Source organism: Choristoneura fumiferana, chromosome 13 (assembly GCF_025370935.1).
Source record: "Choristoneura fumiferana chromosome 13, NRCan_CFum_1, whole genome shotgun sequence".
Lineage (NCBI taxonomy): Eukaryota > Metazoa > Arthropoda > Insecta > Lepidoptera > Tortricidae > Choristoneura > Choristoneura fumiferana.
In genome coordinates, this window is record NC_133484.1 from 18,366,350 (window position 1) to 18,438,438 (window position 72,089).

General features: G+C 37.3%; 1 protein-coding gene and 1 pseudogene across 2 annotated transcripts in view; both read left to right on the top strand.

The window, feature by feature from the left end:
• Positions 1-15,945: 15,945 nt before the first annotated feature.
• LOC141434259 (organic cation transporter protein-like) lies at positions 15,946-40,218 on the top strand (annotated as a pseudogene).
• A 9,832-nt stretch (positions 40,219-50,050) lies between these two features.
• The window catches only part of LOC141434246 (putative transporter SVOPL), a 47,925-nt gene continuing 25,886 nt past the window's right edge, over positions 50,051-72,089 (top strand). The window contains exons 1-2 of one of the 2 annotated variants that reach the window (XM_074096631.1): positions 50,051-50,126; positions 60,487-60,587. In XM_074096631.1, coding sequence (XP_073952732.1) covers positions 60,500-60,587 — 88 coding nt within the window. In that variant the 5' untranslated portion in view covers positions 50,051-50,126; positions 60,487-60,499. Of the gene's footprint in view, positions 50,209-60,486; positions 60,588-72,089 lie in introns of both variants that reach the window. The other variant, XM_074096632.1, reaches the window with a different exon arrangement.

Consider the following 72,089-nt stretch of genomic DNA (forward strand, 5'->3'; position numbering starts at 1 on the left):
AAACGCTCTTAAAGATAGAATATAGATAGCTCTTAAAGAAGAGAAAGAAAGGAAGAAAAAAAGATTTATTTTGGCTCCATAATACCACCTAAAACTAAGACTAGAACTAGCACTAAAACTATGTTACTAGGTGACACGGCAGGATACCAAAAAGGGTCTCCACTCAGCATGTGCCGCACATTATGTGCAGCAACGCTGGTTTTCAGCTCCACTGCTGGTTTAAGTAGAGTTGTTCATTACCAAAAGCAGTAAACTTCTTACCTGATCCCGGCCCTCGACGTCTATCCGCAATAGCTCGGTGCATTGCATGCTGGAGACCCTCACCGTGCAGTCGTTAGCTGCACAACGTGCAATGAACAGCGAAATCACTAATCGCTCGCGTATAACTGAAACGTTATGAATCCAGATTGTAACACAACTAACCCTGGACAATTTATTTCAATTGAACCAGTACCTTATGTCATATCATGTCCAATCAACGCTGTTTTGAGTAGAGGCCCTGGCAATTACTTTACTAGTCTTGTCCCTGGCATTTTTAGTCGAATAATGTTTCACATTAGGTAAGCAAGGAGGTTTTTAGGGTTCCGGAGCCAAAATGGCAAAAACGGAACCCTTATAATTTCGCCATTTCTGTCTGTCTGTCCGTCCGCGGCTTTGCTCAGGGACTATCAATGCTAGCTTTAGGGGCTGTTTCATCATCTATTGATTACAGTTAACTGGCGGTTAAATGTGATGCCGTCTCCGTCTATTCGAACAAAACAGACAGAGACGGCAACACATTTAACCGTCAGTTAACACTAATCAATGGTGAAACAGTCCCTTAGTATAGTACCTACGTTAAAGTTATTACAATAATCATTAGGATAATTTTACATTATTTTTTACCAAATAACAATGCACCTATATACGGCAAAAAGCTAGGTAACAGAAAATGAGAGAGAGAGAGAGAGAGAAAGACGTTTATTTACACATATTCGATACACAGAAAAAACACGTTAGGAAGAAATAATAATTTAAAAATAAACATCGAATAGTATAAATTGAGACCCCACTCAGCATAATGTTGCGGCAAGCCACAACGCTGTTTTTCAGTGGGACCCATTAAAACTAAACACATAAAAGACATAATTATACACACTAGGCTGTGACGACACGAACGCCAGCGGAAGGTAGTTCGCAAATAAAGTTATATTCCGTAAGAATGTATGGCAACACTTGTCAAATCACTTACAAAATCACAGTCACATAGCTGAAAACAAATAATTAATTTATTGAATCAGGCGTTACTTTGCGGAGGTCCATATCAATGAACTAAAATAATTTCCTTGCTCACCCGGGACCTTACGACAGCTAAGCTTATGCAAAATATGCGTGTTCATGCAGTTCCTCCACCTCCACACTGTAAGAACACACACAAATCACACAAACCCATCTATCACCACCACCACACTACACTGATGCGTTTCGAACTCAACCAGAGCTCATCTTCAGAGTGACACAACCGTACACCATGCTACCAGTTGTTAGACTAACGAACCACAACCACCGTTTTAACTTGTCACTGTAACTCCCTAAGTACCCACATACGTTTTATGAAACAAAACAAAACTACCCACAAATTATTAATAAATTTTTTAACCGTCCTTCAAAACTACCTTGATTTTTATTTATTTACTGTCAAGGCATGTTTTATTAACTACCATTGCTGAAATTAGATCCAAGCCGTAGCAAGGGAGATGAAACTAAATTTACCTGCTCATTAATAATAGACCCCATACTGTTGTATCTAATTATCTCCATGCATTCTAAAACATCGAGACGAAACCCCTTGCCACAATAATGTAACACTTCATACGAATCTGAGTCCGATAAAGAATGATTTAGTTCCAACAAATGTTTGGCAAAACAAACAAATCTCAACAGGCATGTAACTTCTCGAAGCTGTGTAGAAGCATCGTATTGAAGAATGGCCTACTTAACGAGTCTGACACTGAGTTAATGACAGAGACGGAACAATCGAGACGTCTCACTCCAGCTTGATTCGCGCGGCACGAAGTCTAAGTAATCTAATTGACGTTTGTTGGTTGTTTCATTACAGCTCTGGATTTTCTGGAAGTTTCGATAGTACGTTGTAGAAGGCTGAGATAACATCGAATAGGACTGTGAAACTATTTATTTATTTAGTAACTTTGGCACACAAAACAAATCGTAAACATGCGGTACAGTTATGAGAATAATTAAGGCAAGAGATCATTTACTATGCAGCACCTCTTACCCCCTACTGTTTCATCATCCATTGGTTACTTAAATTTATTTGACGGATAAATGTGTCCGTCTCTGTTTTTTTTGTTCGAATAGACGGAGACGGCATCACATTTATCCGTCAACTAAAACTTATCAACGGGTGGTGAAACAGCCCCTAACTAGCTTGCTAATGTCTCTCGGACCTCGAATCAAAAAATCGGCTTTCTTTTTCTTTCTCATTCGAATCTTCAGGAAAATGAAGAAAACCGACGAGTCCCGAGAGATATTAACATTCTATACTTGGTTTGGATAGGTATTAAACTAAATGTACACAAAACAACGTCAATTGGTGTCCTACATATTGAAATTTCCCCGTTAAACTATCTAAAAATTAACATTTCTGTATTTAAATACACTATCTATATAGTTAAAATGTCTAAAATACTTGAATGTATCAAATCTGGCAGCTGAAGTTTGTTCACATTTAGTTAAATACCTATCCAAACCAAGTATAGTTGGGTACAGTCAACCAATTTCATGAACTACACTAAATTAGCTTGCCTCTGCACTAAAACCGTGCAGCATAGCGGCGTCTGTGCGACATGTAAAAAGTATTAATAATTAATAAATTAGTAACCTTTATTTATACCACTAGGCCACCACGGCTTTTTATAAAAAGCCGTGGTGGCCTAGTGGTTTGACCTATCGCCTCTCAAGCAGAGGGTCGTAGGTTCAAGCCCCGGCTCGCACCTCTGAGTTTTTCGAAATTCATGTGCGGAATTACATTTGAAATTTACCACAAGCTTTGCGTGAAGGAAAACATCGTGAGGAAACCTGCACAAATCTGCGAAGCAATTCAAATGGGTGTGTGTGAAGTTCCCAATCCGCACTGGGCCCCGCGTGAGAACTATGGCCAAGCCCTCTTGTTCTGAGAGGAGGCCTGCGCCCAGCAGTGGGACGTATAAAGGCTGGGATGATGATGATGATGATGATGAACCTTTATTTCGTATCAGGTTATGTGTTTTTTTTTTACTTTTTTACTGTGTTCAGTCTCAAAGTTACGAATGCAGCGTACGCCAGTTAAATGTTTCAGTGACGTGGCATACTATTTACATAATTTAAAACTGGCCGTTTGTCTGTCCGTATGATTCTCTTCTAAGCGCAACCATACAAGTACAAATTATGAGTATAGAATTATTGACTTAATACTAATTGCTATTTGAAATTATTATGGTATTAAAAAATAAATACAATAAACTAACTTGCAATAAAAATATACTGCAGAGGTGCTTAAGGTTCTTAGCATGCGACTCGTAATTAATTAGCACCTTGTATAAGGAGATAGAAGGAAAGGGATAATGAAGAGGGTATTTTTGCATTTCTTTTCAAATATTCAAAAATCAATACCTTTAAATCGTAATTGATTATTAAATTGTATTTCGCAAACAACCTATATGTTCTCGTGTCCCTCCTCGATCGGAAGGTGACCGCCATCAAGGAATCATTGTTCAATATTATTCCGTTCTAGAACATTCATTGATATTGGTCGTTATACGATAAAGGAAGACATTCTCTGTCAGACCACTGATTTATTGATTAAGAACTGGCTAATAATAAATGAGTAGGTACAATAAATAAACGATGGAATGTGTCGCAGATAAAATAACAAAAGCTACGTTCTTTTGGCTACCTACTTAGAAAGACTTTTATTATGTATGATTATGTAATTATAATTCTTTATCCTTCCTTACATTAGAAGGACAAAAGTTTCACCCTGGTACATGCTTCACAGTTTCCTTATCTGTACAGTCGAGCTAATTTATGTAAGTACCATACAATATGGAACCTTTACATGATCAATTTTGCTGTGAATTTTTTGATCGTGACTAGTTCAGATGCCCTAGTTCCTCTCCTTTCCAGCATTGTTTCATAAAACATCTTTTTTGTTTCGGTTATTTTTTATTTCATTTTAGCCCGCGTAAGGATGTATGGATGATGTTTATCATATAACAAGCGTACATGAGTGGGGTGGTTATTTAGAAGATTTATATGCTGAGCCAGTGTCCGATTTACAACCGTAATGACACATACGATATCTTACTACCTATCTATATTGTCGTACTTAATAATATGGTTGTGTCTTGTGTAGTGTTGTCTATTATTGTGTTGTGAATAAATGTATTTCTTTATTTCTTTCAAATGTATTGGATGTCAATGTTCCATGGATGTGAACATGAAATTAGTAGCACAAAGGTTTCACCCTGGTTCCTCATAGGTATGTATACCGGGTGTGGCCTGTAATACGAGCAAATAATAAAAACATAGGCCATATTCACTGAACAGCATTAGTTCAGCGACTTTTAAAAATAATTATTTTTTAAATTTCTATTACATTTTACAGTTTATTCGAAGAACCAATGTAAAGCAAAATGTTTGATGTTTGTAGGGTGACAGGGCGACGTCAGTTGGGTTCTAGGATTGCGTACATTGATAGCAGTATTTAATTTGTATGGAAAAAGGTAAATCTAAAGACCCATTAATTTTAAAAGTCGCTGAACTAATGTTGCTCGGTTCGACGAGTGATCTATGTTTTAATTATGCGCTCGTATTACAGGCCACACCCGGTATAGTCGAACAAACTAGTGGCAATATGGAACCTTCTTATCATCAATTTTGCTTCGATTTCTTTGGAAAATATAGTAAAGGACAAAGGTTCCACCCTTTAGTTCGTCATTCAACTTTCTCGACTCCACATACGAGAACGCGTGTTTAATTCAGCAAATACAAGCCTACATTGCTTTAAAACTTTCCATTAATGTTATTATCAAAAAGAATTAGCGTTCTCGTATTTTGCTCTATTTACCGTTCTTATTTGTTTTAGGTTTAGTCTGCAGGGGGCCTGGAGATAATGTACAAAGCTGTTGGCATATTTGCACAACCGGTACTGTTGGTTTGGGCTTACAAACGAATTATAAACAAGATAACAAGTCAAATGATCGTCGGCGACCACTTAGTTCCAGATTCATCTATCTAGTCTAGACCTTAAAGTGTAGGTACAGCTAGTTGTAATAATAAAGAATAGCATTAGCACGTATGCCGTGGTGGCCTAGTGGTTTGACCTATCGCCTCTCAAGCAGAGGGTCGTGGGTTCAAACCCCGGCTCGCACCTCTGAGTTTTTCGAAATTCATATTCGGAATTACATTTGAAATTTACCACGAGCTATGCGGTGAAGGAAAACATCGTGAGAAACCTGCACAAACCTGCGAAGCAATTCAATGGTGCGTGTGAAGTTCCCAATCCGCACTGGGCCCGCGTGGGAACTATGGCACAAGCTCTCATGTTCTGAGAGGAGGCCTGTGCCCAGCAGTGGGACATATACAGTGGTGGCCATGTAATTAAGAACGATTTGAAGTTCCAGATTATTTTAACTAAATCATGTCATGTGTAGTCGTGGGTCCTTCTTAGAAGTAACTAGTTACGTTATGAAATAGCCACATGAATAGAGCAAACGGGATTTAGAATAAAGAATAAAATACTGTAATTTTTTACAAATTTTGTTTTTATTCTCTTTAGTAACAAATTCAAATAGTAATGAAGCTGGACAAATAATTAAGAACGATTCTTTAACTGTTCGAAAGTTTTTTATTTGAAACTTAGATAACTAAATCACACTAACGTGAAGTTTGTACAGAAAAAAAAGCAATGTAATACATTTTAACTAAAATTAATAGTTAGTAGCATGTCCACGGCTTTTTATTACTGCCTTACACCGGCGAGGCATTGAATCTATCAATTTTTGACATTTCGCAAGAGAGATAGAGTTCCATTCTTCTAAGAATACGTCATACAGTTCTCTTAAATTGCCACACTGTCGATTTGAAACTTTTTTCTTGACTTCGCACCAAAGATGCTCTATTGGGTTAAGATCGGGGCTGTTGGCTGGCCAATCTAAGACAGAAACTGATTGCGATGTGAGAGTATGCTTGGGATCATTGTCGTGCTGGAATGTCCAAATAACCGGAAGCACGCCTTCAGCATATGGTAACATTGTTTCTAACAGTATGTTTTTGTATTGAAATTGATCCATGTTTCGTTCTATCAGCCTAACAGGTCCAACACCATGTCCAGAAAACATCCCCAAATTTTTACATTTCCCCCGTCATGCTTTAAAGTTACTTTTGTGTACTTTGGGTCGAATGCTTTATTTGGAGGCCGTTTTACATATCGTTTGCCATCAGAACATACCCTATTTATTTTTGTCTCGTCAGAAAAAATAACGTTTTTCCACTGTCTGACTGTCCAGTTTACATATCTTCTTGCAAATGCAAGCCGGGCTTGCCTATGACACCGTTTCAACATAGGCACCTTCCTTGCTATCCTTCCGTGCAACTTTTCTTCTACCAAACGCATTCGAATACTGCGTGCCAAGATTGCTGAAGGGTTGTTTTCGCCAAAATATTCTTTTCTCAACTCATTAGACCCTTTAAAAGAATTTTGTTTTGCCAAACGAACGATATTTCGATTATCTCGACGAGATGACTTTCTTTGTCTAGGTACACGCGGAACATTTGAAGTAGTGTGATACGTAGCAAAATGCTTTATGGCGTGGAAAACCATAGTTTTTGAACATTGCAGATGATCGGCTATGTGTTTATACGACCAATTCTTGTCGCGAAGTTTTAGTATTACTTTTCTTGTAGATTTATCACAACTTTTATTTTTCCCCGTTGTTTTTATATGAAGCAATCGCCTTAAAGACTTTTGCGGCACTAAATGGCGCCAAAATTATTCAAATAATAACCTAAAACCACAAAGCGGCGGTCCGTTCTCTATTTAAATTTGAAATAAAAAATAAACTATTCAGCGTTCTTAATTATATGACCAGCCAGTAAGTAGTAATACTAGGTTTAGATGTAATATAAAAGTTTATCTATTTATTTTTTAGCCAATTATATGTATAAATGAATTTACCGCTAGTAAGGAAAGTTTTACGATACCGAGAGAATTACAAAAATATACATGCAGTTAGTAACACTTGTCAGTTTGAAAAAATCTTCTCTATAAAAAATCGTTCTTAATTATATGACCACAACTGTATAAGTTGGGTTGGGTGATGGATGGATTAGCATCTAATTTATTGAATCAAGCGTTACTTTGCAGAGGTAATCAATGAACTAAAAGAATTTGTTTGCTCACCCGTGAACTTTTGATAACTACGTTTATGCAAGATATGTGTGTTCATGCAGTTCCTCCACCTCCACACTGTAAGAACACACACAAATCACACAAACCCATCTATCATCACCACCACTACACTGACGCGTTTCGAACTCAACCAGAGCTCATTTTCAAACAACACAACCGTACACCAGATGTTAGACAGCTGTCTAACATCTGTGTAACATGTCTAATACTTATGTCTAATATGTCTAACATTTCTAACATCTGCTAGCATGGTGTACGGTTGTCTTGCTCTGAAGATGAGCTCTGGTTGAGTTCGAAACGCGTCAGTGTATTGTGGTGGTGGTAATAGATCGGTTTGTGTGATTTGTGTGTGTTCCTACAGTGTGGAGGTGAAGGAACAGCATGAACACGCATATTTGCTTATTAAACTTAGCTATCATATTGCATTGCTCACCCGCGACCTTAGTTCATTATATCATCATCATAATATTAGCCTTACGACGTCCATCCCCCTCATCCATAAACCTCCAGTTTTTAGGGTTCCGTACCTCAAAAGGAAAAAACGGAACCTGTCTGTCAAGACCCTTTTTCTCGGAAACGCGTGGAGGTATCAAGCTGAAATTTATATCAAATACTGAGGTCTACTGTCCCTTGGAGCTGTGAAAAAACTTCTAAGCCAACGCAATCAAAAGATGCAGCCGTTTATGCTGCAAATTTCCGCAAATTTTCGAAACTCGCAAGGGAATCAAAACCTACAGGGTACTTCCCGTAAACTCAAAAAAATCCCGTAAATCCTAAAATCCCCCCGAAAATAAACCCCGTAAATCTTGAAATTTGGTATGAAGGTAGCTTTTATAACACAACCAACTAGAAAAGTCTGAAAATCTTGGTTTTTTATGTCTGTCTGTAAATATCAATGAACAATGCAATCTGACCCCACACTGAGTACATTTTGCTTAAGAGTAGGACACTGCATCATCATCCCAGCCTATATACGTCCCACTGCTGGGCACAGGCCTCCTCTCAGAACAAGAGGGCTTGGGCCATAGTTCCCACGCGGGCCCAGTGCGGATTGGGAACTTCACACGCACCATTGAATTGCTTCGCAGGTTTGTGCAGGTTTCCTCACGATGTTTTCCTTCACCGCAAAGCTCGTGGTAAATTTCAAATGTAATTCCGCACATGAATTTAGAAAAACTCAGAGGTGCGAGCCGGGGTTTGAACCCACGACCCTCTGTTTGAGAGGCGATAGGTCAAACCACTAGGCCACCACTTACTAGGACACTGCATACACTGGGAAAAAGCGAGAAATATCTTCAAGTCACGATTCCCGTTTACTTACGTACCTATAAATGTGTATGGGACCCTCGGTGCGCGAGTCCGACTCGCACTTGCCCGGTTTTTTTATGGAAAAGGGGGAAAACGAGCAAACGGATCGCCTGATGGCAAGCGATTACCGTCGCCTATGGACACCTGCCAGAAGAGTCACAAGTGGGTGGCCGGCCTTTTAGGCAGGACCGTACGCTCTTTCTTGAAGGCTTGAGGTCATATCGGTCCGCGAATACCGCAGGCGATAGTTCATTCCAGAGTTTTGCTGTGCGAGGCAGGAAATAATGCTTCGGTTGGCAGCGGCCTGCATCCACCGTGAACTTAATAAATAAGTTTTTTTATTCGACTGGATGGCAAACGAGCATGTGGGTCTCCTGATGGTAAGAGATCACCACCGTCCATAAACATCTGCAACACCAAGGGTATTGCTGATGCGTTGCCAACCTAGAGGCCTAAGATGGGATACCTCAAGTGCCAGTAATTTCACCGGCTGTCTTACTATCCACGCCGAAACACAACAATGCAAGCACTGCTGCTTCACGGCAGGATTGGCGAGCAAGATGGTGGTAGCAATCCGGGCGGACCTTGCGCAATGTACCTACAATACGAAATGTTTGCTTGATCTTGACACAAAATACCACAGGTAATCAATAGAAACTGAATCACGCATCAGGGTAGAATCTTTCCGATGCAAATGCGTGTTATCACTCCATACTCTACCAAAGAAATCATCGTGAAACTGATTGTGAAAAGGTTCCAACCTAGTGCCTACGCGATTTAGTTTCTTAGACTGTAGCCACAGACGGGCCTTTGCGGCTATTGTGGCGCAGGCGCTGGTTTTGTTGATACCTCCCCGAGTGGGAACACGCGTATCTCTACCCTCTGAAGAAAAATTGAGAAGTTGGTATTTCTAACCTATGTACGAGAAGACCCATCATACCAAACGCCACAGTATAAACGGAGAAGACAGATTTACGATTTAATACTTTTAAACATAACTTACTTAGATAGTTTTTTTTTATTCATCTAATCAAATAATTTGCAACATACCTACGTATATTAGAACACTAGCTTTTGCCCGCGGCTCTGCCCGCGTGGAATTCGGTTATCGCGCGCTGTTCCCTCAGGAACTGTGCATTTTTTCGGGATAAATAAATAAATAAATAAATATCACGGGACAATTCACACCAATTGACCTAGTCCCAAAGTAAGCTTAGCAAAGCTTGTGTTATGGGTACTAAGCAACGGATAAATATAATTATATAGATAGATACATACTTAAATACATAGTAAACACCCAAGACCCGAGAACAAACATTCGTATTTTTCATACTAATATCTGCCCCGACACGGGAATCGAACCTGGGACCTCAAGCTTCGTAGTCAGGTTCTCTAACCACTAGGCCGTCTGGTCGTCTAATAAAAAGTAGCCTATGCCATTCTCTGGCCCATAAACTATCTCTATGCCAAAAATCACGTCAATTCGTCGCTCCGTTTCGACGTGAAAGACGGACAAACACACAACACACTTTCACATTTATAATATAAAAATTTCATCCAAATCCGTCTACCATTTTAGTGTCAAGGAGTAATAACACACACACACACACAGACAGACACGCACGCACGCACGCACGCACGCACGCACGCACTCACGCACGCACACGCACACACACACACACACACACACACACACACACACACACACACACACACACACACACAGTATTAGTAATATTTTAAACCAAAGTTTACTCGTTATCATATTCATAGATATAGCATAATATCTAGTTAATGTTGACACCTCGAAGAGATATCGTTTTATCCATCTGCTCCTTATTTCACAAGATACAAAAAACTAGTGTTATCAAGTCACCATAGTACAGTCAGCTAATAAATAAACACCGTAAATCTACACAATAAGTACGTAAAATGATCATCATCCCAGTCTATAATTATACGTCCCACTATTGGGCAATAGAATGTAGCAGTCGCTCTATTATTATCTGAAAATTAATTAAATTATAATTATAATTATTATTCTAAATATTTGATGATTAGGTGGCGGTAGAGTCGATATATCATTTCGAAAAAAATATTTTTTACTACCGTAAGCTGCTTCAACTTGCCTGATTTGATTTAGATTCGATAACTCAGCCCCCTTTAGGTTTTCAAACTTTTATCCCCCCGTATTACCCGGCCCGTAATAATAATTCCCGTGTAGACAAAAGTTTAAAACCTATAAAGTGCTAAGTTATCGACTCTTAATCAAATCAGGCAATGTTGAGGTCAGAGGGAAAAGTTGAAGCAGTTTACGGTAATCATACACATTGAGGATGCTTGCTGCCAAGCGAAGCAACTGGAGGTCTATTACGGGGGAGGCTTACGTCCAGCATTGCATGTCCTACGGCTAATAAGATGATGGTGATAATGATGAACTGTCGACAAGGTAATCTGTCTACGCCAGGCTCAAAGGACGATCTCTAAGAGCCAGGGAGAATTTCGATTTCGAATCAGAAATGAAGAGCTCTGTGGAGACTGTGGAAGAAGAACCAAAGTAACCGAGTTCAGCAAATTAATCTTAAGTGGCTGTGAATGAGGAAGGCTATTAAGTACGTCCGAAGACGAAGTACGTCGTAAGAATTTCCGAGATAATAATTTTAATGTAATGACCATCCTATTTAACTTATCCTTCTAATCCTTCTAAGTCGAACACTCTAGGCAGGCAGTGTGGTCGTGGTCGTCGGTTATAAGATCAGTACCTATTGAACCTTCAGGAAGACTTTCTTGGGAAAAGAGCTCACTCTTGCTTTCTACGCTGCATGGGAATCTGGATTTCGTTGTTGTTGAAAGCGCTGGCGCCCACTCTCACATGAGGTCCCTTTTCACCTTTTACAACACCATGGGAAGAGTGATCCTATTCTAAAACTGGGCATGACATGATGAACTTCTTATAGGTATATTCTTATACATTGTAGACGTCCGTTGTTTTCACCGGATAACGGACCGTTTTTTTACCGAACTTGCGGTGTTGTGTGGCTTACAATTAATGTGTGTACATGCACCGCACACTTGCCCGACGACTTAGCCACAACACCGCAAGTCCGGCAAAATCACGATCCGTGTCCGGTGAAACAACGGACGTTACAAGCGGCCTAAAAGGTTTTCTACCGAGTTAAAAGTAATCCAGGTTTTGAGTATAACGTATCCGTGTGCTAAGATTGTATCCCAAGCCGTCGAGTCGTTATCACGCGTCCAAACAATTTTAAGGGTTGCGGAGCCAAAATGGCAAAAACGGAGCACTTAAGTATAGTTTCGCCATGTCTGTCTGTCTGTCTGTCCGTCCGTCTGCGGCTTTGCTCAGGGACTATCAATGCTAGAAAGCTGTAATTTTGCACGGATATATATGTAAACTATGCCGACAAAATAGTACAATAAAAAACTAAAAAAAAATTTTTTAGGGTACCTACCTCCCTTAGACGTAAATTTTTTTTCTCATCAAACCCTATAGTGTGGAGTAGACGATTTTTCGATTCATTGATTTTTTTGCGAAATATTCAACCTTAAAGTGCAAATTTTCATTAAAATCGAGCGTCCCCCCCCCTCTAAAATCTAAACCGGTGGGTGGAAAAATTAAAAAAAAATCAGGATGGTAGTAAGTATAAAATATATCTAAACTTGGAAGATTCCGTATAAAATACGAAATCCTTAGAAAAATATTACTTATTTTTTTCGTAATGGCTACGGAACCCTATTTTGGGCGTGTCCAGGGTTAATCTAGTTGTTGGGTTTACTGTTGAGAATGAAACGGGAAGAATGGAAATATTAATTAATAATAAGTAAAATATTTTAAGGTTAATGTCATTTTTACGAGTATGTTACAAATTAGTCACAAAAAATATCTTGCAACGATTTCGACATTGAAGAAATGCCCGATTACTATATTTTTGAAGTGTAATAAATTCGCATTCGCATTTTAAATTCTATGTTTATTCTTACACTGTCCAGGCCACTTGGTTGTGGAACTCCCTACCGATAGACTTGAGGCGCGCAAAGTCCTTGCCTATCTTTAGGTCTATATATGCTTAGGGAGCACTACCTGTCATCTTGCGTATGAATGTTATAGTTAGCTTATTTATGTGTTGTTATGGTATCTATCTACCTATCTATCTGTTTAGATTTGTTGTGTATGTGTATTGTATATGTTAGTTTTATGTATTCTTGATACAGCTCTAATCTACTGTAAATTTCACCACCTGCTAAAATGTATTCCTTATTTCTGTTCATTGTAAAGGTTGCCTGGAAGAGATCGGTCTGAAGCGATAAGGCCGCCTATTGCTTACCTTAGACAATCTCTATGTATATACTTGTGTTCTCTGTACTGTTTACTGTATTGGTGTGCAATAAAGAGTTATTGTATTGTATTGTATTCTCTCATTCTCCACAAAAAAGTTCACAGACGCGTGTCTCAAGCGGATGGCACTCGCGGTCGCACTGGTCCCAACCGGTCCGAGATATCGTGTCCGTGAGCAGTGTCTATGTGTGCGTTGCTCGAGCGCACTTTGTATGTAGATTGAATTCTGTACCTATCTGTATTGTGGTATTAGGGATCCCGGAAACGACTCTACGTTTTCGGCATAATTTGCTACGCAAGGGTTATCGGAGGCGAACATGATTGTTACACGTATTCTCGTATAGGAAGAATGCACGAGTTTTTTGTGTTGTAGCCACACATGCTCGGTTGTCCAACTGTTACTAATTTGAACTAGAACCCTCAATTATATTTATAGGTAGCTTCTTACAAAGAATGTGCCCGTTAAACTACTTTCACTCTCCATTGATAGTACCTGGGCGACCGAGCTTCGCTCGGGCTAAAACTCTTTAACAAGCGTTTTCCCAGAGATAAGACCAAGATAGATCGATTTTTCAACCCCGAAAACCCCTACATACCAAATGTCATCGAAATCGTTGAAGCCGTTTCCGAAATTCCCAGAAATATATATATTATTATATGTATTATATACAAGAATTACTCGTTTAAAGGTATTATATTTGATTATATTAGGTGGGATTTATTCACGCATATTATATATATTAAGTATCACATTAACAAAAACTACCTGCGTAGCTTTATGTGATGTCACCGGTTTGACCGGTCACTCAGATATTTTGTTTAGTTGGTAGCTTACACTCATCACTTTTCATCGAATAATAGCGCCAAATAAAATAATTGTCGGTAAATAAAATTCGATTTTAAAAGTTAAACAGGTTAACCGAACATATCTGTGAGTGTACATTATCAAACTATAGATCGAGATTTGTAGATTAATTCATGGCTACAGAGTTTTAAGTGATTCCATAATATTAGAGATATGTAGGTTAGAAGAGTGTGTTTGAAACAGCGGTTGACGGCACTGGTGTTTTAATAGTTATTTTAATTATAGTGCTTTATATCTTTACTGGATGCAGTGAAAATGGACGAGCCTTCCTTGAGGTAAACCGGGGTGAGTAATAAGCATAAATAAGTAATGTAATAAACTAACTTGTCACGCGATAACTGCTTTCTCGTTTAATTAGAGTTCTGGGCTTAAGAGGCAGACCCTTATGAGATCACTTTGTCCGTCTCTGTCTGTCCGACAGTCAAGATCATTTTTCTCAGGAACACACGGAGGGATCAAGCTCAAATTAATATCAAATACTCAGGTCTGCTGCCCCTTGAAGCTGTGAAAAAATTAAGCCGACAGCTAGGCATTGGAACTCCAAGACAGACAACGTAACCTGGCCATGTTTGGACTAAAAGGTGTTAAAAGACGTCTAGTCTAGGAGGTTAGTTCTGACCTCGGGGGACTCTAGAGCTGGGTTATCTCGCGCAAAGGATTGGGCTAACCACCGGAAGAGGTAAATGCGGCCGCGTCTTGGGGTCGATGCCAGTGACGTCTCGACGACGTGATTTCCGCCTTATATTTAAGTAGGGGTTTTTTTGTTTATTTTAAGCTAGGTTAGTAAAAAAAATAGTTTTTATTGTTATTTGATTATAAATATATTATAACCTGACTTATTAGAATAGTCTTAGGGTGTATTTTGGTAAACGACAGTATCTGTATGATGATAGAGCAAACAGGTTTACCATGCGGTTCATCATTAAAGCGTTTTTAGTTTTTTACTATGATTAATTGTACTCTTTTGTTTTGTTGTTTTCTTTTTGTATTATTTTTGTGTTTTATGTACAATAAAGTATTTACATACATACATACATACATACATTATTTACAATAGAATGGAAGCGTTTTCCTGCGTATAAACTCAATAATAAACTACATGTGGTAAAATAAACCCGTGTGGTGTCGGGTGAGAATTACACCTCTCCATCTCTTCCGTGGATGTCGTAAGAGGCGACTGAGGATATAGGTTAAGGTATACCGTAGGCGACAGGCTAGCAACCTGTCACTATTGTACCTTTTTTGTCAAACTTTAAACCTAAAATTGCTAAAAGTGGCTCCGAAGCGGTAACGTTTCGTATGCTCTGCCTACCCCATTTGGGAATACAGGCGTGAGTTTTGTGTGTGTGTGTAATAAACTACATTAACGCGGTTTTATTCAAAGAATTACTCTCTACGTAAATCAATAGTGGCAACAAAGTAGAAAGCGATAAAAGAGACTCAGTTCAAACATACTAATGATGGTGACTCGATATACGAGTAACTCATGAATAATAAAATAAAGTGCAACAACAATATATTTGTCACCTATTAACTTTCATTTCCTTGAGCTCAGTAGATGCAGTTTATCTCCTGTTAAGCACAACTATCTAATAAAACAATTAAACTAACTTTCTAATGTGACATCGCAGAGCATCAGCTCCAGGTTGCAGCTTCAGGTTTCAACCTTCAAAGCTAAAGACCTGAAATTTGACTCATGTACACCTTGTTGATCATGACTGATGTGTGCTAAGGACAAAATTCCTCAAAATTCGCAACTTCTTCTAGAGGTAGTAAAAAAACTATTTAAAATGTATAGGGGAAGAAAAACGATTTCATATCTTCGGATTCTTTCTTAGGATTCGCAGCTAGGTAAGTCGTACACTAATGATTTAATAAACAAATTAATTATCTTTAATGATTTTCCACTAACAATTAGTATGTAAGTTAATTACCATAAATTATTAGAATCTCTGCGAACGTCCAGTGCCCTTTGTGACAGTGTCGCGATATCGTCTCCGACGGTGCAAAGAACATTTACTATATTTGTGATTCATCATATTAATATATTGTTTAGTTCTTTATAAAATGACTGTAACTCCCCCTCTGTACGCATTTATATTATTTGTTTTTCTACACAAATTAGAATGCGTGTGACCGCGTAAGGAATAACGCTAATTGTGTATACAAATTTCGAAAATTCCGCAACGGAGACGTGAGCAAATGTGCTTACTTGCTTTTATTGTATTTGATTGTAATTCGTTTTAGTACGTGAAGTTGAGTGACTGTGTTTGTTGCAGTGAAGAAACGATGAAAAAAACATTGTACATCAATAAACTAAAGCCGCCCACGGAGAAGATTAAAATGGAAGTTAATCTAGAAGATGCGCTTGATTTAGCCGGTAAGTCTTGAAAAAGTCGACAAATTTTTGCTTAAGTACTGGGAAATCCTGAGACCGTATGTCTAAAGTCAAAAATAGTGCAAGTTGCATTACATTGCGGCGCTCGATTGACCACTACAAACTCGTTGGCTTTACGGCCTCGCAATGTAATGCAACTTGCACGATTTTTCTTGCTCGGCTTAACGCTCGGCCGCTCGTAATAGTTTCACCATCTCTTTTTATCCTCATCTTATACCGTGTGATAGAAAGAATTGGTGAAAACGATTGTAATTCCGAGTGCATTAGAGATAAATACCCCTAGAGACATGCTGGAGACAGTATTGGTCAGGACCAACTCTAACTAACTCAGTGAATTATATTCTAGTATTTCGTAGCAGTAATTATTAAGGTCACCAACCCGACAGATACCATCAAATCTGTCACCACGATTCCCATAGTAGACGCTCGACAAGTGGCAAGTAGAGACCGGTGGAGAAGGATTACGATTACGAAGGTAGCGACCGCAATGAGGGCTATCGCGTATGAATTCGCCGCTAGAGGCGCTAGTGTAGCGTGAGGTCTCCGAAATGTCAAATCTCATAATTTTTGGGTGAGCTACGCGGGTTTATTTATAATTAAAATAATTTTGTGAATATTTTGCATTACCTGCAATTAATAATGGTAATTATGCATTACGGGCAATGAATGTCTGTGTTTTGAGACAGTTTTGTCTTTCGGAAACTTTTGTCCACCCTTTTTTTCCGAACAAAACGGGACTACGCAACACCGTGGTTGCTCGATATTTTTATGGTACGGTTTTAAGGTGTATTAAATATGATTTTAATCTCAACTTTGTTTTCACGCCCGTAATACTTAACAGACTTTGAAAGCCACACTTAAAAACCTCACGCAACAGTGGCGCCATCTAGAAAGACAAAAAACGATAGCCCTCATTACGGGCCACCCTTCATGACCACGACCAGTCTATCAAGAGTGATCGACATTTTAGAAGAGAGAATTAATGAAATTAGGTCTTAAATTATCTAAGGAAATTAGTGTTCTTTTTGTTTAGTTTTCCCTTTATTTTTATTCGACTGTATGGAAAACGAGCAAGTGGGTCTCCTGATGGTAAGAGATCACCACCGGGGGACCAGGGGGATTGCAGATGCGTTGCCAACCTAGAGGCCTAAGATGGGATACCTCAAGTACCAGTAATTTCACCGCCTGTCTTACTCTCCACGCCGAAACACAACATTGCAAGCACTGCTGCTTCACGGCAGGATTAGCGAGCAATATGGTGGTAGCAATTCGGGCGGACCTGGCACAAGGTCCAACCACCTGCAAAACCCTTATACCTTAAAGCTTGTGTTATGGGTACTCGACAACTAATAAACATACCTACTTAAACATAATATTATTATAAACACCCAAGACTCGCGAACGAACATTCGTATTTTTCATACAAATACCTGTCCCGCCCGGGATTCAAACCTACCCCGTAATAATAATTCCCGTGTAGATAAAAGTTTAAAACCTATAAGCACTCTTTAAGTTATCGACTCTAAATCGAATCAGGCAATGTTGGGGCCAGAGGGCAAAGTTAAACCAGTTTACGGTATAGTGCCATTAACTGCTATAGTATTATAGCATTATGTTAATTAAGTGTCAAGGAACTGGAAGACAAATAGTAATTTGGGAAGAATATTGAGATCATAGATCCTCAGTATGGACAATAACGCCCCTGGACATAGTTCCCGTGGGAGCGAGCGTTAAACGATAGGCTTGAGTCGGTCCTGAACTAAGAACTAAAAAGAATGAATTCCCATCGCGGACCGAAAAGAACTAGTTCCTCGTAAACGATCTTAATCGGTCTCGGTCTCGGTCCGCGCTCCTTTGGCTCCGGAGCTAAAATGGAGCGGGAGCTGGGAGTGAGCGAGTGAACGAGGAAACGAATAGGTAAAGAGCGGAGCGGATGGCATGGCGCGGTGCTCGGTCAATGTGAACGAGACAAATAGTATTATTTCAAAGCGTATCCTGCTCATGTGCGAGAGAGACGCATTTATTTTACACTAGCTTTTACCCGCGGCTTCGCTCGCGTTAAATTTGGGGTAACAATCAACATAAATTTACTTTCTGCGATTCTTTTTTTCGTGTTTTCATGGAAATATAAATTCAGAAAGACGTTGTTTTAGACAGATGGTGCACATTTTGGAATTTGAAAATCAACCTACATACGTAATTAATCATTCATAATTCGTACCAACTCTGAAACCCTGTTTCGCTGAAACGTTAAAGACGTTAAAGTACTACGCGTTTCTTTTGCTGGCGACTTCCTACGCGGGACATGAATTACTGTTATGATCTATTTTAATATTCTTAATTGTCGATGAGACATATTGTAGCTTTCTATTATTGAAAGAATTTTGAAAATCTGCCCCGAAATTGAATTCACTTATTTCTATTCTGCGGAAATTATGCATTTAAAAAAAAGAAGTCTGTCCATCAGGGATATTGTAGCTTTCTATATTGGTAATAGAATTATTTAAATCAGCTCAGTAGTTTCAGAGATTACCCCCAACAAACAAACAAAATTGAGATATTTTCCTATTCCATGGGATTTTCTAAAAATCTTTCCCTAGTTCACCTCTGTATTACTTTAGGTCCATCTATGCCAATTTCAAGTCTCTACTGCACCAGTAGTATTTTAGCTCATGCATGTCTGTCAGCATCCCAGCCAGCATGTAACGTATCAGAGTTAGTATAATCTATAAATAATCAACCCTGAAGTTGAATTCACTTATTTGCTACCCGCGGGAATTTATTACGTATCCCCAGAAAAAAGAGCGAAAGCGTATGCCTTAATCGGGATAATGTAGCTCCCAATGGTGTAAATATATTTATAAATCATACCCCATTTTGAATTTACTTATTTCGATTCTTGCGGGCTTTTTGCTATCTCTCTGTAGAAAAGCAGCCTATCGGTCAAATCAGTAGATAGAGAGAAGAGAAAGAAATTTTAAAAAGAATGGCATCCGAAGATTGCATTTAGTTTTTTCTATCCATGGGATTTTGTAATTTCCCGAAAGAAAGAAGACCTTTGTCATTTGAGATAGTCATGTCAATAATATGTAAGAATTTTTTTAATCAGCCCGAAATTGAATCAATTTATTTCTATCCGCGGGATTTTGCATTATCCATGGATAAAAAGTAACATATGTCAATCAAGGATAGTGTAGCTTACGAACGGTGAAAAATTTTTAAAAATCGGCTCAATAGTTTCAGAAATTCGACTACAAACAAAGAAGCGAAAAAAGTTTAGATATTTCCCTATCCCGTGGGAATTTCGAAAAAATCCTTCTTAGTGCGCGTCTACATCTATTAAGGGAATATATTCCAAATTTCAAGTAAATAACCCCAGCGGTTTGGGCTGTGCGTTGATCTATAAGTCAGTCAGTCAGTCAGTCAGTTTCTTCTTTTATATATATATAGAGAAGATAGATTGTACATTGTCCGCTTGTTTGATGATACCACAGAACCATGCTTAGAAACCGGTTAAACGAAACTACGACAACAAATGAATATTTGATTGTTTTCATCTTGATTACAACGTTATATTTTTATTATACTCCTTATTTTTTAACATTCCGATCTTTAGCTCCCAGTTCAGTTCATGAACGAGTCTAAACTCGCTCCCTTCCCTTTCCTTTTCCCTGTTTCGGTCGGAGCCGCTCCTCGGAGCTAAAAGAACAAAAGGAACTAAAAGACTGAACTAGTTCATTTGACCGATTGACCGAGATCGGAAGCAGCTAATATCTCTGAGATGTTATTGTGTTAACTACGAGTAGGTATGTGTGTTAAGGGTAGGCCATACTGAAACCAGCGCTGCGGCTTGTTGTATGGCCGCTGAGTAGGTATGGCCTTTTTTACCCTACTGCCGAAGGAGGGTTATGTTTTTCGAGCGTAATGTATGTATGTATGTATGTATGTATGTATGTAAGTATGTATGTATGTATGTATGTATGTATGTGGGTATGTATGTCCATTTCTTTGGTCCTGGTAACATGTGAGGTATCATTGGATTCGTCATAACTGTCGGAGTGACATAGGGTATATAGTATTTCAATATGGCGTCTGCGAAAAAAATATGGCGAAGGAATAAAAAAAAATCTTTTGTATTGTAACAATATGGGAATCAAGTAAAAGCTAATAGCCCATTCTAAATATATGGGTTATAATACTTTTAATCTACTATTTTCACAGAAATATCAAAAAGTATAAAATAAAAAACATTAAATTTAAAAAATCAAAAACCCGACTGCCTTAAAAACTAAAGGAGAGAATAAGTCTAGTGGTCTAGAACTCTGTTCAAGAAGCTCATTTAAGGTTCAACAGTCGGGACCCATTCAAATCGTAACCAGCTCAAAAAGTCTTCGTAATGGGTCCCGACTGTTGAACCTCTTGACAGAGTTCTAGACCACTAGACTTATTTTCTTCCTTTTAGTTTGTTTGTTTGTTTGTTTGTTTATACTCTTTATTGTACAAAAAGGAAAAACAAAAAGGTTACATAAATAAAAGTTGTGTTAAGTACAAAGGCGGACTTATCCCTGCAGGGATCTCTGCCAGTCAACCTTTGAGTGGTAGAGGAGCAATCCAAAAAACAAGGATCGACAAATAGAGCAAAACATTTGAATAAATATAAATGCATATATAAACCTCAAATACCTAACTATATACAATAAATATAGTTTTTAAGGCAGTCGGGTTTTACTTCTTTCGGCACAATGTTTATTTTATTTTCTTACTTGGTGCCTAATATTATAAGATTGTCTGTGTTTTTTAGCTGTAATTTAGGTAAATAAATGTATTATTTCTTTCTTTCTTACTTACTCTTAAATTACCTATGAGATGAACAGCTATTGAACAAGAATTTCAAAGCACTAATCATCGAGTTACAGGTTATAGAAATTCTATGTCACCAAATTTCGACTAAAACATAAATACAATGCAGTGTGATACCGGCAGCCTGGCTTTTTTAAGGGAGGTTAAAATAACGTATATCTGTAACTTAACCATGGCATTAATTTGGCAGAAAAGCACAGAACCAATCTTGGTAAATTTTGTCCCCTGAATCGTATAATGAGAACATAATAATTCTTCGTGTCAGCCCCTAACTCACTAACCGCACACTCTCTCTCTCTCTCTCTCACACACACACACACACACACACACACACACACACACACACACACACACACACACACACAGGTTTTTTTTTTTTTTTGTTCATTCCGCTTTAGTTTTGTTAAATTGTATTGGTGTTTACATTCATTTTACTTTAAGTTCCACTTCGCGTCTACTAGGTATTGCAGATATGTATGATAATCTTTTAAATAGCATAGTGCACTCCAAGGCCCCAAGATACAGGCTCTGCCTAGTTTGGGGTCTGCCAGATATTACTTTGTATGTTGCTGATGTGTATGATTTTTGGAAATAAATTATTATTATTATTATAATGAAATCGAAACACATGACATTGATATTTTCAACGATTCATACGCGTCATTCAGGCAAAAACTGTTGAATCATTTCAAAGGCGACAATAACTAGCACTGGTTATGAGTAGGTACTTAAATTTTTCTTTTCTTTGATTTAATGTAAAATTTAACTTAATGTAATCTAAAATACTATTTAATCTATTCACATATACGTTGAGCGCTGTATATACCTATTGTTAGTGTTACATATAGTATAAGAACCATTGTAAATCTAATGTAATTTCCTGTGTAAACACTGTTGGTATAACAATAAATAAATAAATTAATAAATTAATCTAATTATAAACTCAAATTCAGACTTTGTTAACTTTCCAACAATTTTTTTATTGCCAACAATTTTTTACATTTTGCTAGGCCTTTGTTGTAGAATACCGTTTGCATCTGTCTGTCTACATCATTGCAATTATTTACCATCAGGCTCTCTGATTCTGATTGATGCTTCATATAAAGATTTTATTCAGCCTGCCCTGTTGGTAATGTATTATTTAAACGTATTTTTTTTTTTTAGTTTTTTGTATTTTTATTTCAATTCCAAATTTTTTGTTACTTTCACCAATTCCTAAAAGGGTCGGCTCTCCATCAGGTGTCCCGTCTGCTCGTTTGCCCCTCGTTTTATAAAAAAAAATCTTTGTCCAGCGGTGGTGTAGCGGTATAGCACGCGGCACGGAATGCCGAGGACCTGGGTTCGATTCCCCGCGCTGGTCTTATTTTTCTGGTTTTTCTATGCATCTATATAGCCTAGCCCTCTGGGTTGTGGCAGAATATCAGTGTTTTGCTCCTATGAGCAATGTTGACCACTGAGCCATGACCCTTTTGCACTACTGCAGCGCACACAAACAATTGAAAATTGTTTACATTTAAGTTAGGACTGTTCTTTTTTTTCTTATTTATGTAATTTTGATTGTGTGTGTTTGCAGTAACAAATAAACGTTTTATCTATCTATCTATCTATCTATATTTCAGTTCGTATTTTCGATATTATTTATTTAAACATAAAAGAACGAAATACGAGCCCGGGGTTGAACCCACGATCTTGAGAGACTAGGATAGGTCAGTGGTGTGACTAGTTCAGTGGTGTGTTAGGACATCGTGACTTTTACATAAGTACATTTTACAATTCAGTACACATGCAGATGAAATGACAACGCAAGTTCACAACAAAAAGTACAGTCAGCAAAAAAATACAAAAAACATTTTTCGCAAGGTGCTGGCAAATATCAGCTGTTCCACTGCACCCTGATGCTGGCCACGCTGTCTGCAGCTCTCATCGAGATGATCGGAAGCGCCTTCATTTTGCCAGCTGCAGCCTGTGACCTGGACTTGCCTGACAGCCTGAAGGGGATACTCATCTCTATGCCTAATATAGGTTTGTATTGGAAACTAGCTTTTTAGCATCTGCAAAGAACTTTTTAGCATATGCGAAGAACTTTCGTGATTTTCACTCATATTAAATGTTGTAAGATTAGTTGTTTCTGAACGCATTTTGTTGGGTTTTTCTTATCTGTAGAGCGTTCGAGGCTGTATGTGTTCTGCTTGAGGATGTACGTTGGTTTTTCAATTAAAACTACTTGATTATGCTATGAAGATCAGTTTATTATCTTATTCCCATCATAACAGTAAATACAAACAATCGGGACTTATCGCGCTAAACACACGAGTACAATACAGCGGCTGAGGTCACAAGTAGACTGAATAGTACTAGGAGTGGCATGTCTGCTTAGCAGCCCGAGTCCTTAGAATTAACGCTTTTTCGCAAAGACTATACAAAAACTACCTCCATACCAAAGGAGATTAACCACTTTTGATGGAAGTCGGATAATTTGATGCAAAATTCAAATTTAAAATTCAAAATTCAAATCATTTATTCAGTAAATAGGCCGCAATGGGCACTTTTACACGTCATTTTTTAAACTACCAGCGCTTTCGGAAAGACCATCATTGCCAAGAAGAATGCGCCGCAAGAAACTTGGCAGAAAGTCATTATTTCAACATAAAATAATTACAAATAAAATACTTAAAAACTACAGTACACAATTAAATAAATAAAAAATACTTACAAAAAAAAATAATAATACAGGGGTGTATGGGGTCCCTTAGTTACAAAACTAAACACTAACTATTATCTACGTTCAGTAGAAGTGTAGACTGCTTCCACCGTCATAAATTTAAAAAAAATCTGAAATTTACATTTCAGGTCAAGTAACCATTAACTTAACTTAATTAACTGCCCTAACTAAGGCTCCGTTTCCACCAGAGATGTGCGAGGATGTGTTGCGAGGAATGTGTTTGTCATGAACCAATAGAAATGCTTCATTTACTTATCCTCGCTCCGCTCAGCTGTTTCCACTAGAGCTGTGCTGTGCGAGGAGAGGTAAATGAAGCGTTTCTATTGGTTCATGAAAAACACATTCGTCGCACATCTTTGGTGGAAACGCATTCTAAATACACAGTGTATCATGCTCCTTGGGTTAACACTAGACTGAATACTAAATCGCTTTAAGATCTAATCCCAGGCAGAAGTCAAAATATTTTTTTTTATTTATTCGATTGGATGGCACACGAGCAAGTGGGTCTCCTGATGGTAAGAGATCACCACCGCCCATAAACATCTGCAACACCAGGAGTATTGCAGACGCGTTGCCAACCTAGAGGCCTAAGATGGGATACCTCAAGTGCCAGTAATTTCACCGGCGGTCTTACTCTCCACGCCGAAACACAACAGTGCAAGCACTGCTGCTTCACGGCAGGATTAGCGAGCAAGATGGTGATAGCAATCCGGGCGGACCTTGCACAAGGTCCTACCACCTGCAAATTTTAATTAATTTATTTATTTGTTCCGTTAAAAGTATTATCAGTAGAACTAATCGTCATTTAGTTAATTCAATAGTAATCTTTAATTTTGAAAATAATGTTTTCTAGACCGTAAAGAAAGGAAATCATTAGAGGTATTTTAATTTATGGGCAGCACTACTCGTAAGCCCTATCGATCGCCTTATCGATCTTCTTTCATTTAAATCGGTGAATCGGTACAAACGCGAATGTACTTAACAGACAGACAGTACTTCTGTATTTATAAAATGAGTAATGAGCTTTTATTAGTGAGTTCGTTTGCGCGCGACGGATAATTTATAATTATCCTTTTAGCCTTTAGGTGTGAGTATCAAATATCTAAACACTCATAAACTTTCTCGTTTATAATACTCGCATCAGCAGGATGATTGTTATTCCATCACCAGGCGTAATCCTAACCGCACCGTTCTGGGGCCGGGCGGCGGACTCGCTGGGGCGCAAACCGGTGCTGCTGTGCTCGGCTGCTGCGTCAGGAGTCCTGGGCTTCGCAGCTTCCGTCATGCCCAACCTGGTGACGTTTGCACTGTGCAAGCTGGCGGCTTCTTTGTTGTAAGTTTTCTTTTTGTTGAGGCTTTGAACTCTCCAGGTGATCATGTCAGTTTCTCATACAAGGGACAGATCAAAGAAGTGGTAAATGTAAATGGCTCTGTCAGATGTCGGCTCTGAGAGCCAACAATTGACCTGGCCAATTGATCTGACGATTTTCTCGCTGACTGTACATTTTATCAAAAATCATCACTCAAAAAGTTAGTAAAGGTCTCCTAAGAGCATTTTCGCGTAGCAGCAAGGGATCTAGTAGCTGCCCTTGCTGCCCCATCTCAACTTTCCACCCTGTATACGTACTACTACAGGTCACAGACCTCAGAATGGAAGGGCTTGGGCCGTAGATCCCAGTGCCCGGTACGGATTGGGCCATCACACACACCATTGAATCTCTTCGCTGGCGTACGTGTGCAGCGAGGCTACTCCGAAATTCGAAAACCGAAGTTCGTGTCTTTCGTCCCTCTGATGCTTAAACTATTTAATACGAGAGTAAGAGGAACGGTACGATACGAAATTCGATTTTCGAATTTCGGAGTAGCCCCTCAGGTCCTCACTATGTTTTCCTTCACAGTAAAGCGTAAATTTTTAGTAAATTTCAAATCTAACTCAGAAGCGAGCTGGAACTCGAAGGCAACGGGTAAAAGTAACGAAAACGCATGTGCGTTGCCGGTACCGAATGCATAAAATCACGCCCCTTTCCCGACGGGGTATAGGCAGAGACAACATCCTTCCACTTGCTTCGATTCTGGCATACAACTCTCGCCTGTGACTACAACTGCCTTATTTTCAGTCTGTCGTGCCCCTCGTCCCTGGGTTGGGCGTACGCCAGCGAGATGCTCCCGCAAAAGAGGCGGGACTTGGCGCTCCTCATCATGAACGGATTCCTGACGACCTCCTCCACGCTCAGCCCATGTAAGCCACATTCAATGCAGCAATGAGGGCTATCGTTTTTTGTCTTTCTAGATGGCGCCACTATTGCGTGAGGTTTTTAAGTGTTTCAAAGTCTGTTATTACGGGCGTGAAAACAAAGTTTAGAATAAAATCATATTTAATACACCTTAAAATCGTACCATAAATATCGAGCAACCACAGTGGTTCGGAAAAAGGGAGGACAAAAGTTTCCGAAAGACAAAACTGTCTCAAACCACAGACATTCATTGCCCCGTAACGCATAATTGCCATAATTAATTTCAGGTAATGCAAAATATTCACAAAACTATTCTAATTGTAAATAAACCCGCGTAGCTCACCCAAAAATTATGAGATTTGACTTTTCGGAAACCTCACACTACACTAGTGCCTCTAGCTGCGAATTCATACGCGATAGCCCTCATTGTGATTTGTGATAGCTACTCGCCTTTCCTTATCAGTGGTGACATACGTCATGAACAAAACGATCATAATATTATTTGCTTTTATTTGCGTAATTTTGCTCAACGACGTCTTAAATTTTCGGATGGTTATATGGACTCGCTGTTATTAACGTACACCTATGCAAGCGATCAAGATTTGCGGGAGATTAGGGAGCCCCGATGGACCAATTGGCAGGAAACTTGCCGCGTATAGGCAGAACATAAATATGAGTTCGAATTCCAAACAAAACACCCGATTTTTTTTTGTTTTTAAAATATTAGATAACGATCATAAACGGCTAAACGTTAAAAACATATTTATTTGCTTGCAGCTACTAAGAGTAAATATTATGAGTAAGTCCGTAGATGTAAACAGGTTCAATTATCTTTGCCCGAGAGATTTAACCTTAGATAATTTAAGATTTGACAGTACATCCTAATCTATATTAATTTATTCATAAGGTTAGTTCACCTTGTGACACCACAGTTATCATGTTATCAAAACAATAACGGGTTTGAATAAGCACATTATGAAAATGACTAAATTAATGTGAAATATAAACTACAATAATAATGAAGATATGTTTTATTAGCCTTTAACCATACTAGACCCAGAAAATTAATGGAAATTCAGGGTTTTTGTAAATTCCCGTGTGAATTCCTAAAAATTAAATCGTGAATTTCATTAACATCGAACACCCATCTGGGTTATATTTTATTCCGAATTTGCTAATTCCGATTTTTAAAACTCCGATTTTCACAATTGAAATTGAATTTCAATATCGTTTTTTTTTAATATCCGACTTTTAAAACTCCGAAGAATGAAAAGCACGAAATGTTATTGGCCCGAAGTACAGTATTCCGATTATCAATTTTCCGAAATTATATCGTTAATTCGGAAATATGACATTCGGCAAAATAAACTTCGTGGTTTTAATAATCGGAATCTTGATTTCGAATCTCGAATTAATATCAATCAATTTAGATAAATTGACCTGCATACTTAGGTTAGGTTAGGTTAGGTTAAAATTGCGACATTGCTTCGCGCCATAGCCGTGCGGAATAGGAGCTCCGCGAAGCGGAGCTCCGTCGACCTTATGTCACATTGCTGAAAATCAATAACAGTAAATACTGTTTTAGGCCAATCTAACCTACATAGCTTAAGTTAATTAGTCGGAATTTATTATTGATCGCTGTATGATATTCGGAATTTAGAAAATTGGTATTTTAGTAATCGGAATTCGTATTTTTGACATTTTGGGTTATTATTGAGTCGGGCTTCTTATTGTTTGGTTCATTAAAATTCGGAATTTTAAAAATCGTAATTTTAAACATTAGGTATTTTTAATTTTCGGATTTACAAAAAATTGCAATATTCATATTAGGAGTTTTAAAACATTCGGAATTATAAAAATCGATATTTTGAAGTTCGTGATTCCGACTTTCCGAATTCGTTTTTCGTATTATGTAGTTTACCCATTGCATCCAACAACCAACCAAACGCAACCAAAAGCAACCTGCGCCGAATTTCATGTCTTATCCTAGGGGTTGAAATTTAAACTCGCACTTGTCCAGAGATTTTCACTAGCGACATTTGCATTCCAGTGCTAGCTTGGGGCATTCTCCCCTTCGATTGGACCCAGATCGGAATCCAGGTGCACCCCTGGCGTTTCCTGACTGCAGCCTATGCCTTGCCTCTCCTCCTAGTGGCCGTTTGGCTGACCCAGGCGAAGGAAAGCCCCAAGTTCCTCATGACGAAGGGCAAACAGCAGGAGGCTTTGGCAGTGCTGGGCCATATCTACGCCAGGAACCATGGAGCACCGGTTGATGCTTACCCTGTGAGTAAATTTACCATTGGTGTTCGATCGAACTTTCGATTTTTGCGAGTTAATCACTAGATGGCGTAAATATTCTGTTTAACGTATTTTATTTTATTTTATAAATTAAAATGTGGATATTTTTATAAAGTAATATATTTACCGGTAATAGTGTGAAATTTGTAATGCATTCTTCTAAGTTTTAGACGTATTTTAATTTAAAAAATACTTTTATTTGGCTTCATAAAAGTTAAGTTAAAAATGTCACTATAAGCATTGCCCTGAATTCTATTTTCGTTTCCGTCGAAATTAATACACAAACCAAAATTCGGTTTCGATTGCGGAATACTAGTTTCGGTTGTACATTCCTTTAGCATATCCGTCGATTTTACCCAACACAACAAAACGAAATGCTAAAGCCAAGCATCGAACTCGGGTTTTCCTAAATCCAGGACGCTTGCTGCAACCACGTTCACTTCCACGGCGAATTTTCCCAATGTGTTCCCAAGATAATTACCTACTATATTTTTTTTATATGACAGGGGATAAACGGGCAGGCGGGTCACATGATGAAAAGCAATCACCGCCACCCATTAGCTAAATCTTTAGTCGCCGAACAGTTTTTGACTCGTTCTTTCCATCGTGATTTCCATGTTCAGGTGACAGCATTAAAGAAATCCAACGGGAAATCAGACCATGCTTCAGAAGAAGGCTCCAGTTGCGAGCTGGCGCCCATCAGGAGGTCAGAGACGGCGTGTGCGCTGCTCCGACCGCCGCACCTCAAGTGGCTGGCGCTGACCGGCTTTCTCATGTTCGGTCTGTTTTCTTTGTAAGTATGTAAATGAAGAAGAGGGTATCACTTCATTTATTTTCTGTTTGAAGGTAGCTACTCGTATGAGAGTTGATGACAGATGACAGCTGTTTGATCTGTCACAGAGCGACCTGTCAGAAAAAGTGCAGGTAATGTAATTAGCGTTTACTTAAAATTGTACTTGAAGCACAGAATAAGTAATAGTACAAGTACAGAAGTTTCACTGCCGTACAAAAGTGACGTTTAGGCATAAGAATCGTGCCTACTGTATGCTTCTCTGTCTATCGCATAACTCGTGTTCACTCGCACGCGTTGAGTCGCACTGAATCGCCTCAACGTTGGGGAGGCCCGGTATGTACTTGTAGCTCGGCGGCGGAATGGCCTAGTGACACCCCCCTGCTTGAAGTGAAATTACTGTGGTGGAATATTAGCTTTAATGTTGTTTCTCTTTTGAGGTAAGAATTGTTATTTAGTTAGTTTTATAAACTAAGATATGTGTTAAGTATTAGTGAATAATAAAACCCCACTCTTGTCAGAGCAACTCAGTCTAGTTTTATTTCACCGCTTCAGAGAATTTAAGAAAGCTGGGTGGAATACACATTATAAGTATACACGCAAAAAATAATGCTCACTGTATTGGGTACCGCAGGTTCCTCAATAATGAAACAAATATGATACTTGGGTATATACCTACACCACAAGAAAAAACACTATCTAACAGATTTATACCAGATAGATCGTCGATGATACTCCAATGTCGCGTGACCAACAAAAATAGCAAATTTAAGATTTTGCGTCTGCTATAATATAAACGCCAAAGTATTTTAACTTTAACACTGCAGTATATTTTTACTATATATATTTTAGTTTTAGCATTGCAATATCATCAACGATTTTCAAATATTGTAAATTGACTCTTTATAAGGGGCCGTTTAACGCCTTTCCGCTGTACGGGTGTTTTCGTAACAACTGTATATACGAATAGTATGATTTGGTAGTAACCTGAGCCACTAAAGGGCTGTTTCACCACCCATTGGTTAATTTTATTTGATGGATAAATTTAACAAAATAACAAAACAAATAGAGACTGCATCACATTTATCCGTCAAATAAATTTATTCAACGGATGGTGAAACAGGAGGTAAATATATTTTTGCATGTAATTTTCAGATTAAATGGCCTGTTTCTATTCGCGCCTGACACAATCAACAAGGTGATGCAAGGTTCCGGCGAGGAAGACGGCACTATTTGTATCATAATGAACCAGGCGGTTAACGAGGTAAATGTTATTTAAGGGGCTACCCGAAGTTGTCATCGATTTTTGACAAGTTTTGAATCGTATCTCCTACTTTTGCACTACAGATAGAATTATAAACCAAACGGCTATCGATTCTCCAATCTTTTATCTCTATTTTTATATACCGGATTTTGAAAAAAATGAATACTTAAATTTGTGTGATTTTTTAAACATAGTCTGAAAAACACTTATTTCGTATCTCTATTGACGTGAAAGATCTAACATTATACGAAATCTACATATTTGGGTTTGTCTTTGACGTCTCTAAAAACTGGTCGATGGTTTTCATTTGAAACTAATAACAAAACACAACAAAACATAACAAAAGTTATGGCCAGAAAACCAGTTTTTCGGCCTAAAACTGTTCAAATTTGATGCCAAATATCTCAAAAACAATGAACTTTGAAGTAAATATGAGATACTATATTGTTTAAAGCCGTTGTTGTTTATATAATAAGCTACAAAAATCATTTTTTCTAATGATTTTAGTAATGAATTCAGATTGAAGGTCACTGGGGCGTGGGATCCCCTCAATGCTTCAGTTAGGTTCTACGCTAGCTGGCGCGCGTGCACTGAGCGGCGCGGGCGCGGGTGGGCCTGCAGGTAAAATCCGTTGCACGCGACGCGCGCAGTTAGCGCTGCTCGTACTACTTTTCAATAGGGCGTCCACCGGTCCACCCGCCCCTTGCGGTGTACTGCCGTTTCGGCAAAATATTTTTCGCCAAATTTCGCAGTAGTTTCATTTCCCAAACGAATCTTTCATCATCATCATCATCCCAGCCTATATACGTCCCACTGCTGGGCACAGGCCTCCTCTCAGAACAAGAGGGCTTGGCTATAGTTCCACGCGGGCCCAGTGCGGATTGGGAACTTCACACGCACCATTGAATTGCTTCGCAGGTTTGTGCAGGTTTCCTCACGATGTTTTCTTCACCGCAAAGCTCGTGGTAAATTTCAAATCTAATTCCGCACATGAATTTGGAAAAACTCAGAGGTGCGAGCCGGGGTTTGAACCCACGACCCTCTGTTTTGAGAGGCGATAGGTCAAACCACTAGGCCACCACGGCTTTAAACGAATCTTTAGCATACTTAAATTTCGCATTTTATTCATTTAGTCGGATTTATCATTTGGCATAGTTTTACTTTGTCAAGTTTATTACGACAAACGTTTATTAAGCAAACGTTTTGTTTTGGCTTATATTATATTCCAAAATAAATGTTTGTTCAAAATGACACTTCTCACACGAACCATCCTCAGAAACCAACTGCTACCAAAAAACTAGTTAGGTTAGAACTGCTTCCCCCACAGAAACGAACTGCTATGAGAAAAGTAGGTTAGGTAGGTTACAAACTGCGTCCCCCACAGAAACGAACTGCTACCAGAAGAGTAGGTTATAAGCCAATATTTTGGGATAATCGCCGTGGTAGCTAATGGTTTGACCTATCGCCTCTCCAGCAGAGGGTCGTGGGTTCAAACCCCGGCTCGCACCTCTGAGTTTTTCGAAATTCATGTGCGGAATTACATTTTTGAAATTTACACGAGCTATGCGGTGAAGGAAAACATCGTGAGGAAACCTGCACAAACCTGCAAAGCAATTCAATGTGCGTGTGAAGTTCCCAATCCGCACTGGGCCTGCGTGGGAACTATGGCCCAAGCCCTCTTGTTCTGAGAGGAGGCCTGTGCCCAGCAGTGGGACGTATATAGGCTGGGATGAATATTTTGGGAAGAGTACGTTATACCAAACGATACATTTAACTAAACAATACTTGGTAATATGAAACAGGACGAAGTAATTATTTATGAAACAATAATTTGCCAAAAAAAATTCTTAACTATAAAATTGCGATATTTAACAAATGATTTTTTGTCAAATGATAATTTGAGTAAAATATTTTGGGATGTGATACTTTGGGAAAAGTTTTTTGCCCATACATTAGTGATATCCGTACTTACCGCGTCAGCTAGCGTAGCAGTGGCGTAGCGTTTTTTTTATTTGATCTCATCTATCCATCTGTTTGAGAGCTACGATGATTCAGACAGGCAAGACATTGGCGTCAAACTTACGGCACACCTCCTTTTGCGTCCGGAGTTAAAAAAAGACTATTTTTTTTTAACTTCTCTAACAATAATCTTTTTTTTCCAGACAGTCTCCCCGGATTGTGTGGACAGTATATCCCAGGACACGTTCATCATCATGGCGGTGACGACAGTGGTTTATGGGTTGGCAGTCATGGCGGTCAGTCTGATCCCCATATCGAAGAAAACTCTGCTTGTGGGCATGTACTTCTGTGTTGGCACCAACTGCCTGCTGTCTGGACTGCTGAAGAACAGGTGAAGACACGCCTAGAATATTCTTTATTGATGGTGTTCAAAGACTCACATTTGGAACGCCACGGTGGATGTCAATTTGCCAATGAACCACAAAAAATTACTTTGCCCACCCACGGTCTTACGATAGCCAGGACCGTCTTTCACCTATTAGAGGCCCTGGGCACAATATGCTGCATTCGGTACCTAAGCCTGATTTTCAGGCGGGTAGAGTTGCTATCGGTTATCGTTTGGAAATTGAGTAGGGATTAGGGGGCCCCAATGCATTGCGGGGACCTGGGCACATGCCCAGTGTGCCCAGCGGGAACAGGGGCCTGAAGATAGCTACATCTATGCAACAAATGTGTCTTCATGGAGTCTCTCCACCCCCAAACTGTAAAGAACACACACAAACCGAACTTTACTATCACCACCACCACACTACGCTGGTGCGTTTTAAACTCAACCAGAGCTCATTTTCAAAACAACAGTTGTTACTCACTGTAGTTCATCATGCCACCGGGTGCTACACTCTCGGTAGTGTTGCTCTGAGAATGAACTCTGGTTGAGTTCGAAACGTTCAGCGAAGTGTGCTGGTGGTGATAGTTGGATTTATGTGTACTCTTACAGTATGGGAGGTGGAGGAGCTGCATGAAAAAATAATGGTGATCAAAGTAGTGAGAAATTATTTATAGATCATTGATTATGGACCTCCGTAAAGTAACGCCTAATTAAAAAATTAGACAATTTGTTTTATCAATGAGTTCTGAGCATAAACTAGGAAGTACAAAATTCGAACTTCCTATCTTGCCATCTCGCTGACGCTTATCTATCTATCTAAACCATTAAACGAGCAATTCTACTTGTATATACATACATATTGTATTGTATTTGTTATCATTTTTCAATAATAGATACTTACCCCTTATTCATAAACGACAATCAACCTATTTTAGTTAAAATGCCGCTAAAATTCGTTGTCCTTATCTGTCACTTCGACATTTGTATTTGTTAGAAAGGACAAAGCATTTGTTAGTTAACATAGGCTTGTTAAGTTTTATGAATAAGGGGGTTAGGCTGTAAGTTGTACTGAACATGATATGGATTTTTTTATTATTATTTTCGACTGGTTGGCAAACGAGCAAGTGGGTCTCCTGATGATAAGAGATCACCACTGCCCATAGACACTCGCAACACCAGGGGATTGCAGATGCGTTGCCAACCTAGAGGCCTAAGATGGGATACCTCAAGTGCAGTAATTTCACCGGCTGTCGTACTCTCCACGCCGAAACACACAGTGCAAGCACTGCTGCTTCACGGCAGGATAGCGAGCAAGATGGTGGTAGTAATCCGGGCGGATCTTGCACAAGGTCCTACCACCTGCAAAATGCGATAAGTAAATCTTAATCTTGAAATAAGATTTTGTTATTATTATTATAATTGTATTGTATTGTAAAACTCTTACAATGCACGTGCTCGGAAAGTGCCTCTTGACGTGGGTCAACATATCCATAGAAATTAGTGATTCCTGCACGCATCCACAAGTGTGCAGTAAAGTTGTATGGATTTACTTACCGCACTTGTGCGGTAAAGTAACTTTTTAAATTGCCAAATTATGTCCAAACTATTGTTAAAAAAATAAATCTAAAGAGTCGGTAAAGTTAGGCTTTGAACAAATAAGAAAACGTTTGATGCAACCAACTGAATATTTACTGATAAGATAATACAGATTAATCGCGACAGAAAAGAGAACGTTAATTTTTTTTTCATGTAAACTCGTATTTTAATTCCGTCTAAAGTTATGAAAAAAAGGAAATAAATTCTTGAGTCCAATTCGGACCGTGCGACGTCAAGCGCGCGCACTCGAAAGTTAACCAATGAGCTTCCAGTGCGCGCGCACGACGTAGCACGAACCAATCATGGTTACCCGTTCGCGCCTGTCATGAAACCCCGCCAAAGTAATGTCCATAAGTTCAGTCCGGTGAATTAATTTTTGATGAGTTAATTAAACTGAAGAGTTTAAATGATGAATTCATATCTGACTTTACGCCGCCTTACGTCCTTCACGAAGCACATATTGTCAGTGACAAACTCAATGCTGAACAAAATACGTGAACTATAATATACATAACTAAGTTAATAAACATCTTAAATTGATAGAATAATCTACTTCTACACACATGGATATTATAACATCTACCGGTATGTCTTATTCTTATTTATTTGCTTTTTATCTATTAGAATTAGTGAACCAATTTTGATTAATTTACAGTTCCAAGCTAAAAAATCTCAGATTTACGGTAACTTTTGTAACAGCTGGTAGATTAGATACATAATACATAATACTTGATGATAATTAACTATTACACGGATTTATTCACGGGTTGCACTGATATTTAGCATTATAGGAGCGTGCAGGAGATAAGGACTAGCAATATAAGTGTGGAAAATGTCAAGCAAAAGGGCTAATAATTAATCATAAAAAATCACGATACTAAAACAAAGTCTCCTTTACCTATCATTAGTAGCTGTAGCTGTTCTAATCTTCTGAGTCAATGATTGTTATGAAAGTTGGTTTAATAAAGTGTATACGTTAAACGATTTTGGTTTGGCGTGCATATCGGTATGTATATCTACTGCCTGCTACTGTAGTAAAAGGAGTATGGCAAATAAATGATGTAGTCACTGCCTCGATTTTTTTCCTCGCTTAATGCATTGTAAAACGTTGTATGATATACGTGTCAAAAGTAGGAAATTCCCAACTCGTGCCGGCTCAAAACACTCGCTTCGCTCGTGTTTCAAGTTCTCGCCACTCGTTGGGAATTGCCTACTTTCCGCACTTGTATCATAAATAACTATTATTGTACATACGGTCGTGGCCTTTAATACGAGAAACAAAATAAACAGATCGTCCTCGTCAAACAAACAACATTAGTTCAGCGACTTTTAAAAATAATGGAGTCCTTGAAATTTTCTTTTCATACAATTAAACACTGTTATCAATGTACGCCATCCTAGAACACAACTGACGTCGCCTGTCACGCTACAAACATCAAACATTTTGCTTTACATTGCTTCTTCGAATAAACTTAAAAGTGTAATAAAAAATATTTTTTTATAAACTCGCTGAACTAATGTTGTTCAGTTTGGGAGTATCTTTTAATTTATTAAGGCCACACCCGGTATAAACACATGGAAAATAACAGAACACAGGATAATAAGATGTCATGTACAAAGGCGAACATATCCCTAAAGGGATCTCTTCCAGTTAACCTTTGAACCATTGTTTGAATTTTTTTTGGGGATCTCGGAAACGGCTCCAACGATTTCGATAAAATTTGGAATTGGTATGTAGGGGTTCTTGGGGGTGAAAAACTCGATCTAGCTTGGCCTTATCTCTAGGAAAATCGCTATCGAGTATTAGCCCGAGCGAAGCTCGTTCGCCCAGGTACTATTATTTAACACGAGAGTGAGAGGAACGGTACGGTACCCTGGTTTCTGTATAAAATAGAAATATTAAATGTATTTATCTACATGCATATCATAACTTCCCTATTATATGTTCAGAAACGACTATCAAATGGCCTTTATTAAGAAACCTGGTATCTCGGGTGCATCTTAATGTTCACATTAAAGTACAGTGCATCTTAATGTTTACATTAAAATCGGTAATACTTTTTTAACAATGCATATCTACATATTATAGAAAACTTATGACATGCATGTAGATAATAATTATTATTCAAAGTCAAAAGTCAAAGTCAAAGTCAAATACAGGCCATATCTGAACATATTATAAAAAACTTATGATATGCATGTAGATAAAGTTATGTATGCGGCTATACATAATTAGGCATTATGCACCAGCCACATAAATAACTATTAAATGTTTCAGACGGTGGCCGGCATTATGATGTCGGCTCTTCAAATCACTGCGCTGGGCATCGGTCCACTGACAGCTTATGCAGTGCAGCTATTCCCCACTACTTTGAGGTAAAATTGAACCAGGCCGTATTACCTGTACCACCACCATGAGTTTACAGTGACCGTACTTGATAGCGACGGCGTAATTATTTGTATAGAAAAAATTAGGGACACTTTTTTCTTCGTTTAATCAGTAGTTCCCAAACTTATTTTTCTCGTGGACCACTTTCAAAATTTTACTGGTTTCGGTGGACCCCTGCTGCTACATTTCTACCACATTCTTAAAGTCGCCAAAAAATAAAAATTGTGTCGCTGTGTCTGAACCAGCATTAAGCATTTGTCGGGCGGATAGCGCTTTGCAAGTCTGTACATGTACACGAAATTTTTACGTAATATCGAATACGCAAGTTTGGACAAGTAACAGTCGCTTGCCTTATTAAATATTATCTGCTTAGTTAGGTACTTAAAAAATGTAGGTAGACCCTTATTAAAAACTATGCTTACATTTTTGCTCTTTACTATCAAAAGCAGATAAATTCGTGAGACCCATTAACATCTTATGGACCCCCATTTTTGTTCACGCCTACGTAGACCCCAGAAAGTCTCCTGGTGGACCCCTGGGGGTCCACCTGGACCACTTTGGGAATCACTGGTTTAATCAATAGTAGGTACTCGTGATTCTGAGTAAGGAGAAGCCAGAATTACCTAATTCTGAAAAAAAAAGGTTTGTTGCATCAAAGTCAAAATGCCCACCAAACTTTTTTGGCGCTCGCGAGCAATCAAATGACAGTTTTTGTATGCAAAATCTGTCATTTGATTCCGAGCCTGCTTTGATTGCGAGCTGAACGGCCTCAGAGGCCATATTGTCTAATCCACGGGCGCTCGCAATCGCATTCAGCATCTCTTTCTACCCTCATCCTGTTTGCAGAGCGAATGCGCAAGCAGCTCCTTCGACTACTGGTGTGGTGTTTTTCGTAAATAAAAGATAAACGGCAATTGCACTTGTATTATTCATAATACGATATATTTTGAACATGAAACTACCGTGAGACTCGCTTCATTAAATAACCCATATTTTAATGACCCGGATAACTCACGTTAAATCGAGTTTAGAGTTTTATATTACAATTATTTTGATGGTCTTATTTTTCAAGTAATAAACTTAGATTCATTTGCTATAAAATATTTACACACGTACGTAATACAGGCAGGAAACTATGACAGAAAGGTAAGAGCAAGATGAAACCAGAGACAACAATAGAGTAGCTAGTAGTCTTTTCGCAGAATTGTTTGCCAAATGTTTCATTTGCCAACTCTCAATTTTCTCCGAAACAAAAAAAAAGCTTTTGTTCTTAGTAGTACATAGTAGGTTAGGTTAGTTTTGTTTTATGAAAGTTTCGAAAAATTGTACCTAGTTTCAGAGAAAATCCTGAGTTGGTAAATGAAACAGTTTGGCAAATGAAAAATTTGGGAAACGTAAGTTGGGTAAAGGCAGAGAACCTTTATAATTATCTTCAACACATAACACCGTGTGACAGAAAGAATTGGTGAAAACGTGATTCCAAGTGTAAAAGTGTTAACCCCCGACATTGCTGACATTGTCATTCCAAAGTTCAATATCTCAAAAACAGCCGTGTTTGAACCGATTTTAATGAAACGGCTAAAAACCACCGCTGAAAACCTTTTGTTTGCTTTTACCTGAAAAAACTGCATTATAATCGGTTCATTCCTTAATATATTTTTATTATTATAAGTGTTTATATAAAAGGTATATTAGGTACAATAAAATTGAATAAGCTAAAACTATAATAAATCTAAAACTTGACCCTGCGGCATGGTACCAAAGATCTGGCAGCATTTCCCCGCTGGATCGCAAGACTGATGCGTTGAGCGAGGAAACTGCCAGCTGTTTGGTCTCCTGTGGTATCGGTTCATTTGTTCGTATAACTTTGATTTTGTTGTAACCAGGGGCACGGCAGTGGGGCGCGGTGCTAATGTTCGGCCGGCTCGGCTCGTGGTGGGCGCGAACGCGGCCGGCGCGCTGCTCGCCGTCGCCTGCGCAGCTGCCTTCTACGGCTTTGCTGCTCTGCTGTTCTGTAAGTGGAAATTTTCACTTTAAATGATGCTAAAAAATTTTTTCATGAGCAGATGACCCTGGCTGCAGCGTCAGCTGGTTTTTCATATGAACGAAATGTCATTGAAAGAAATTGAAACAATCATGCAAAGTTTCTTGTGTGTGCCATAACTTTTGAAGAGTTCCTTCTGCGAAGACGATCCTGACGGGACTACCTGGATGTTACTGCCAGATTATTATTACCATTAGAGGTTTATTCTCACCAGGATTTACATAAGTAGATACTATGCCGAAGTAGCGTCTTTAATAAGTAGCGCCATAAGATTTAAGTGCATACTTTATTCAATCGAGTGTAGTGGCTACCCCCGTTTTAGTGGTTAATTTTTAGCCTATAACCTAGCGGGAATTTTTTGACAGATTAGTAAAGTTTGCATCAAAATTCGCTCAGCTGTTTTCACGTGATGCGCGTTCAAATAAAGAGACAAATAGATAAACAGATAAATAGACAAACATAACAAAATTCTAAAAACTGTTCTAACGTTTTTTCGAATATCTTCCATGTATTACAGACTTTCGACCCTCTTCAGCTTTATTATACTTATGTATGGAAGAAAGATAAAATCAGCTTTTATGAAATAAGATGGTCTGGCTTCACTGGCTCTTGGTCTATAATAATCGTTGGTAACACTAATTATATTTGTTCACAGTATGCGCAGCTCTAAGTCTCCTGCTGCCAGGGAACAGGTCGGCTCCGAGTGAGGTGCAGTCGGAAGCCGAGACCTGAGGGAAATCTGACCGTCTTTTCCAAGACTAATTGAAATAGCATTTATATACAGGGACAAAATAGGCTAGATTTTTGAAAAATTATTATTAATTCCATCTGTTTGTTAGATTATTATATTTTTTCTTTTTTTGACTAAACAATAATAATCTAACTTGGAAAATTTGTAAAACACTCGGCGTTGTCATTTTAAAGTTTTTCGTCAGGCAAAATATCGCTAGATAGATGGCGTTGGTATCGTGAGGTCTGCTTTCCATTTCTGTCACGCTTGTGATTGGATAAAATATCTAAACGAGTTAATCGCAAGTAAGACTGAAACGTCAAATGGATCCCACGGTACCAAAAGGCATCTACCAATATTTCGCCTCTTGAAGAACCCTCATTAAAACTATTTTAATGAAACTTTCAGCTAAAAAACTGCATCAAGGTGGTAGGACCTTGTGCAAGGTCCGTCCGATTGCTGCCACCATCTTGCTCGCTAATCCTGCCGTGAAGCAGAAGTGCTTGCACTGGTGTGTTTCGGCGTGGAGAGTAAGACAGCCGGTGAAATTACTGGCACTTGAGGTATCCCATCTTAGGCCTCTAGTTGGCAACGCATCTGCCAATACCCCTGGTGTTGTATATTTTTATGGGCGGTGGTGATCTCTTACCATCAGGAGACCCACTTGCTCATTTGCCATCCAGTCGAATAAAAAAAACAAGATCGGTCTATTCGTTTTTAAGCTATGACACCACGCACAGACAAACATACCTCATTTTGAGTGGGATGTACACTGCTCAAAAGAAAATAAGAGTGGCATGAATTTTATGGGTGAAACGAAATGACTAATAAATATAATTCTTCATAACATTCCTTGTCTAAAAATGGTTTTATTAAATACAACATAACACAGTACAAATACTTTTAATTCAACTAAATGTTTTTTTTATTTGACTGGATGGCAAACGGGCAAGGGGTCTCCTGATGGTAACAGATCAGCACCGCCCATAAAAACCTACAACACCAGGGGTATTGCAGATGCGTTGCCAACCTAGAGGCCTAAGATGGGATACCTCAAGTGCTAGTAATTTCACCGGCTGACTGCTCAACTGTTCAATTAAAAACGCAAACATATTTTTGATATCATTTTACCGGTAAAGTTCAAGTGGCCCTTACCTTTATTCTTTTGAGTAGTATAACAAAAAGTTCGAGTTTCGTAGTAGCCCCTCTGTGCCCTTAGTGTAAGTTTTCGGTCACAAAATACCTCCATTCCGAATGTAATCGAATGTTCAGGGATTGAATTAACAGAACACAGAATCTTAATTATTTGCATATATCGAATACCAAAAAATAATTCCCGCATCATAGAACTATTTTTGAGTAAACTTGAGCTAATCCTAAGCAAAATATGCTATCACAACAAAAGGGTCATAGTTTGTGGTGATTTTAATATTGACATGTTAAAAAAGACAAAACTCTCAGCCTTATTTGAAAACCTTTTGCTTAGTTTTAATCTTAGACTTGGAGTGGCGGAACCGACGCGATTGTATAGCAATACCTGTATAGACAACATTATACACAATGTGAAGGGGGGCAAAGCTGAGGTAATAGAGCTCGCTCTCTCTGACCATACTGCCCAAATACTAAAATGCCCAGTAAAGAAAACATCTGTTCTTGCTCACTGGTATATTAAGAGAAGAGATTTTAGTCGGGAAAACATGACCAAGTTTGTGGACTGTTTAAAGAGTCTAAATTTCAATGAAGTATATATGGCTAATAGCCCCAATGACGCTTTTGATCATTTCGCTGACTTATTTGAATTATTCTATAACTTGTGCTTTCCTTTCAGAATAATAAAAATGAATTCTATTGCTAAACCTAAGTGGATCACAAGCGGTATCAGAAAGTGTTGCAAGCGAAAGAGGGATTTGCTTTGGAAGTGTCGAACTTACCCTAACTCTAACAACAAAATATATTTTAAACAATATTCAAAACGGCTCAAAAATATAATATCTCAAACGCAAAAATCCCAAAATGATTACTACATTAAAAATTCGGTCAACAAAGCTAAAGCTGCTTGGAACATTATTAACAATCCTAAGACTAAACATCCCAAAGAAAGTATCTCTCAAATTGTATCTGATGGTAAAATTATAACAAATCCTAGCGAAATCGCAAAGGAATTTAATAATTACTTTATTGATCAAATTTATTCAATCAACAATCACAATATATCAAATAATTTAAACTCTGACATTAATAATACTAAATTAAATAATCCAAATCGCAAATCTTTTTTGACATGTAATTTACCTAATTCCTTATTTATGCATCCTACAAATTCGGAAGATATAGAAATTATTATTAACGCTCTGAAAAATACCAGCAGTACTGGCTATGATGGTATATGCACGAAGGTGATAAAGGAAGTATCTCATATTATTGCCCCGTTAATTAGTCATATTGTCAATTTATGTATTGAACACGGCAGTTTTCCAGACAAACTGAAAGTAGCAGTCGTAAAGCCTCTCTATAAAAAAGACGATAAACAAAATATGAGCAATTACAGACCAGTCGCGTTGGTTTCCGTGTTTTCTAAAGTTATAGAGAAAGTGATTTACAATAGTTTATATGGATTTTTTGAAAGGCATGATTTGTTAGTTAAAGAGCAAAATGGATTTCGAAAGAATAAGTCAATAAATAAAGCTATTTTCGATCTAATGCAAGTCGTTCTAACTCAGATGAATAAAAGAGTTCCAGTTTCGGCTCTGTATATGGACATGACAAAAGCTTTCGACTTTGTCGATCATAACATTCTACTCAGCAAACTATATGCATATGGTGTGCGAGGTAATGCATATAATTTAATTAAATCTTACTTAAGTAATCGTAAACAAATAACCCAGATATCAAAATTATGTATTAAATCGAAAACTGAGAAAATTTACTCGTCAGATTTTAGAGAAATACGTTACGGTGTACCACAGGGCAGCGTCCTGGGTCCTTTGTTATTCCTCATTTACATCAATGATCTACCAAAGGTTATTGATCAACCTGTAGTTCTATTTGCTGACGACTGTACAGTGTTATTTACTGGTAAAAGTTTAACAGATTGTGAAGTAAATATCAACAGGACATTAAATACAATAATTGAATGGCTGACAAATAATAATCTTAATATTAACATTAGTAAAACCAAAGTCATGTCTTTCAGACAGAGGCGGAATGAATCGTTTAATTTAAATATAGCATATAAAGGACAAGCAATCTGTGAAACTGACATGACAAAATTTTTAGGCTTAAATGTAGATAATAAGTTAGCATGGAATAATCAAATTGAAATCGTATGTAAGAAACTAAATAAATATTCATATGCATTGTATAATCTCAGGAAAGTAGTAAATGTTTCAACAGTTTTAACTGCGTTTCATGCCTATGTAACATCGACATTAAGGTACGGCATTATATTTTGGGGAAACGCTACGGGGTGGGCCATGGCTTTCAAAGCGCAAAAAAAATGTATCAGGTCATTGTGTGGTTTGCGGAAAACCGATTCATGCAAATCATACTTTAAAAATCTCAAAATATTAACACTGCCATGTCTGTACATATACGAAATCTGTGTATTTGTGAGAACTAATATGGATTTATTCATGAATTATAATAGTGTACGCCTTCGACACAAACTTTGCATCATGAAGTCTAAAATAGCTTTACTTAAGAAGAGCGTGCTTGGAATGGCCCCCAAAATATATAACAAATTACCGAGGGCTATGCATGACATTGACAACATATACGAATTTAAGAAAAAACTAAATATTTTTTTGGCCGAAAAGGCGTACTACTCCATCAGGGAATTTTTAGAATATACTTAAATAGATATATAGATTTTGTTTTTAATATGTAATAATTATAAAAAATAGTAAATAGGTTTAATATAAGGCAATATTTGTATGCCCTGGGGCACCACATAGTGAGACTCAAAAAACATAATTTAAGACCAATTAAATGTTACCTATGTTGGACAAATGAATAAATGATTATGATTATGTCTAGATCGCGTTCGCGTTAAAATCTCAATTTATATGGAAACACGAACAGCGCCTCTAGCGGAACGTTTGCGATGTTCGTGTTTCCATACAAATTGAGAATTTAACGCGATCGAGATGTATTTTGTAACCGAAAACTTACATTATGGGCACTGACGTCAAATACGCAGACAATGTAGACGGAAAAAAATGTGCATTGGCTTTGACTCCATTATTTTTAAGACCTAATTAGATTTATAATTTGTCATTTATTAGATTTACATTTTTTAAGCTTTGGAAATATGTAGTAGACTTTTTACGAGTACATGGAATGTCAGGAGCTTGCCTCTCTATGGTCAATAATATACAATCAATGGTTTGTTTGTAATGAAATGATTTTAAGGGTATGTTCATACTGGCACACCACATGACGCACGTTCATTAAGTATAGAATAACACATGAGTAGTATGAACTTTTATGTAAGTCTAAGAGTGTGCATGAAGACAAATATGTGTTGTACAGTCGAGTTCGTAAACTTCTAGGCAAAAATTTCATCAAAAATATCTGAACACGCTTCTACGCCATTAACAATAGAGTCGTGTTCACATATTTTTGATCAAATTTATGCACAGTAATTTAAGAACTCGACTGTATAGACGTACCTAGCTGTCTAACGAAGTAGCAAAGTAATAACATTATAATGTAATAAATAAGCATACTTTAAAATTACTCTCGTAGAAATGACTTGCGATGCGTTACTTGGTATGAACTGACCCTATGTATATGCTTATTTCTTATAAATGTAAGATTGTAAATATGTACATACATACATGTAAAAGTTAAGTGTCTATTGTTATCCTAGTGATGTGCCGTGCCGTGCCGGATACATGATTGAAAAGTCCCGGCGCATCACTAGTTATGACTGCTGTAGTAAAGTAATTTAAAAATACAATAAAAATATTTGATTAAATGTTTTTTTTCCTTAAACCTAGTTTTTGTCTATTTATACCTATAGATAAGTATTTTAATATTACAATACAATACAATACAATACAAACAATACAATACAATACAATACAATACAATACAATACAATACAATACAATACAATTGTAATAATACGGAAATAAACCTTTTACATAAAGCTAGGCTTTATTCAATTAGAAATTATACATGACACAGCTTGACAGTTTGACATAATTCATAGTGGTAATAATATAAAGTACATAGAGTTCAGCGATGTGCATAAGGACTCTTTGAATCAGCAAAGAGTCGATATTATATCATTCTCCGCGGCTCTGAGAAGATTCCTCCACAGTTACCAGAACAGCACACGCTCATGCTGTAATCCTTGAGATAGTGCGGCGGTTTCCGAGCCCTGGCAGGTCTCCTCAACGTTTCTGGCTCTGGCAGTGGAGCCACTTCAGACTGTTTCTGTTCAACATCTTGAGGAGGTGTAAAGCTGTCTTTTCCGGACACAGATTGGTGCTCGGGGCTGATATCTTGGGTAATTATTGGGGATTCTCGCGTATTAGAATCAGGTTCTGTTTCTTGGGCAATAATTTCTCCCTGACCTCCAATCGGGCTAGGTGCCTATTTGACACGGTTGTTTCACGGCCATCAGGGAGCCGAATATATGAATAATCTGCGTTTGCTTCTAGCAGATCCACTTCTTCCACTAGGGGCTGATATTTGCTGGCTCGGTCACAGCGGCGTAGAAGAACCTGCCCTGTTCCAGTCAACCATGTAGGCATCGAGGTTCCGTTAGGAGAGCGTCTGCTGTGCCGGAACATCCTCTCGTGTGGTGAACAATTAATTGCCGTACACAGCAGTGAGCGTATGGAATGTAGAGCGAATGGAAGGACTTTCTCCCACTCTTCCTTCGGCAAATTGTGGGTCCGTAGAGCCAATTGAACTGTTTTCCATAGTGTTGAATTTAATTTTTCCACCTGGCCATTCCCTTGGGGGTTGTAGGCGGTAGTGCGGCTCGTAGCGATACCTCGTGAGTGAAGAAATTCTTTAACTTCTGAGGACATAAACGACGATCCCCGGTCGGAGTGTATATACGCCGGCATACCAAATATCATGAAAAGCGAATTCAGATGCATAGTTACAGTCCTCGCACTTACATCAGTACATGGAAAGGCGAATGGAAAACGTGAATATTCGTCGATGACAGTAAGTATGAACCGATTCTTGGTATTTGTTGGGACCGGGCCCTTAAAATCTATACTAAGACGCTCAAAAGGTGAAGTGGCCTTTATAAGCTCAGGGAGCGGGTCTTGATTTCTGAAAAAGTTTGGCTTTATCTCTGCGCAAGTTCGGCAATTGCTTGTCATGGCCCTTATCTCTTCGATCGTATAAACCAGATTTTTAGTTTTGAGCCAATGATGCATTCTTGTCACACCGGGGTGACAGAGATGATTGTGCAACTCCTTTAGTTTAAGACTTCGTGATTGTAGACTCATGCTAGCAGAGACTCTGGACAGTGCATCAGCGACGTGGTTTTCTCGCCCAGGCCTGTAAATTATGTCGTACTTGAACGGAGCCAGTTCAAGTCGCCATCTCTGAATTTTCTCATTCTTTATCTTGCTTGGCAGCTTAGCATTGAACATGAAACTGACAGACCTTTGATCAGTAATAAGATTGAAAGATTTTCCGATCAGGAAATGTCGCCATTTTTTTAAAGACTCAACGATGGCGTAGGCCTCTTTTTCTATGGCAGAGTGTTTTTGTTCGCAGTGATTTAATGTTCTAGAATAGAAAGCAACTGGCCTAGAGTTTTGAGATAGAGTAGCCGCGATCGAATGTTCAGAGGCATCTGTTTCGACTGTGAAACCCACGTTGTTATCAATAGTATTTACGGAAGACTTGGCGATTATCGATTTCAAGATTTCAAAAGCTTTTACCGCTTCTTCGCTTAAAGGAAACTGCGAGGCGTGAGCTAGAGCATGAATTCTCTCAGAAAAATTGGGTATCCATTTGGAGTAATGTGCGAACATTCCCAAAGTTCTGCGGAGTGATGCAATATCATTGGGCGGAGGTAAGTCGAGCAGAGGTTGCAATCTATTGTTATCAGGCTTGATAATGTGGTTGTCAATAGAGTATCCCAGTATGTTGATCGATTTGAGGCTGAACTTACTTTTCTCCTTATTTATTGTAAGCCCGTACTTATTGAGTGCATTGAGAGACTTTTCGAGATTTGCATCATGATCTTCTTGTGTTTTACCGCAAACGGTAATATCGTCGAGGTAGGCGTACGTCCCTGTTAATCCTTCTTTCCGGATCACCCAGTCGATAGTTCTTTGGAACGCAGATACGCCGTTTGTGACGCCGAAAGGAATTCTAGTAAATTGGTAAAGATTTCCTGCAGCTTCGAATGCAGTGTAGATTTTCTCTTGAGGAAGTATCGGCACTTGGTGATAAGCACTTTGAAGATCGATAGCACTGAATATATTGTAGTTAGAGATCTTAGTAACAGTTTCTTCTATATTTGGCAGAGGGTAAGCGTCTAACTGTGTATATCGATTAATAGTCTGCGAGTAATCAATCACCATTCTTTTCTTGTGATTGGCGTTCTTAGTAATCAAGACCTGCGCTCTCCACGGCGATTGGCTCTCTTCGATTATGCCGTCTCGTAACAATTTTTCTACTTCGGACGTGATAAACTGTTGATCTTCAGATGAGTACTTGCGAGATCTTATGGCGATCGGCTTGCAGTCTAGAGTAAGATTCGGAAACAACGGCACCGCAGGTACGGTTGCTTCGGCTACAGAGCAAACTTTGAGCGCTTGCTTCGATCCACCAAATTCAAACTCCAGGGTCGAGTGCAGTTTCAATATGTCGTGACCGATAATCATGTCAGCGCACAAATCCTTTACGATTAGGAGTTCAATATTTTCGTAAGAGTACTTCCCTATGCGAATAGTTTGGCGGGTGAGGCCATTTACTTGTGATGTCAAAGACAGTGAAGCCATCGTCACTGTTTGTTGACAGTTAAGCTTTCTTAGCTTTAGCAGATTTGCGAATTCTTCGTTTATGAAACTTATGCTGCTTCCCGTGTCAATTAAAGCGTCAGCACGAACACCTTTGATGTAAGCTTCAGCCATAGCTTTTTGAAGTGAAGTAGGTGAAGCAGCTGTTATGCAAGCGGTGCAGTGCTTACAGCCATCATCAGTACTTGAGGTGGCGGCGCTGTTTTGACCTTTGCTACGACAAACAGTCGAAAAATGACCCTTCTTACCACAAGCATGGCATTCAACATCAACTGCCGGGCAGGTTTTGCGAGCATGAAGAGGGCCGCCACAGAAAAAGCACTTGCGTCGATAAGATTTTGTTTCCGTGGATCTAGGTGCTGCAGCTACTGTTTCAAGAGATCTAGAAGTAGATGGAGTGGTAGTTTCATTGGTTTTTGAAGAATGAGACATAGAGTTGACAATTGGAGATTGGCTATTAAATAGCACCGAGTTAGCTTCAGCTGTTTCCATAGATAGCGCTAGATTGTAGGCTTGCTCTAAGGTCAGCGTCAAATTTTCTAACAGTCTCTGACGAATGTTAGATGAATTGATCCCGGCTATAAAAGCTCCACGTATGCTATCACTTCTATTCGTTTCAGCGTCCACGGAATTGAATTTGCATTCTTTAGATAGTTGTCTGAGTGCCTGAAGATATGTGTCGATAGATTCTCCTGACTGCTGGCGCCTCGTCGCGAGTACATGTCTAGCGTATATTATATTCTTTGGTTTTACATACAAGGCATCCAGGATGGCGATGGCATCGGCATACGTTGTGCAATCACTGATGTATGCAAAAACTCGCGGCGAAACATAGTTCACTAGCAGTTGTAGCTTGACGGCGTCAAGAAGACGAGCAGGAGCAGCAGGTGCGCCAGCATCCGTTGCAGCGGGGCGGACGCGGCTTCACGAGCGGTCAAAAAGTTTCCGAAGGTCCGCTTCCAGTGTTCCCACTCAGGCGCGGTGGTATTTAATGATGGGTCACCATCAAAACGTTCGGGTCGTAAGAATCTATCCATTTTACTAATTGAATAAATTGTAATAATACGGAAATAAACCTTTTACATAAAGCTAGGCTTTATTCAATTAGAAATTATACATGACACAGCTTGACAGTTTGACATAATTCATAGTGGTAATAATATAAAGTACATAGAGTTCAGCGATGTGCATAAGGACTCTTTGAATCAGCAAAGAGTCGATATTATATCAACAATACAATACATTACAATACAATACAATACAAAAAAGAAGTAAGGGTGAAAAGTAGTTTTTTTTGTGCAAATTTTAATATTCCGCTTCCTAAGGTTTTTATGATAATTATGTTTTATTAAGAAAGAAAATTTTATGTTCTCTTCTAATTTTGTCTACATTAAATTTTTATACTCACGTTCAACCGTTTTTGAGTTAGAGCACGCAGACTCAGCCTCTCGTGCCACTGGTGGAACAAATTGGTGGTACTACGAGGAATAAAGATCAGGTTTGTTGTTATTCCACGTCAAATATGATAGATTCTCACTTTTTAGACCTACCGAACTATTTATTTATCGAATAATCACTTCTGTGAACACTAACACATTTATAAAAGCTGAAATGAACACAAGCTTAAAAATAAGCACTAGAAATGCGCTAGAAAAAAGTTTTGGCCTCCACCGAAACTAAGATTCAAACCATAATCTGTTTTAAGTATCGGTTGTTCACAACCGAAAACGAAATTACTTACTATTTATACTAGACGACCAGATGGCCTAGTGGTTAGAGAACCTGACTACGAAGCTTGAGGTCCCGGGTTCGATTCCCGTGTCGGGGCAGATATTTGTATGAAATTACGAATGTTTGTTCTCGGGTCTTGGGTGTTTAAGTATGTATATCTATGTAATTATATTTATCTGTTGCTTAGTACCCATAACACAAGCTTTGCTAAGCTTACTTTGGGACTAGGTCAATTGGTGTGAATTGTCCGGTGATATTTATTTATTTTAATTTAATTTATACTTATTACTGTTGAACACAAAAGCCGATTCAGCCGATTCCGCGGCGTCAAACGTTGGGAGACTAACACTTTTTAAAGTACCGCAAATGTGTTTAAATGCATGTAAAATAGCGAAAGTCAATCCATTTGACGAAATTCAGGAAACATTGGCCACTGACAGAGAAAAAACATTTGGAATGAAAAAATTAACAAAAGAACATCGAATTGAGCGCCACTCAACATATTATAATAATACAAGCCGCAACGCTGTTTTTCAGTGCGCTTCGGACTCCTCATGCGGTAAGTAAATCTCATTATTCGCGTTCGCGTATAATTTAACCCTAGTCTAGCCTTCTTTGCGACGTACAGTCAAACTAAAGTGACATTTCAGACGCATATAAGAACTGTCACGCAACGAATCTACATCAGTCGCCTATAGCGCCCGCGAGCGTGCGGGTAAAAAACGCGGGAACAGTGAAAAAAGGTTTGTTTATGTTGTCTATAGATGGTCCTATAAATTAGTCGAGTTTTAGAAAAATGTGACGTGCTTTCTCTGTGGTAAAAAAGTGAGATATAATTGAAAATTATGTTTTTTTAATGGCTTTATTTTTTTTTATTACATTCTATATAACTTGAGTTCTTATTCTATATAGCGTGAAAATCAATACTTTTATTCTGTGAGTAAACCACCATAGAGCTGTATTTACATGTATTTTTATGAAAAAGAGCGACACCGTTTTCGCAATAGAAACCTAAAGCTGAATTTTTAAAATACCTAAGTCAAAAGAAGTAAAATATTTACCCAATTTACATAGTTTTTATTCCGTTATTAAACGTTTTTTTCATGATTACTTTTTAGGGTTCCGTAGTCCTATGAGGTACCATGTCATGTCCGTCCGTGGCTGGCTTAGCTTAAAGACTATATTAGTTTTAGAAAGCTCTACCTATTTTGTATGAGCATTGTTAACCACTTTTTGTACAATAAAGAGTTTTACATTTAACATGAAATAATACATGTTACTACTACTACTCTTTTTCTCCTGTAACGCTTATAATATGTTCTTCGAGCAACTGAAAGCAGAAAATTACTATTGCGGAAGTATTGGAACTGGTGCGCAACGAGAATAGGCAGATAATTATGGTACAAAAACAATCAAGATAGCGAGATAAATCTGCTTGATCATGTACCTAATTTGACACGTACAGGAGATTGAGAACATCTTTATTGTTATCACTATCGTCTATCTAACATTTTATATTACTAGAATTTACCCGCACGCCTAATCCATAAATTTATTTCAAAACTCATGGGTGTATATGACAACAATGCATACATGTCAGAGTTAGTATAGTTGTCTAACGTCTAAAGTATTACCCCCTTATTCATAAAACTTAACAAGCCTATGTTAACTAACAAATGCTTTGTCCCTTTCTAACAAATACAAATGTCGAAGTGACAGATAAGGACAAACGAATTTTAGCGGCATTTTAACTAAAATAGGTTTGATTGTCGTTTATGAATAAGGGGGTTAGTATGTAGGTATTACCGCCTATTATATGAGGCGCACTGCAGTGGCTGAAATATGCAGTTGAATTTAAATTTCGAGATTTTACTAAATTCCCATTGAAATTACTAAAAATTACATCGTGGTTCTCATTAACGTTGTATATAAAAAACATTATTTGTGTCTCTAAGCCAAGCGGTTGTTATTTTGAGATTTTATCCATATCCCGTGGGAATATCGGGATAGAAAGTAGCCTTTGTGTTATTCCAGACTTCCAGCTACATACTTTGCGTCCCAAATTCTGGGATGCCCCAAATATTTCCGTGGGAATTTTCAAAAATTACGTAGTGCATTTAATTTTCATTAAGGTAGTATAAAAATTCTCAGGATATTTTGAAGTACATTTTTCTCCGAACTTATAAGAGTTTTGCCGACAAACCGAACTGACGAGTAATAATATAAAAATATCAAGTGTAAGTTCTTTTGATTTTGTTACTTATACTTTATTGCGTTTTACCTTGAATCCTATATTTACTGCCCTTTTTAACTGTCTTTTTTTAAACGGGTTTTACCATTTGCCTAGGTCTTAATAGAGTAGGTTTAAATACCTATGACCTGTGCTGGATTGAATCGCGATTTTTTTACCTTTTTGCACGCATACGTAAGAAAGAGACAAAGCTTGTTGATCTGAGTCTATTCCTGAGGAAAAATAATATAAAACAGACTAAGTAATGCAAGAGCCAGTTGTATGTATTAAATTGCAATATAATAACGTGGAGTAAAATAAAAATAATGAAAATGGTCAAGTCCGCGTCGGGTTACACGTAGTGCAGGGTTCGGTAGCAAAATACAACAAATATGTTGATGTACTTATATATTTTGATTGACTATTACCCATTCATAAATAAAGCCTGTCTAGCTGGGATAGTTTTTCTTCTGAATTTGTTAGGTACACATATATACTAGCATAATCCAGATATCAAAACGTAGTTTTTGCTAATTTACCATATTTTTGAAAAAAAAACTACCGTCATCCTTTAAGGTAGGAAGACAAAAATGACATCATCATCTACAAAAAAAGTTTAGTAAATAAAACTACTAAATTATGTCGGCGTGATTATTAGACAAAAGCATGCCAAATTACTGGATAGTACAACTCGTAAAGAGTCTCTGAACCAGAAACAAACAGATATCTAAATACAGAGAGAAACTATAAGGGTTTCGTTGCCACTTTGACTACGAGACCCTGATAATCATTGTCTTATACAACGTAAATGCATTTAAATTATGTTGATACTTTGATACAGCTCGTGCAATAATACCGCCCTGTAGTTGATTGTCTTGCCGAATTTTTCTCATCAGGCTTTTCATCAGTGGTGGTTTTTTTACCCGATTGCCCGAATGAGGGTGAGGGAGGGTGATTTTGAGCGTATGTATGTAGGTATGTATATCCATTTCTTTGGTCCTCGCTGCAGCCTAAACGGCTGGACGGATTTTAACATAATTAATTATGAAGTATCATTAGATTATCATAACTGTCGGAGTGACATAGAGTACATAGCATTTGAATACTTTCGATACTCGTATTCCCCGGTTCACAGGGACCGGGACAGCTCTCTAGAGACATGAATTGTGCACTGATGTTCAGCATACAGTGTAAATGAAGACCGCGATGTAACTTGAAAATTTTGCAAAACTCCGCAATTTAATTCGACAGCAAAATCTTATGGTTTACGCGAACGAATCAGCAGTTATCCTACTCCTACTAATATTACAAATGCAAAACGCACCTTCAGGACTATAGTGACCTAATCCAAATTACAAATTTTTGGGAACGCGAATGAAGTTGAAACAGTTAGTGATTTAAGTAAATATAAAACAATATCTCGCTTCTTTATGCATCCAAGCGAATGTTGAAATTTTTAAATCATACGCTATTTTGTAGCGCATATATTACGAAATAAAAACCTGCATTTTGAGTGAAATAGAATTTTTTAAATTTTTTTCTGAAAGAAGCGACATTTGAGTCTTTATTGCGCCAAAAAAAAAATTTTTGTTGAGACTCAATCTTAATAGGTCATTATAGTTCTGAAAATCCATAAAATTATTGTTTTTTTGCTTAATAGGTCCATATCTTAGTAAATTTATTAGAATAATCACTTAGTTACTACGTCAAAAAACAAACTATTTGTGAAAAAAAAAACATTCAACCAAATGATAACAATCTTTTGGTTAATCGAAAAAGTAAATAAAAAAGGAACATTTTTCTTATTCATATCAGTCTCTCTTTTTTCTGGCTTAACAACTTATTAGACTTTTTATTCACTTTTACAATAATGTAATTGTAATAGAATTCTTATAAAAATCAACACCCTACAGTAATAAAAAAAACTTCTTAATCATATTGGTAATAATCAGTCTGGCCTTATTGCTTTTCTTTTACGTAGGTACTTAACAACCTTTTACCGTAAGTATGCTTATTACAGTTATAAAAGAACACATTTCTACAAATATAATATAGGCAATCAACACAGCACAGTATCATAAAAAAATTTCAACATTGAGAAATGTTTATAAAGTATTAAAATATTAAACAATATTGTTATAAAAATCTGCATAATAATGAGGTATCAAATTTTTATTTAAATCTCGTAAATCTTTTTTCTTGTGGTCACTTAAATCTATTCTTTCTGCGTATATTCTAGTTGTCGTTATTTCATCTGCTGCCTTAATTTTCATTCTTTTGTTTCTCATATTTACCATAGTAAACTCAGTTTGAGCATAAGATGTCTTGTAGAAGAATTTAAAATCATCCTCTTTACTAATTTTAGAACTTTAACATTTGCCAACGCCATATTATTTTTGTGCTATCCTCATTGAATTATATCCCAACTTTCCTGTAACAGCTTTAAATCAATAAAAAAAAAAATGTTAATTCTTTTACAATAAAAGGTTTGCCAGTTTTCCGTGCATTTTTAATCAATGTAACGCCTCTTTTGTTCTTTTCAAGGAATCCCTGAGTATCAGTTTTCATTTTTACAGTTCTAATCTGCCGGTCACTAATTGATAACGTATTAATTAAAATGTCTTACAAACCCGTATCTTTTCACCGACGGTAAAATAAAATGCATTGTTAGGTAGCCTAGGTCTTGCATTTGTGTACTTGTATTTCGGTTTGATTTCCATCAATCATGTAGCTCAATGTCGCTTAACGCCCAATAGCTTTGAAATAATTGTATTCTACCAGCTTCATTTATATTTTCGCTACATTTTAAATTACAGTTACAAGCACTTTTTATGCACCGACCAGGAACCTCTCTTTTAGTTATGTTAGATATGTAAGCTTTTCCGGAATTCCTTAGAGATTTTGCAATATTTTGTTTCCATTTCGAAGAATCTCGTTGACGTTTGCGCGATTTTTGGTAGTTTCCGGTGTATCATTATTAAATTCATTTGAATCAGACGACGAAGATCTTATGTTGAATTTCTCCTCAATGGGATCGAGATCTGTTGGGACTATAACATGGATCGGTATCACTTAAATCCACATCACTTTCCTCTGAATCATTTAAAGGCTGGTGGTTTACTGTAGTATTGGATGCACGTAAAGATTCGTCTGATAATTGCCTCGTTCCCTCGAATGATGTTGATGGTTCCCCCAGGATAGAACTGACCTGTGCATGTTTATTTATATTACAAGAAATGCTGCTGCTCGAACTAGAGGAGCTACTACTACTACTACTGGATGACGAATCAGATGATGAATCCCGGGACCTTGTCTTCTGGTCTTTCTCGGAAGTTAACGTTTTTTGGGTATCCTTTGATTCTTCATCAATCATCTGGGCCTGTAACCCTAAATAATAGACAATGTTAATATTAATTAATATAAACTACTTATATTTACCGATTTTTAAATTTGACTATACAAAGGAAGTGTATTTAAATCAAATTGAATGGATCTATCTGGAGAATTTTCTATAATCGATGAATTATGTGTTGACGAAGTCTTTTTCGTTTTGAAGTTGTCCTAAAAAAGAATAAAAACGTTTTATAATTATGAAAATTACTACAACATATTAGGATTTATTAGTACAGCTGGAGATTTTTTTTTTTACCACCTCATTCCCTTTGAACAACATATGTATTTGATTGTTCAAGATTTTCTTCTTTGGGTGAATTAGAAGGTATATTTTCTTTACGCGTATTTTTCTGAAACCAAGTGTAATAAATTATTAATTATTTGATTACGAATATATAAGTTTTTCAAACGAATCTAAGAAATAATAATAAAATAAACTTACTGAATCATTATAATTCTCGTAAGAAGGATCATTACTTATTTTTGTATCTATCTTAACGACTCACCCCCTTATTCATAAACGACAATCAAACCTATTTTAGTTAAAATGCCGCTAAAATTAGTTTGTCCTTATCTGTCACTTCGACATTTATATTTGTTAGAAAGGGACAAAGCATTTGTTAGTTAACATAGGCTTGTTAAGTTTTATGAATAAGGGGGTCAGTCGTTGCAGCATTATTCAAGTTTAATTTTTCTGAAATTCGGTCTGCTCTTCTATTCATTTTAATCTAAAAATAATCATAAATCGATGGAACCAAACAACTACAATACAATACAATAAAATGACTCTTTATTGTACACAACAACTACACATAAATCTAATATGAACCTAACTTCTTTAACGTGATAACATATTAATAACTAGTCAGACTCATTTCTAAAACAGTCAGTACACATAAAATCTTTTTCGTTAATATAGGGTCGCAACATGTAATAAGTCTTTAATATTATAATATTTTATTGTATGAAAGACTGTTTACAGATTGTACCCTAATAAAATGCATGTAATCGTTCAAATAAGGACTCAATACCAATTAGGTCACAAGTGTGAAACAACATTTACTGTATGATAGACTGAAATACTAAAAAGTCTGTATTTGATTAAAAATGTAAACGTTTAACTCACCTTTAGTTCAGTCCTATAAAGACGAAATATGCTTTAGGTCACTCGTATACTAAACTCGCAGCGAGTTGTTCATGACACTGACGGCGCAACACTGATCGCGTCTGTACTAAATTAAGCCGCGCGAAGAGACGGGTCAGAGTGAAAGAGACCGATTGTAAAGTTTATCCTTTTCTAAGTTAGAAAGGTCTGTTTTTACTGAATACTGGATAAATAATGTCTCAAAGAGACGTTTTATGACAATAACTCAAAACTCGTAAATTTTGAATTAGGTCACTATAGTCCTGAAGGTGCGAAAAGTTTGTAAGACTGTTTCTGCGTTTGTTTGTTTGTTGCCTTGTCACGTCTAAACCGCTGAACCGATTTAGATGAAATTCGATGTACAGATATTTCGAGTCCCGGCGAAGGACATAGGTTAGTTTTTATCCCGAAAAAATATTAAATAGATAAACTAATTGTACGCGGACGAAGTCGCGGGCAACAGCTACTTAACTATAATCTAATTACATTTTTTCCAACAATGTCGAAGTATTTAACTCTTTATTTACGGTTTAATATGGCGCCAGCAGTATTGATTATATTGAAAACCGCCTCAATTAATTGCTGTATGGAGCTATAATTATATTACATCAAAGTCTATTAGAAATCAATTATGGATGTCAATATTATTATTGTCATGAGTACCTACAGTAATTTTATAAAGACAAGTCAAGTGGCATCTACGTATAACTATGTTTTAACTCTTGCTTTAAAGGCTGGACAGGCAGAAGAAAAGGCAGAATAATCCTATCGAAAATACAAACTGAGACATGGATGCACAGAAAAACCAGAAAAGGAGACCAGCGCTGGGAATCGAACCCAGGTCCTCAGCAATCCGTGCTGCGTGCTATAACCCCTACACCACCGCTGGACAGGAATTTAGACACGAATTTTTCCTATGCATACATATCTCAGGTTTGTTATAAATTTGGAGTTAAAATAAAAAAAAAATACAAAAAAAGACTCCAAATAACCAATCATAATTGATTGCTTAGTAGCGACATCTCTTGTCTGGGTGAGCGGTTGGTTCCGAAAGAATGTTGACGTCTCTCGATGAGAGCGAAACATAGATGTCGCTAGTGCTGCTGCATAAGTAGCGTAGTAGAAATAAGCAACCTAAGATATGTATGCATAGGAAAAATTCGTGTCTAAATTCCTGTCCAGCGGTGGTGTAGGGGTTATAGCACACGCACGGATTGCTGAGGACCTGGGTTCGATTCCAGCGCTGGTCTCCTTTTCTGGTTTTCTGTGCATCTATGTCTCAGCTTGTACTTTTCGATATGGTTTCACGGGATACCCGTAAAAGTAACAAATTTGGAGTTAAAATTAAAAAATACAAAAAAGACTCCAAATAACCAATCATAACAGAATAATCCTGTTGTTGAATGCCGCAATTTGTATATTTGTCTCTGAAAAATACTCGTATGTCAGTAACGTCAGGTGTAAAGAAGCTAAACTGATTACTGGGATCACGTTTTACAACTACTTTGCTTATTGATAACTAGTTTAACGACCGAGTTATCTTCGCTTTTTTATATTTTTTATGTTATCACTATTTCTATAATTAGAGTACCTATTATAATAATTCGTATCTGCTAAGCCAGGGAATGACAGAGCAAGGGCTTCGATGAACTTTGTTGCTAATGTGAAGAGAACCAAAATTTGATAGTCACCTTTATACATCACTGTGCCCCTTGTGATAAGTGATACAAGTGCAAAATCGTCATTTTACAGGAGAGCGAAAATAAGGTTATTAAAAATCTGGTTTGTGAGCCAAGGGAGCTAGCATTTACCGAAGCACTTTTTTTAGTCATAAAAATATATTCTATAAACGTGCATTTAGTGTTTTTCGGAAAATATTGTAAGTTCGAAGAAAATCGCGAAAAACCTGTGAGTTGTACCTATTAAAATGTCTAATATGAGTAAATAATATGTGTTAGATGATACAAGTTCAGTTATATCATGGTGCACCCCTGGAGCACCCATAATATCTCTTGGTGTAAACTGATATGATATACATGAACTTATATTACTATACTATAATGTTCCCAGCTCAATGTTGCTTTGAAGTAAAGTAAAACATAAAACCCTGAAAATTGTTTTTTTGACTTTGTACCCCGTTCCAAATAAAATTTACCTAATATTTTGCGGGAATAGTTTGACTTTTAGATATAATTCAATTTGTATACCTTTACACTTAAAAATGTATTTGTAAAAAGTGATTCACACCGAGATGCATCACTTATCACAAAAAAATGTGTCAAATTGGTCTCGCATTGGTAGGTACATATTGAGTTGGACCCTGGTCGGTTTTAGAAAAGTTGGTCAAAAGTGGTATAATTGTAGATAAGTATATCAATATTTCCAAAAAAAAACGAAAAATAAATGTAAAAATAAATTCAATTTCACTTATACCACAAAGCATGAAAATAGCCTTTAGAGCAATTACATAAAGGGGTTACAACTTGATATATATCAATGTGCACGATTTTCCTGCTGAAATGCTGCTAGTTGTATCACTTATCATGTTTCAAAAACAGTAATTTTTTAATGTTCGCAGATGACTTAAGATTTACAATACGTTAAGTGTAGATGATGGTAAAAGTCTTCAAAGGACTTGGATACTTTCATGAATACTGCCTAGGGAATAAATTACAATTAGCACTTGATAAATGTATGAAAATGTCATTTACTATGAATAAAAAGATAACTGAGTACGAGTATAGGATTGCGACACTTGTATAAAAAGTTATCGTTAGTTCGTGACCACGCGTCATTTTTGATGATAAAACTTCATCTCGATAAACAAGTAGATAAAATTGTTTCAAAAGGATATCAAATGTTAGGGTTCATAATTAGATCGACGAAGATGTTTCAAAATGCAAATACGTATTTATTATTATATAAAACGTTAGTTAGACCGCGTCTCGAGTATGCATCAGTTATATGGAATTCTCTTTATATAAAATATTCACATTCAGTGGAAATGGTCCAAAAGAAATTCTTACGATAATGCATAGACGTTTAACGGGGTCAAAATGACATAAAGTAAGTTGTTAAGAGATACAAGGTTCAATCGTTAGTTGTTAGGCGGAAGTGGCAGATGCCTTAGCCCTCTACAAGATATGCAGGGGGAATACAACTGCTCGAGCTTCTGCAGCACATTAGATTGAGAGTCCCTGTTCGTTGCACATCCCGCTCGACCGCTCTGTTCGCCGTGCCGCTGTCCGCCAGCAAGGCTGGCGTGCGCGCACCGCTGCGCCGCATGTGCACCGCGTACAATAAAGCACTAGTCTCGGTCGATAGATATTCAACACATCTTTGACTCAGTTTAGAAACGGGTTGGTTAACACAATCGAAGAGGAACCGTGGTAGTACAGCTAGCTATACCTGCACTGCATGCCTCTTGCGTGCCTCTTGCATTGGCTCATTGGGGGCTTGCGTCTCCGCTGTTGAAGGTCAGCTTTAGAATAATTTTTGTTTTACTATACTTATTGTTGATTCTATGTTAGTTTTATTTCGTTATTGTTTTTTTTTTTCTCTATTTTCTAAAATCTAGTAGTACACACTGTCATGTTGAATTACTTTAATATAATTCTCAGTGAGAGCTGTCGAGGAGGTAGATGAATTGTGATTTATAAGAAGTTAGAACATAAGAACTATTATTTGTACATCTATTTCTGTTTGTTCTCAAATAAAACTACAAACTATAAAACTTTCACAAAATTATCTCCGAAACTATAGCACCTAAAAGTACGTGAGATAGACCCAAAAAATCGTTATTGTTTCTGATTATTTCTAGATAAAAACACACAAAAGGGTACAAGTTGATTTAAATCACTGATCACAGGAGGCACAGATCTTTTTAAACATTAAAAATAAAATAAATAAAGCCTTAGGCTGTAGTTCCCACGCGGGCTTAATGCGGAGTAGAAACTTCACACACACACACACACACACACACACCATTAAACTTACTTGCAAGATTCCTCATAATATTTTCCTTTTTCGTATAGCTCATGGTAAATTTCAAATGTAATTTCTTTCACACATGAATTCCGAAACCTTTTATGACAATTTATTGAATCAGGCGTTACTTTGCGGAGGTCCATAATCAAATAAATGAACTAAAATAATTTCTTGCTCACCTGCGACCTTATATGATAGCTACGCTTATGCAAGATATGCGTGTTCATGCAGTTCCTCCACCTCCACACGTAAGAACACACACAAATCACACAAATCCATTTGTCACCACCACCACAACTTTTATCACGCCCTCTAGGAATTGTAACTAAACATCTGAATTACATTTCAGGTAGTCTTTCAAAATGGTGGCCAACGGCATCACGGAGAGGAAAAGGTCCATGGACAAAGTACCCGCTTCTGCTACGCTGGACGAAGCCATGTTGGCTACGGGTGAGTCCATCTTTAGCTCAATAATGAAATCCACGATGTCATTTTGTGACGGACCTTCTTTTATGGTGGTAACGGCAGCCTCTTCGTCAACAGCTAGATCATCAATGCTATCAATAATATACTTTTTCTCAAAAATGACCGTAAAAGTTTAACATTATTCTTTACATATCAGAAGGTGAAGTGCATAGTTATGGTCAGCGAAAAAATAAAAAGTTTAAAAACGATTGCAGGCGCGCTAGCTCGACAATAATGAATTAGCGCGCCTGCAATCAGTCACATTTTTTTTAAAGTTAAAAAGGCATGGCATATTGCACAACGTCCGTATACATACAGCCAAGTCTAATGGCCGGTATCAGATATTTTGTTGGAACTCGGACTTTTTCTATTGGGTCTGAAATAGCTTGTGGTGTTTTCGTGTGGGAAAAATACACCTGCAGTTATTTTTTTAATGAAAAAGGCGGGAAATCATAAAAAAAAAAATATTGGAATAAAATTTAATTTTACAATATATTTTGAGTAAAAGTTTATTCTATTTCAGAATTTTCCACCATTTTTGAGAAAGCTTTATATTAGTCTCGGCTGAATAGCAATTGGCTGGCCGGTATTAGTTAAACGGACTCGCAAGCTCGTCGTTTAATACTCATACTCAGCCAGCAATTGCCACTTCCAGGCCACGACAATAATCTACTATTAAGTACTTTATAATATACGAAATATGAACAAAGGACTGATCAAAATGCAAACGTACTATTCATCTGTTTTTTCAAATGTAACTATCGGATGAATAGCGGGTTATAATAGCAAAATTTTTTCCCGAACGTTTTTTTCCCACTATCGTTTTTTGCTGAAGTTTATTTTCACAGTAGCTTTTTTTTCCAATCAGAATCGACACAGACACAGTGTCGACGGAGCTCCGCTCACGCAGAGCTCCTACTTTTGCGTAGTTTTGGCCCTTCGGGCCGATGCAAACTTATCATAACCTAAACCTACCTATGTTTCTGTGTCGATTCTGTTTGGGGAAAAACGCGATTGCGAAAAATAAGATTCAGTAAAAAAGCATATCGGTTAAAAAAGCAATAAGGGAAAAAAAACATTTGGGAAAAATGCGAACGGAAATTTTGCTACTAGAAAATAACGATTCTTAAAAATTTATCAAACAAACCCGCCGAGATTATAAAAATCCGGACGGATTATACATATAACTCCGAATTTAATGGTAAACTGACGCTAAAAGAGGGTGTTATATATAACTTTGGCACCAATGTGTGTCTGTCTGTGGCATCGTACTTCTGAAACGGATGGTCCTATTAAAATGCAGTTTATTTTACCTGGAAACGAGTTTCATTTAAATCGGCTGCCCGATGCGGCCCCCCTGGAGATTCTAAAAAAGTTGCCAAATGTAAAGCAACCAAACCAGTCCTAAGTCTTTGACTTGACTTGCTTGATCGTTCATTCCCGTACGTCGAAACCGAAACTCGAATGAATTCACCAATTCCAATAAATACCTACAATTCATACTTTTCTCATGGCAAATCATTTTTACAACTGTTATTAAAACATTAGGGTTGTTATTATGATCAGTTGAAAAAAAAATAGGCAGTTATTTTATTTTCTGGTCGTTGGTAAATAAAAATAATAACAATAATTGTTGTAATTTTCTCTGTGTACCTGTTTTCTGTATCGCTTACTATTTCTAGTGTACAATAAAGAGTAATTGTATTGTATTGTATTGTTAATTACTATAGCAGTAAAACCGGAGCAGTAATAAATAGAAAATACAGCGGTTATTTCTTCTTACAACTCAGGTTCTAAAATTATTTTAGCAGTGTAATAAATGATTGGCCAGTAAAGTAATGGAATGGACAGTTAGATAAATAGTTCGTCAGTTAATGGTGAAAAACTTCGATATTGACAGTAGTGCGCCCAAGTTCATCGCGAAACAACAATATTTCGATCAAAAAGAATTTCAATCTCGCATCTTTGTAACCCCACGCCAAACTAACAATTATTACGGTAAGAGAACGAGAATATACATCACTCCACGATTATTTAATATAATAATATAATATTCCTCTGGAAAATGTTTGTAATAGTTAGTATAGTTTTTAAGAATAAACTAAAAAAGCATTTGCTAGAAAATTTTGATTCGCAAAGATAAGTGTAAGTATTGTAGTCGTAAAATGAAAACAGGTTTTGATTGTATAATTATTGTAGCAAAAGAGTGGAATTCCCTGCCTGCGACTGTGTTTCCTGAACACTACAATTTGGCCGCTTTGAAGTCCAGGGTGAATGAGCATTTACTAGGCAAGCGTGCTCCATCGTAGGCCTCATCCTCGCTTTCCATCAGCGTGATTGTGGCCAAAACGCAAGCCTATACTGTATAAAAAAAAATAAGCTATGTATAGTGTGCGGCCCAGGGCAGCTCAGTCTTGGGCGGTAGGCCTAACATTAAGTAGTTTAGAAGTAGGGTACAATTGTTCTAAAGTGAGCGCAATATTCGCCAATAAACGTCATAGTTTGGTGAAATTAGTGATGTACTTAACTAAAATTATGTACCTTTTTTTGAGAATAAATAAAAATAAAAAATAATAATAATGCTAACGTAAAAAAAAAATGATTTGTACCTCTTAAAATCATGCTTTTAGTAACTCAATGGCAATTACGTACCTACACTAAAAAGCTGATTGACCGATTTATCATTATTTATTATTGTTACAGACACGTCATAGTATAGAGATACTAGCGCCTAACGTTGACATTACACATCCGTCCTTTTCCACTCGGTGTAATATGAAAGAGCCAACAATAGAGATCATCGCTTGAAATTAAGTACCTATTGCTTGCTAATAATTTGCTATATTAAAAAGACAGCGTTGGTGATTACTGGTTCAACAATAGTCCATTAATGTCCACAACCGCAAAATGACATCCACTTATTGGCTATTTAGATACAGACATCAAAACAAAATGGATGACTTTACCAGCTATGTTTAAATGGTCCGGACAGTCTTAATTGGTATACCACAGCTCTAGAGTTCCGTAGTCAGTAGCAAAAGGGCGTTTTTAAAAAAAAGTGTAGGTACCTTTTATTTCAAAGTGTATTTAATTTTTTCATACAAATTTTATAACCCAGCTTTGTGACGCCCATACCGAGTGTATGACAAAAATGTCACAGAACTGTCATTTTTGTTTGGGACTTTTTTAAACTATTTAATTTGATTGTGCCCTTGATTCTGAGTAGTAAAAACCATATTTATTTTTTTCCAAAATTGAAAAAAAAGAAAGGGTAACCTTTTTGTGAAAATGCCCAAAAACGAAATCTTTTAAAAATACTTTTTTATGTAGTTTCAACATGTCTTTTTGTAGCTTTGCTCATCGCTACACTAAAAAAAAACTTTATTTCAGACCACAAAAGTCCATAATTTTTGTTAGTAGGTATTAGTCTTACAATCTAGCTACACTAAAAATATGTAATTTGATATGTACATAAAAATCATTTTTTTTAGGGAATTTTCTCTGGAAGTTCCAGAGCAGATTTTCAATTCAATTGATAGAATATTCCTAATAGTTTACAATGCGAAGCGCGGGAAAAAGCTAAATGTTAGAATTAAATTTAAAAATATATTTTTCCCATTACGTCTAGAACAAGTACACCATTCATTCCCAAAGTGAAGATAATTTTATTTTTCTCGTTTACGCCACGGAGTGAGGAATCGATATTTCTTCAAAACGAAGACTATCGCAGCTATATCCGTTAAATATTTATTTTAGAATAGGGTAATTATTTGAGGTGTAAGATAAATGTTACAGAAATAAAACACACATTTTGATGTGGTCTGTTTATTTTGAACATAACGATATGTACCGATAAGATGCTTTATATTATAAGAGATCGATAAAGTTTATTTTGGTTAAAAAAGCAAAAATCCAATTTTAACGGTAACAAAAATGAGCACCGAGACCACGAAAAAGAACATTTTGTTTATTTTCAAATCTTATAGTTGTACTATTTGAATGAAAATCCGATCATAATGAGAAAACGAATAAGCATTATTTAATTAATCAGGTATCAACAGAAATAGACAATCGATATCTATATAAAAAAACTATTAAAACTTGACCACGAAAATGACGACTATAAATTGTCATTTTTGTAACCTTTTAAATACTATCTAGAAATTATTTAATTAAAGTAAGATTAATAACTTCAACTCACAAACCAAAACAGCTTTCAATACCTTCCCCCCGTGCAGGTCTACGGTAGACCAGAACGAAATTATGTTACAACGAAACAAACAAACAAAATGCTCCTCTAAATGACGAAGTTTTTTTTTAATATTAGATATATACATTTCACACGTACATTCAGGGCAAAATAATTCTTGAACCTCTCGCCAGTTAACAAAATTGGCGTCGCACTGGTCATAATTCCTATAACCACACCTGGAGCAAATGTTGTTGACGGTCAACCATTCTTCATTTAAATCAATTAAATCAATAACGGCATAAACGATTACACTGTAAAAAGCAGAAAATTCTATAAAAAGTGTTCTGTATTTTTTCTACTTGTAGGGAAATCATCTTTTTCGTGGTCTTTAATCAGTTTCGTGGCCCATAGCACACGAAAATGATGACCACGAAATTGAAAAGTTCTTACTTCGCGGCTCTGCAGTAAATATCCTATAGGTTTGAAGCAAATGAAATCAATATTGAATAACTTAACTGCAAATGACACAGCACCAGTAAAACATTATATTATTTACCCAATACTCACCAAGTCGCAACCGTAACGAAAATGACGCTCGATCTTTGACGCAAATCTAACTTGAACCTTTATTACATTAATTATAGATAAATAATTATGGCTTGCGATAACATTATACGTCATATTTACGCAGTCTTATTTTCAAAGTTGCTTATAGTTAAAAAAGGATTTACAGGAGGTTTGACCTCTTTTTTTGTTTAAAATATTACTTAATAAGTGTGGCTACGAAAATGATGGTGTATTTTGGAACAACGGGAAATGTAGAAAAAAATAGTCTTATCAATGTCCTAATTTTTTATGTTTGCATGCATGGTATATCATATTATTATGAACATTCAATCCATGTTTTAAACAGCACGTTTTTCTATAACCTTGTATTTTTTACAATACTACAAAGTAGTCAGGGATAATCCGAACTGACCACGTAACTGACTTTTGTGCAGAAAATTTAAGTTATTGTGGAAAAAAAGATAAATAGAATAAAATGTATTTACCACAAGTTTCAGTGATATATCTTAAGCAACTTAAAAACAATAAACGATATATTTCTAATTTTATAACTGAAAATTTGAGTCTGAACACAATTGAACCTCTCGAAATAATAACCCAATAGATACGTAAAAAAATCACGACAGTTGCAGTAATAATATAGAACGAATTTAAAATTTGATGCAAAGGCTATCTATCGCCGTTCAACGCGTCAACGCGGCAAGCGTGTTGGGCAACTTTGCGCCAGGAACGATTCGAGGCGGTCTTTTTTATAATATAAAAATATTATTTAAGCTAGCTAGTAGATTTATTATTTAGTAGTATCTTAGGTATATAATTGTATTTTCTATAAGTTTATATTCTTAAATAAATTTTCCAATTCTTGTAATTTAAAAATTAAATACAGTAATTAGTTGTTGCTTATTAATACGGAACCCTACACTGCGCATGCCCAGTTTTATTATTGCATCAATTAATTGAAAGCGCGAGCGACAGGCAGTCGCTATGTGTTTTGTTTTGTTATTGTTTGTTCGTGGCTAAAAACGTACCTAGATGAAATCTGCTTGCACTGTTGTGTTTCGGTGTGGAGAGTAAGAGAGCCGGTGAAATTACTGGCACTTGAGGTATCCCATCTTAGGCCTCTAGGTTGCAACGCATCTGCAATACCCCTGGTGTTGCAGGTGTCTATGGGCGGTGGTGATCTCTTACATCAGGAGACCACTTGCTCGTTTGCCATCCAGTCGAATTAAATAAAAAAAAAAGTCCTACTGTAATTATCAAAATGCAAAATCATCATAGAATCAGATCAGATGATCTGGTATATCCCGAAGGGATTTGCGGCTATGCAATTACAATGTCGGAACTACCTATACTTAGTTAGATCGACGATAGCTGATAATAAAAAAAACATTTCCCATTCCATCAAAATAAAATATTTTTTTTACCGAAAAAAAAAAACAAATATTTTAAAAAATTATTGACTATGTAAAACAGAACACAATACGTCAATCAGAATGAAATGGCAATGTGGCCGCCGTGTCTGCTCGCCCGGGCGCGCGTTTTACAAGAACTGTTATGCCCGGCACCACGAAACTCAGTTCGCGCAGCGACAAGCGACGCCCGTCATACAGTTTGCGATAATTTAGCGACAATCGCACTTCCGAGACATTATCATAATACTGTGCGCGAAGTATATAAGATAAGATAAGATAAGATAATTTATTCAATATTCTCAGTACAAAATAACAATAGATACAATATTTTACTAAATTCTATGTAACACGTTTGCCTGCACTAGGGTTAGTAGAAAACTCTGTGTCGCAGGCTTAAGAGAGCTAGCATAAAATAAAATAAAATTAAATTAAAAATTATTATCTAAACTAAAAAGCATTAAAAGGTAAAAAAAATAAAATAAAAAAAATATGCGTAGTAATCACAATGGTATAAAAAACAATTGAATTTAAGTAAAGTAAAGTATTACATTATGATTGAAATAAGCAAGGTCTTCCCTAAATCTCGAAAATATTAGTTCGCGCGTCGCGTGAGTTTTATCGAGGGGGATATAAAAGGCGGCGACGTGTAATCGCCGGCCCGACGCACTCGAAAACAAATGGCTGTGATAAAAACATGTCACCTTAGCGCAAGTATGTAAATTTCAGTTGCGTGGACCTTAGAACCCATCTACCGGGTGTGGCCGGCAATATGAGCAAAGAATTAAAACATAGATCGTACTCTTCAAACTGAACGACATTTAGTTCAGCGACTTTTAAAAATATGTAGGTATTTTTTTATTTTATTTTCATTACAATTTAAGTGTATTCAAAGAAGCAATGTAAAGCAAAATGTTTGATGTTTGTAGCGTGACAGGCAACGTCAGTTGGGTTCTAGGATGGCGTCCATTGATAACAGTATTTAATTAGTATGAAAAAGGAAAAATTCAAAGACTCCATTATTTTTAAAAGTCGCTGAACTAATAATTTATTGAATCAGGCGTTACTTTGCGGAGGTCCATATCAATGAACTAAAAGAATTTCCTTGCTCACCCGCGACCTTACGATAGCAAAGCTTATGAAAAATATGCGTGTTCATGCAGTTCCTCCACCTCCACACTGTACACACTGTGTACACACTGTAAGGTCGCGGGTGAGAAAGGAAATTCTTTTAGTTCGCTGAATGTTGTTCAGTTTTACGAGGACGATCTATGTTTTAATTTTTTGCTTGTATTACAGGCCGCACCCGGTATAAACGCTACGAAAAATCCTACGATCGGGCTCTATACACGAAGTGTAAAACTCGAAGTTCGTGCCGTGCGGTCCCTCTGACACTTATACTATTTAATACGAGAGCGAGAGGGACGGTACGATACGAACTTCGAGTTTCGAGTTTCGTAGTAGCTCTGCAGACTGCACCGTTGGATCGGTCCGACTTGTTGGAAATTGTTACTCGCTGCATTTTATCGTAACCATCTTCACATCATTTTAGCGTTTGTAGGTTCAATTTATGGCCCTAATTCATCCGTTACCTATTCGAATTTATGATAATGTTCCGTTCGACGGTTGAGTTTCAAAATATTGTACAAAACTCTACGTAAAGTAAAAAGTTTTCTCAAACTAACGATAAACGGTACTGGTCGAACGGTGTTTTAAGCAGCTTTTCTACCAATAATGTGCGAGGAAGTGTTTTTCATGAACCAATAGAAACGCAACAGAACTTTTTAAAGAAATTTCGAAAATGTTAGTAGACGTCATAGGGGACCGAAGAGCTGACAGCTGGCTTGCAGCATCTTCGGGACCTTGCCAAAGGGTTAAGTAACCGCCCGGATTGCTACCACTATCTTGCTCGTGTAAAGTATTTTAAGTTAAGGATAGGTAGTTTTATTAATTTAATTCTTTTTGTTATACTTACTCGTAAATGTAATTATATAGAAACTCTTAATTTACACATCCTCGCTCCGCTCAGCTGTTTCCACCGGAGATGTGCTGTGCGAGGGGATGTGTAAATGAAGCGTTTCTATTGGTTAATGAGACACATTCCTCTAAACACATCCTCGCACATTATTGGTGGAATGGAAAAGCTGCTTGATCGTTAGGATTTTTCGTAGTGTCTGTGGGCCCTATTAGGTTGAACTAAAAGAATTTTGAGATGAGACTCTGAAGATGAGCTCTGATTGAGTTCGAAACGAGTCAGTGTGATGTGGTGGTAGTGATAGATGGGTTTGTGTGATTTGTGTGTGTTCTTACAGCGTGGAGGTGGAGGTACTGCATGAACACGCATATTTTGCATAAGCTAGGTATCGTAAGGTCGCGGGTGAGCAAGGAAATTATTTTAGTTCATTGATATGGACCTCCGCAAAGTAACTCCCTATTAGGTTATTGTTACTAGGTTAAACGTTTACTAAGAGTATTATTGCATAAGGTATCCTGGACAAAAGCCCTGGTAACCTACTGATTTGACATAAGGCTTCTCAAGCAGGGTGAGCCCGCACTCGCACCTGTGAAAATTTCGGAATTTATATGCGATATTATCATTTGAAATTTACCCTGAATGTTACGGTTTGGAAAACATTGTGAGGAAACTTGCACACGCGAAGAAGTTCGATGGCCTGTGTGAAGATTCCAATCTGTTCTAGGCCCGCGGAAGAACTATGACCCAAGTCCTCTCATTTAGAAAAGAGGCTTGTGCTCAAGTGTGCTCAACTACTGAGAAATATTAGTTATAGTTTGTATATTACTAACTCACTCTTTGGCGGTCCCCAACTGATTGCTTTTCTCATGCACTCAAAGGTTGACTGGTAGATATCCAAAATACAAACAGAGACATGGATGCACAGAAAAACCAGAAAAAGAGACCAGCGCTGGGAATCGAACCCAGGTCCTCAGCAATCCGTGCTGCGTGCTATAACCCCTACATCACCGCTGGACAGGAATCTAGACACGAATTTTTCCTATGCATACATATCTCAGGTTGCTTATTTCTACTACGCTACTTATGCAGCAGCACTAGCGACATCTATGTTCCGCTCTCTTCGAGAGACGTCACACTCTTTCGGAACCAATTGCTCACCAGACAAGAGATGTCGCTACTAAGCAATCAAATAGATATCCCTTAAAGGATAAGTCCACCTTAGTAGTAGTAGTAGTTTGTCAATTGTATTTTGTTTTTTTCCTTTGTACAATAAAGAGTTTACATACCTACATACATAATACAACGTGTGACTTCCATAACAACATAAATTTTAATTAACGATAGCTTTAACTATTGAGAACCGTTTTATTGAAAAAAATTAAGAACTACCTTTACCTTACTAATGGAGTTATTATTTTTTTTAATTTTCAACATTTATTTGACGTTTCAGAAAGGTAGCAAATGTTAGTGTCAGTTGTTAGTTTTGTGACCGATACATTGCGTGCCGAATAAATTTGTATGAAAAATTTTTTTTTTCTTTTAACTAGAAATACTAATTTAGCTACGTTTATTAGGGATTACGCTTTCGGCCCTTAAAATCTATTTTACACTTCTCATGCTCTTAAAATGTTACTTTAGTCTCTGCATATCGGGACTAGAGCTCCTTTTTATTCTCTAGGGTTAAAGTATTTTTATTTTATTTACGTTGAAAACCTAAACAGCCAACACGGTGTTTGTGAATGGAGGATTTTTTGGCGTGGAAATAACCTCAAAATGACAACTGTGCAAAATTTAAAAAAAACAGGATTTAATTTCGTGAAACACAATTAATGATTACGAATATAATGAATCTATTCAATTACTATCCATGCAAAGGCGAGTAAGCGGAAGCGAACGGACGTGTCGTGTGCGAAAATTTATTTATTTACGGTAATTACTCGACTTCATTCTCAAAATGTCAAAAAAAAAACGTAACGGTTGTGGTGAATTAATATCAACAAATAGTTCATGGAGTGCTCTATCGAAAAATTCACGAAGATATTATGACCTGAGTTGTCTCGCCATTCAGCCGGAGAACTTCAGTATTCAGTATTTATTTATTGCAACACCTTTTACAAAAAAATATAAAAAATGATGCCCTGTTGGGGCGTGGCAATTTTAAAATTAATTACATTAATTAACTTATACATAACATATTATGCTATTTTAACCTCATGTAAATGTAAGACTTTGAGCTTTCTACCGAAGAAGTCATATCCACGACCGGAGTGTTCTTGCCTTAAACCGAAAGGTAACAATTCCAATACTCCCATTCGCAACCAACAAGCTGGATGGAACCATAACTTATGTGACCAGCGTGTTTGTTAATACCCAGCCCGGCAGCCGCCCGCCGTCGCGAACAACGGGTCCAAAACCGGCTCACAATCAGGAATGTGAGTTGCTTGGCGAACTGCGAGGGTTTCGGCAGGAAATAGGAACAGGACAATCAATTTAAACTACTACAGACACTTTTTGTCTCGGTTTATTGTTCAGTTTGACAAATTTGAAAACGGCAAATGCTCAATTTTCTGTTAGGAAAGAATGGAAGATAGAAAACATTTATTCGTGAAAAACATGAGAATAATGGATAAAAATAAAAATATATATAGTTATGCATATGCATGTCACTCTGAGCCGTGGTGGCCTAGTGGTTTGACCTATCGCCTCACTAAAAAGGAATTAATAAGGGAAATGCTTCTACTTGAGGAAATAATCACAAATTTGAATAAACTGCAATCACCAACTCAGCACGCTCAACATCAAAATCTAGAGCAACCTGTGAACACCGATAATGGCAATAGCAAAAATAAAAACCGGCCAAGAGCGTGTCGGACACGCCCAAGATAGGGTTCCGTAGCCATTACGACAAAAATCAAGTAATATTATGTGCGTTACACAATTAAAACACTTACTACAGTCTTCAAATCTATTACCAGAAAAAGAGCGTATCTTCACGGCACTTACGTCCTTTTGTTGAGAAGCGCAGTTTTTCGGCAATAATTCAAAAACGGCAAATCCGATCATGTTGAAACCAATTTTCGTTGAAAGTATTTATTAAGCGTTACCTTTCCATATTTTCGCATATTTTTTGGACAAACGTTCATCACTAAATCAAAAAAGTTTTTGAGAAACCTTACTATCTTTTTAAAAGAGCTGTCGAACTATGTGCCACACGTTGATGCGAGATAGAAAAATAACAATTTCTGTTACGTGTATGTAATATTCATTTTTGTAATTTAACATTTAACTACAAAACTAAAAAGCGGCTTTGACAAGACATCTGTAATCCAAATTTCATTGATATA